This window comes from Colius striatus, chromosome W, assembly GCF_028858725.1.
Source record: "Colius striatus isolate bColStr4 chromosome W, bColStr4.1.hap1, whole genome shotgun sequence".
In the NCBI taxonomy this organism is placed as follows: Eukaryota; Metazoa; Chordata; class Aves; order Coliiformes; family Coliidae; genus Colius; species Colius striatus.
This window is the reverse complement of record NC_084789.1, coordinates 11,650,659-11,711,606: the sequence shown is the minus strand read 5'-3', so window position 1 is coordinate 11,711,606 and position 60,948 is coordinate 11,650,659. Positions and strand designations below refer to the sequence as shown.

At 44.6% G+C, this 60,948-nt stretch overlaps 1 protein-coding gene across 4 annotated transcripts; it reads left to right on the top strand.

The window, feature by feature from the left end:
- Nucleotides 1-15,132: 15,132 nt before the first annotated feature.
- Nucleotides 15,133-33,178, top strand: LOC133628395 (ATP synthase subunit alpha, mitochondrial-like). Of its 4 annotated transcripts, none has more exons than XM_062016534.1 (13): nucleotides 15,133-15,278; nucleotides 16,230-16,308; nucleotides 17,361-17,530; nucleotides 18,335-18,508; nucleotides 18,590-18,756; nucleotides 18,897-19,045; nucleotides 20,416-20,567; nucleotides 20,699-20,923; nucleotides 21,029-21,136; nucleotides 21,661-21,805; nucleotides 22,709-22,859; nucleotides 24,245-24,363; nucleotides 32,851-33,178. In XM_062016534.1, exons 1-13 carry the CDS (start codon nucleotides 15,219-15,221, stop codon nucleotides 33,015-33,017), a joined length of 1,866 nt encoding a protein of 621 aa, XP_061872518.1. In that variant the 5' UTR covers nucleotides 15,133-15,218; the 3' UTR covers nucleotides 33,018-33,178. The 4 variants fall into 4 exon arrangements, with proteins under 4 accessions (XP_061872518.1, XP_061872520.1, XP_061872519.1 ...); XM_062016536.1 differs by lacking the exon at nucleotides 32,851-33,178 and adding an exon at nucleotides 28,657-30,210; XM_062016535.1 differs by lacking the exon at nucleotides 32,851-33,178 and adding an exon at nucleotides 29,853-30,195.
- The last annotated feature ends 27,770 nt before the right edge of the window (nucleotides 33,179-60,948 follow it).

Below are 60,948 nucleotides of genomic sequence, written 5' to 3'. Positions count from 1 at the left end.
GAGGCCGTTTCCTCTTGTCCTGTCGCCTGTAGCTTGGGAGCAGAGACCAATCTCCTTCCCAAATGCCAGAGAGAAAAATGAGAAATCTCTGAAGTCTGGTATCATTTTCCCTCTTTGGGAGTAATTGTTTTATTAACTCCAAATATTAATTCCTCCTGTCAGGGAGTTGCAGAGAGCAAGAAGGTCTCCCCTCAGCCTCCTCTTCTCCAGGCTGAACATCCCCAGGTCCCTCAGCAGCTCCTCAGCAGACTTGTGCTCCAGACCTTTCCCCAGCTCTTTCGCACATCTCTGGATTTCAGTCCCTCAGTGTCCCTTCTTGGAGTGAGGGGCCCAACACTGAACACAGCACTCGAGGTGTGGCCTCACCAGTACAAAGTAAAGGGACATGATCACTGCCCTGGTCCTGGTGGCCACACCAGCAGCAGCCAGGATGCCCTTGGCTTCCTTGGCCACCTGGGCACACTACCAGCTCATATTAAACTGGCTGTTTACCTGTCCACTGAAACCATCTCAACAATATCCTATCATTTCTGAAGTTCATTAAAATTAATCTGATGATAAATAAAATAGAACAGTGGAAAAAATAATTGCAGGGGTTAAATCTATGTAAGACTCCACAGTTTGTTGTTCAAAGGCACAATTTCTTCCTGCAGTCCTGCCTCTTCCTGTGAAGAAAGCAAGGCAGGTTATATTCTATAGTCCCACAACCTATAGCCAAAACATAACTGACTGCTGTTGTCAGGCTTTCTCCTTTGGCCTCTTCTCAGGCTGATAGGCTCCCTCCCTCCATCTCTTCTCAAGCTGATTTCTAAGGCCTCTGGCTCCAGGTGTCTGCACAACAGATAAGTGAGTATTGGCACGTTTAAGCACTTTTAACACTTTGCTTGCAATTTCATCTCAAATCCTGCTTATATAAAATAGCAAGTGAGGACAGGGATTTAGGGTTAGAAAAATGAGAAATCTCTGAAGTCTGGTATCATTTTCCCTCTTTGGGAGTAGTTGTTTTATTAACTCCAAATATTAATTCCAACTACTTCCATATACTTTTTTTTCCCCTTCATTTTCATTGCTCACTTCTTTTTGGGCCTGTCCTACTAGTATTAATTATACCAGAATACAGATCATTAATGTTCCCATGTTAGACGCAGTGGCCTGCTCGGTTTCACTGTCCATTCTGGAGGATGAGCTGGCTTGATCCTGCTGTAGTGAATTCACGGAGTTATGCCTTCAATTTTTACCACAGTGTATGTTGTGAGCAGGATCTGGAAAGGTCCCTTCCACTTTTCTGTCAGAGGCTCATCATTCCAGGTCTTCAAATAGACCCAGTCTCCTGGTTGGAAAGGATGGACAGGAGTGTCTATGGTGATAGGTTCAGTCAGAGTAATGCATCTTCGAAAAGCAGCGATGGTTTTTCCTAATGAAATCAAATACTGTTTCAATTCTGTTTCTCCTTTTACTGAAACATCCCCAGGGAACACAGGTACTTGGTAAGGTTTTCCGTATACCACCTCATAAGGACTGATTTTCTTATTCGACCTGGGTTCAATCTGAATTCTTAGGAGTGCTAAAGGAAGTAACTGAGGCCACTTCAGCAAAGTCTCCTGACAAATTTTACTTATCTGTCTTTTAAGGGTCTGATTCATTCTTTCGACTCTTCCACTTGGTTGAGGCCTCCAAGGAGTGTGTAAGTCCCATTTGATACCTAAAATTTTACTTATTTCTTGGAGGATTTCTGCTATAAAATGGAGACCTCTGTCTGAAGACATTCCCATTGGTATCCTGAATCTTGGTATTGTCTCCTTTAATAAGCATTTAACAACTTCTCTTGCTTTGTTGGTGCAACAGGGAAAGGCTTCTGGCCACCCTGAAAAGGTATCTATCATTACCAACAAGTACCTGTAGCCATTCTGCCTAGGCAATTCTGAAAAATCTACTTGTCAGTAATCACCTAGTATACTTCCCCTTGTTGTTACCCCTGGTGGAGGACTTTTTCTGTTAATGGGATTAGTTCTCAAGAAAATAATGCATTTTTCATCTATAGCCTTGAGTATTTTGGTCATTCTGACACTAAGAATTTCCCCAATGTGTTTCTTTATGTTTTTCTTCAGCTATTTTAATCATTAATTGTGGTGGAACAATAACTTGTCCCATGGAAGTTACCAACCACTCACCCTCGTTTTCAGTCACCTTTAAAACAGTGGCTAACTCTAAATCAGCCCTGCCATACTTAGGTGTTTCTGATGTTAATTTCAACTCCTTCATTGGTATTAAAGGCAGGATGCCTTTTTCTGCCACCTCTTTAGCAGTTTTATCTGCTAATCTGTTTTCCATATCTACAGCAGCATGTCACAATTGATGGGCCCTACAGTTTATTACTGCCACTTCTTTAGGTCTCTACATCGCTTGTAATAGTTGCAGAGTTTCTTCTTTATATTTGATAGAAGATCCTTGTGCTGATAGTAGTCCTCTTTCCTTCCATATGGCCCTATGGGCATGTACCACCCCAAAAGCATATTTAGAACCAGTCCATATATTTACCTTCTTTCCTTGAGCTATCTCCAGTCCACTGTGCTCTAGGCAGCCTCCAACCATCATGTACCCCACCAGACCTTCTTTGTTTGCGAACACCAGGTCCAGCAAGGTGTCTTTCCTCATTGGCTCTCTCACCAGCTGCATGAGGAAGTTATCTTCCACACACCCCAGGAACCTCCTGGACTGTCTCCTCTCTGCTGTGTTCCATTCCCAGCAGATGTCCAGTAAGTTGAATTCCCCTATGAGAACAATGGCCATCAATCCCAAGAGTTTTTCCAGCTGTCTAAGACCTCTCATCTACCTCCTCATCTTGGCTGGGTGGTCTCTAGCAGACTCCTACCATGACATCCCCTTTTTTGTCCTTGCCCCTGATTCTTATCCATAAACACTCAACCCTATCCTCAACATCACTGACCTCAAAACAGTCAAGGCACTCCCTAACATAGAGAGCTACTCCTCCACCTCTCCTGCCTTGACTGTTCCTTCTGAAGAGTCTGTAGCCATCCAGCACAGCACTCCAGTCATGTGACTCATCCCACCACATTTCCATTATAGCGATGATGTCATACTTCCCTTGGTGCACAATGGCTTCCAGCTCTTCCTGTTTGTTGCCCATGCTGCACTGGTGTAGATGCACTTCAGATGGGTTACTGATCCTGCCACCTTTTGGGAGGAAGATGTCCCGACTTCCATGTGATCACTTGCAGATGCTTCTGTGGCTTCTAACACATTAACCCTTGTTTTCCTGCTGCCACAAAGATCTCCACCTCCAGTCTCCACTGAAGCAGCAGACCGAAGGATGTCGGCCACAGACCGTTCCCCGTTCCTCAGACCCCTGCGTGCTGCCCCCAGGCTTATCTCTGTCAAGCCTGGTTTTACCCCTTTCCCCTTTGAAATCTAGTTTAAAGCCCTCTCTATGAGCTTTGCTAACTCTTGTTCCACTTGCCTTTTCCCTCTGTGATAAGATGTATTGTGTCCCTTTGAAGTATCCCCGGTGCCCTGTAAAGTGCCCTGTGCTCAAAAATCCCCAATTTTTGTGGGTAACACCAGGCTTGGAGCCAGGGATTAATCTGTTTTGCCTTCCAGATGCTTTCCTCATCCCTGCCCATAACCAAAGGGATAGAACAGAACACTACTTGTGCTCTTAAACAGTCCAGAGGTTTCCTGTACAAACTACAGTGAAACAGTTACAAACATTTATTGAACTTTTCGGGTATTGGAGAACTTTTATGCCCACACTAGGGGAAACTCTCCCCCTTGGAGATATCCCTACATCTCCTGTGAAGGAGGCATCCCCTTATGACAAGTTAATAGAAGAGCACAAAGAAGATGCCTGGTTTACTGATCAAAGCATAACATACACAGAATCTACAGGGGAAAATGGAATCGTTTACACCTACAGATTGCACGGTGGGACTGAGATCTATTAGTCTAGAGATGAAGATTCATATAGCAATCCCTGAGAATGTCATTTGGTTCTGTACCCCAACTTCTCTTATTTTAGATCCTTTGTTGACATCAGATTCTAGAGTTCTTGTATTTCAGGTATCTTTGACAAACACCTGTCTGGTCTAGAGGAGACAATATTGTAACAGTATTACTGATATCGTGAACCCAACATCAAATTGAAGTCCAATCTGAAAAAGTGAAGCCACAGCTCTCCAGTGTGTGGACAATTACTCCACATCAGGTTACCAAACCCAGACTAATATTATCTGAAGGAGCTGTAGCAACAGTGCATGTTTTACTGAAAGAAGATGATACTCCTATTTTCCTTTTTTATCAAAGGTTGGCTTACTGTGCTTTGTAGTCTGTGCCACAAGCACATACACTGCACATATTTCTGCAAGATCACCATGGCAATATTTAACTCAGTCTCCGCTGTAAGTAACTCATCTGCCTTTTACATTAAAGGAGATTTAAATACTACAGATCTTTTAACAATGTGTTTCATTGTTGTGTCAACCCCAGTACCTATGTTACAGGATTATACTAAGTTAAGTGAATTTGACATTACTATTTCTCATTGCTTTGGTTGTTTTTCTTTTCTCCTAAGTAGGTGATGGCTGTACACCTATGAACATCACAAAATTTATTGAATATGGACTATTTTGTCCTTCAACACTCAATTCTGAATGCCTGAGTTACTTCAACATAACTGATGAATCAGGCAGCATAGAGGATGATGTTCAACTTCTTCAGCACTTAAAGCTTCACATGAAACAATCTACTGATGTTGTCTGGCCTTGTGACTGATTTAACTCTCTCACAGGATGTATTTGACACTTGATTCAAAGCATTATTGTAGAGATACATTCATTTTTTCTTTCTATGTATGTTTATTGCATGCCTCTTGGAATTGCTATGTCCTACACCCCACAAACCAAAACGAACACCTCCAGTTTTATCAGTGCAAGTAAAAGTGCACTTGAGTGAGGGGGTGGAACGTGGGAACATAATGGAAGATTGTTGAGGAGGATTGTAAATATGCTCAAATGACCTGTAGCTGGAGTGTTGAAAAACACATATATCAATTATGCTAATTGTTGCTTAGCCCCCTATGCTTGGCAAGTAGAACATCCTTGTTTAGATAACACAGGCCTGTGATGGGCTCAGAGGCACCTATCAGAGATTCCTGCCTCCCTGTGGAAAGATCAAAGCACAGTGGAAAATTACACCTAAAAAAACAATACCTGATTTACAGGCAAAAGCAGCAGGTTCGAAGTCTTTGTATTTTTGCTCTGCTGCTGTGTCCCCACTTAAGTGCCTCTGCACAGGGGCTGTTTCGGAGATCCCCTGGATCGTGAGGTAAAAAGGAATAAATTTGCTTTTGGAATTTTATCTGTGGTTTTGTGGTTGTTCCTGTGTCCTGTCTGTGTCAACTCACACAGGATTTTTCACTTGATCTTTTCAATTCCTAGAAAGATCTGCTGAGATCTTTGCATCACTAACCTCTGTGGATTACCACAGGGGCATGATCCCACTGCACCTGCCTGTGTTTTGGCACTTTCTCCCTGGCAGATTAAATCCCACATCTAATGTGTGGGACTTCTGGAGTGGCCTGTCCCCACAGGGTTAGGCCTTAGCAGAAGGATCTTGACAAGGGAGAGACCCTTGTGCGCCATTAGCACAACAACCTCTTGCAGTGAGATCCTCCTCAGCTTGCGATGCTGCTATGCTGTCACCTCTGATTGATGTAAATCTGCTGGGAAGAAAACCTATCTACACAAAGTTAGATAAGCAGAGACATCCTTTATTTGACGATGCACCGGGGACATGGGATCATTCCCAAAGAATATCTGATGAGGCATTAAAATTAACAGATATTTACACTCAACATTCTTTTGTTCTTTTTTACTATGCATATAAAGCCCACTTTAATTAAAGTTGCCCTTTACCTTAATTGGTGTGGTGGTTTAGCCAGATGTCCACCAAGTCATAATATCACTCCCTCTCCTAAACTGGACAGGAGAGAGAGAGAAATATAATGAACAGTTTGTGAGTTAAGGATGGAGAGATGGAGCAATTAGTGTCATGGGCAAAACAGATTCAACTTAGGGAGAAAAAGGTTTGATTTATTAAAGGAACAATAAGAGCAGGGAGATGAGAAATAAAACTGAATCTTAAAAACACCTCCCCCCTCCCCTTCCCTGGACTCCCCTTTCTCTCCCCCAGCGGTGCAGGGGATGGGGGTTGCAGTCAGCTCATTATAGATGGACTTTGCCGCTACTGCTTCTCAGGCGGAGGCCTCCTCACACTTCCCACTGCTACACTGTGGGGTCCCTCCCCACAGGAGACAGTCCTTCATGAACTTCTCCAATATGGGTCCTTCCCATAGGCTACAGTTCCTCATGAACTGCTCCAGCATGGGGCCTCCCATGGGGGCAGCTCCTCACACACTGCCCCAACGTGGGTCATCCACCAGAATAGTCATTCAGGAACAGACTGCTCCAGCGTGAGTCCTTTACAGGATCACAAGTCCTGACAGCAAACCTGCTCTGGCGAGGGCTCTTCTTTCCCCACAGACTCCCAGGTCCTGCCAGGAACTTGCTCCAACATTGGCTTCCCACAGAGTCACAGCCTCCTTCAGGCATCCACCTGCTCTGGCATGGGCTCCTCCATCGGCTGCAAGTGGATCTCTGCTTCCCGATGGTCCTCCATGGACTGCAGGGGTACAATCTGCCTCACCATGGTCCCCACCACAGGTCACAGGGGAATCTTTCTTTCAGGGCCTAAGCATCCTCCTCCCACTCCTTCTCTACCGACCTCAGTGTCTGCAAAGATGTTTTCACATCCTCACTCCCTGTTGCTGCTGCAGTTTAGCAACTGTGCAACAACTTCTCCTTCTCAAATACTTTATTCACAGAGATATTACCTCAGTCACTAATTGGCCAGGCCTGGGTCAGGTGCAGAGACCATCTTAGAACTGACTGGCCCTAGCCCTATCAGCTGTAGGGGAAGCTTCTGGCAGATGTTTGTTTAAAGAAGCCATCCCTGTAGCTCCCCCTGTGAGAAATGCTGATGTTGTTTTTGCAGAATTTGAAGAGAAATTAAGACAAAGAATTGATTTTTTTTCTGTTATCCATTTCTGTATAGTATCAATCAGTGGACTGACCATAAGACTGTTATCTGTTTGTTTGTAATGTTAACTAGAGTTTTAAATCTCAGGACTGTGGGGGAATGGGTGATAAGATACAAGAACCAGACATCCCCTGAGAGGATTTTAGGCACCTCGAGAAGTTGTAAATCTTGGAGTACCTAATCAATGGGGAAACAAGGCAGGGACCTTGCAGCCGGGATAGGGAATAAAAAGCCGAATATTGTATCTATCAGGTGTGCCTACTAGCTAGGACACCTGCTCTTGCAAGAATGCTTAATAAAAGTGCTTCACTGCAGAGTCTGACCTGAGTCTTTTGCGAGAAAGCTTGTTTTGTTTCTCACAGATGGGGACTCGTCCGGGATTTGAAGTCGTCTTCCTGGGGGACCTCTGTCACTGAAGGATGGGAAGACGCGTCCCATTGATTTCAACGGTCTTGTGGATCATCGACAGGGGTTCCGAAGGAGACCGACCGGATCCTGAGACCAAGTTTTGAAGGCAGACCCAGTGAACCACAGGGGGGAAGGATAGGAATAGTAGGCACGATCATATTGACCAGGAAACTCTGTGCATGGACCAAGGTAAGAAAACTGATTATTAAGTATTACCTGGATGGTTAAGGCATTCTGAGAGACTCTGTGTGTGTGTGTGTGTGTTTGAGACGTACCACAGGTACAAAGTGAGTGTGGAGTCCGGATCCGCAGTTCTGTTGTTCCATGAGGAAAACAGCCGGAGAAGGACAAATCGAAAGCACAGAGTGACAGTAAAAGTCTCGGGAAGTCAGAATGGGAAATAGAAGTGCCAGGCCTGAGGGAAATAAAAGGGATGAGGAAAAGGGTCCCGGGAACATTCCTCCAGATAGTCTGTTGGGAGGAGGTTGGAAGCTGAGAAGACATGTCGGGTACTCAGGATACAGTACTGTTGTTTTATGTGGCCTAAAGAGATGAGGAAACAAGTTTTGGCAGCATGAGTGTTTGTGGACCTTAGATTTTGATGTCTCCAAACATCCAATTATTGACATCGAGTGAGCTCACCTGAAAACTTTCATAATATATAAATGATTACGTGTGTTGTTTTGTTGTGTCGTTTTGTCTTGGGGTTTTTTTTGTTGTTGTTGTTGCTCAGAGTGCAGTGAGCTTTTTGTGGTGGCTGAATGCATTGTCTTATTTTCTGTGACATTTTGACTTAGAGAGTAAAGTGGGACTGGTCTTTTTGTTGATGTCTGTGTCTTTCTCATTGTCCCTGTCATTTGACAAAATAAATGTAGTGTCACAGAGAGGATTGTTTTATAAACTAAACGTGTCAGTTCAACTTAACATTCCTGAATGAGGAAAAAAAGAGAAAAATTAAAATTGTCTATTGAAAAAGAAAAGGAACTTGTGGGCTGGGGAAGACAGGAATTGATTTTGTTAACAGCATAGTGAAACTAGCTCCAACAAAAGGAGAAGGTGTTATTAAAACACTCATATTGATGTAGAGCTTTATACTAACATGTGCTAATAAACCTTATACTAACTTATCGCAATAGTATAAAGCTTATTTTTCAGACAGGACAAAATTCACACAAGCTGTAAAAGGTCACGCTTATCTCCTCACATAATACCTCCGGGGTCCTCCAACTTCCTTGAGGGCAGAAACTGCGAGGGGCCAAGCGATATCTGAAGATCAGGGGTGAGAAAGCCTCAGGACTTATCAGCCTTCATCTCCCAAGGCCCCAAAGACCATCACCGGCCATCACCGGGAGACGTCACGCAAATGAAAGGAAGAAAAGACCTAATTTACATGCGAAATCGGGGACAGGTTGTGTCTTTGTCTAGGCGGATAATGTCATCATATGATTTTGTAACTTTGTAACAAATATAAGTCAAGCAAGTTGCCGAGTCGGGTGGGCACGTTTGTAGTGGAGCGATCCCCCGTGCGCCCGGCGCCGAATAAACATACCTTCTTTATAACTCTTTGAGTTATAGAGTCCGATTCCGCAAGTCAATATAGAATGACAATGTGATTTGTAAAGTCAAATTGTAATATCGGAACATCAAAACAAATTGTTTGCTGATAAGTTAAACACTTATCAGACTGTAGCCAAAAAAGCTGCAGTTCAGGTTGTATACTATAAACATTAGAGGAAAAAGAAAAAAATTTAAGCTGCAGCAATTGTGTGTGCTCTTAACTAAAGGCGCCTGCAGAGCCGATCTCTGCACCGTATGTATGAGGAGTGTGTTTGTGTAAAATGTTTTGCAATCAGTGAGTGAGTTTTTGTGGAAGGTTTTAACCCCTTGATATGCTATGTGTGTGTGAGGAAGTCAGTGTGTGTTATTTTTTTTATGTTCAGGATATAATCTAAAGTTGATGTTAAAATGTATGTGAAACTTATTTTGTTTGAAGAGAAAGAAAAGATAATTCACAGGAATGTGGGATGAAATTTTAATTTAGCCTCAGAATGACGTTAGACTGGGATTATGGAAGTTGAGCGAATGGATAGAGTTTGTCAGATCATGGTTGGAAATTTGATACGTGTGATTGGAATGTGAAGGAAGATAAGAGTGTATTGCAAGGAACAAAGAAAGAGGCATGAAAGGAGCCAGGGGAAGAAGTGTTGGGGGAAGGTAAAGGACAGCCTGGGCAGGCAATGTAGATTGTTCCCTCCCCAGTGGGATATTTAAGTGTGGGGAAGCAGGGCACTTTGAGAGAGAATGCCCTAAGTCCAAGGAAAAAGAAAAGGTGGTGTCATTACTGGCTTTTGAAGATACTGATTGGAGAGGTCTGGAATTTCGTAATTAGAAATCCCATTGGGAGCCCTTGATAAATCTAAAGGTGGGATCCCAGGAAGAAGAGGTGGTCCTTTTGGTGGGCACGGTAGTGGCCAGAATCTCATTAAACTTTATACCCTATCGGGCAAAGTTATCAACAAATAAAACTCTCGGGAGTTAAAGGAGAGAGATTTTCTTTCCTTATGTTTAAACTGATGTTATTAATCTTAATGATATCTTAATATTCTTAATAATAATCTTAAGAATATAAGAACAAATAAAATCTGATAGTCCTTCTTCTGACTTTATTTTACTTCAGTATATTGATGACTTTTTAATTTCAGGCAAAGAAAACAGTGTGGTAAAAGAAGCCACAGATTATTTTTGTTGATTATTAAACTTTTTAGGAAAGCAAGAAGTATCAAAATCCAAATTGCAATCTGTCAAAAAGGAAGTTAGATATTTTGAACATTTTATTTGTGAAGGGAAACACAGAATGAATCCAGAGAGAATAAAGGGAGTTGTGGAATTGCCCTTCTTGCAAACAAACAAACAAAAGGAATTAAGAAAGTGTTTGTGATTAACTGACTATGGCCCTCTGTGGGTAAACTTTTATGCACAGAAAACAAATGGGTTAGATTCAAAAATGCTAAATGAAGAGCATACACAAGGAGAAGAAAAGCTAATCCAGGAATCAAAACAAAGTGTAATCACCACTCCTGTGTTACTTACTGTCATCCTTAGGCAAACTGCTTCTTTTGTTTGTCATGGTAGATGAGGGAGCATTAACTCAAGCATGGGGGGGGGGGGGGGATGAATGCCAATCAATAACACATATATATCCAAACTTCTGGATCCCGTATTGAGGGGATGACCAGAATGTGTACAGGCAAAAGCTGCCACTGCCCTCTTAGTAGAGGAAAGCAGAAAAGTTAATGTTTGGAATGATATTAGTAATAAATACCTCCCGATAAGTGAAAATGATTTTAACTGGAAAAGCTGAAAGGTGGCTAAACCCATTCTAGAATATTGATATAAAAGACAATGTTAAAAAAAAAAAAAAAGAAAAACTTTCTCAACTTGAATCTTGACTGCCAGCCCATGCCTTAATCCAACCACTTCCCTATGGAAGGGAGTCATGACACGTGAAAACTTTGAACACAATTGTTAAGATATTATAGAGTATCACTGTGACCTGAATTGAAAGAAATACCTTTACATACAGGCCTTGAGAGTAATTCAAGGCAAAAGGCATAATGGCTATGTAATTATTGAAGGAATGAGTCAAGAGACAAAAGAAGCAGGGCGATTACCAAATACCTGGTCAGCCCAGACATGCAAATTATATGCTTTAAACAGAACCTTACAGCTGTGAGAAGGAAAAGATTAACATTTTATATTGATTCAAGGTATGCCTCTGAAGTGGTATGAACTTTTGGAAAGGCATGAGAAGAGGTTTACTCAATAGCAAGGGAAAAGTATTAGTACATGGAGAAGTAATTAAACAGGTATTAAAGAATTTATCACTTCCAAATGAGATTGCCATGGTCCTTGTGAATGGGCATCAAAAACGGAATTCTTTTAGGGCCAGGGGAAATAGACTGGCCGATGAAGCAGCCAAAGAGGCAACATTAAGCCATGAGATTTTGAGTATGTATCATCTCACTCCCCAGGTACCTGCACCAAAGGTGACTCCTGTGTTTACAGAAAAAGAGAGTTGAAAGACATTGAGACAGAGGGGAGGTGGATCCTCCCAGATGGAAAAGAGATGTTAAATGAACAAGCTATGAGGGAAATAATGGCTATTTTACATCAAGGAAGTCACTGGGGTATGCAAGCAATATGTGATTTAGCTTTAAGGAAATATGTATGTGTAGGAATGTACACAGTGGCCAAATGGATGTGTGATTTGTAAAAAAAAAACAACCAAAGAAACAAAGGGTCCTGAGGAAATAACCCCCAGGAGGGAGAGAACCTGGCCTAAGGCCCTTTAAACCAAAGATATTTATTAAAAGAATTAGATACTGGGGTTTTTATTTTGTCTTTCCTCAGGAAAAAGGGGTTTTGGCCCAAACACCACCTCTCGAGTTTGCAGCCCACAACATCCAGCCTGAAGGGCAGATCTTGATCAAGTCCTGAAAAGGAACCAAACTGCAACCCAAATGGGAAGGCCTATTCCAGGTATTACTGACCACTGAGACAGCAGTAAGAACGGCTAAAAAAAGACTGGACTCATTACATCAGACTCAGAGGACTAATGGACTCTCCACTCGAGGATGGACAGTGGCACGTATGTCAGACTACAAACCCCTTGTGTCTTAAACTAAAGAAGCAATAAGAATCCAATGGAAACAGGGACACTCGTTAACTGATGAGGTAGTGGTAGCAGAAATGTCATTAATTGTTGAAAATGAGGGCGATCATTCTAATTATGGGCTCTTGTTTGTTGGAAATCCAGGGGACAGCATCATGACCATTGGAGAGGGACAAAGTAGTATTCGGTTAAACTATGGATAAATGTAACTGACAGGGAGGCTCCACAAACTATACAGTTTAATGCTTGTCAAATAGAACCTATGAACTTGGAGCAGATATAAATGGAAGGGATTCAGGGTTGTAGTGTAGAAATCAAAGAGAGGACTGAGCCAAAGGATAGCAACTCCTACTAAATTACCTAAAATAAAACCATGGGACCCACCAAATGACCCAAAGATTGTAACTATAACTGAAGTAAATAACACAAACATCTGAGACTGAAGCAGGATATGGAGATGCAAATGCCTGGATTGAATGGGTTTAAATATACAGTGTAAAGCCTGAATCATAGTAATTGCTATGCATGGTTCCCTTTCCATTAGGATGGAGTAAAGAACCACAGGGAACAAGATGTATGACTGCCCTATACCAAGAAAAGGCTGCATGGGGAAAAGAGAGCTGCGAGTCTCTCACTGTTATTCTCTGCTCTGCAGAGCAAAGACATCAAAGTACCTCCCGTTTTCACTACAGTGGTCGGTAACCACACAGCTTGTCTCTCAAGACAGGGTGAAGGGGCTACTGGGTATCTCAGAGACCTGGAAATGTGTACTGAGTCACTGAACATAACTGAGGATAAAGCAGGAAAGTACGCGGCTGTAAGTATCCCCAGGGCAGATCTGTGGTGGTATTGTGGAGGAAAAATCCCGAAGCCCGTGCTCCCTCCAAATTGGAAAGGCACATGTGCCCTTGTTCAATTGGCTATTCCATTTACCCTGGCGTTTGAAAGAGAAACATATATTTTGGGGAAAAGAATGAAAAGAAATTTGGGGGTATCATTCGATGACAGGATCTATATTGATTCAATTGGAGTTCCCAGGGGGGTACCTGATGAATATAAAGCAAGAAATCAAATAGCAGCAGGGTTTGAATCCTCCCTATTTTGGTGGGCAACAATAAATAAGAATGTAGATTGGATAAACTATATTTATTACTATCAGCAGCGGTTTATAAATTACACCAGAGATGCAATCAGAGGAATCACAGAACAACTAGATGCCACTAGCAGAATGGCATGGGAGAACAGATTAGCTTTAGATATGATATTGGCAGAAAAAAGAGGGGTCTGTGTAATGTTAGGAGACAAATGTTGCACTTTCATACCAAGCAACACAGCACCAGATGGAACCATAACCAGAGCATTACAGAGACTTACCACACTAGCAGAGGAATTGGCTGAGAATTCAGGGATAGATAACTCTATTACGGGATGGTGGGAATCATGGTTTGGGAAATGGAAAGGAATGGTCATATCTGTGGTTACCTCTCTGATAGTAGTTGCAGGCATATTAACCGGAGTTGGATGCTGTATAATCCCTTGTGTTAGGGGGCTTGTACAAAGATTAATTGAAACTGTGATATCTAAACAAATGCCCTTAGATCCGCCTCCCTAACATGAGAAAACGTTTCTTCTTAAGGAGCAGGAAGAAGATCAAGAACAGATAGAATTAAAGAATAATTGTGAAATAATGTTGTCTAACCTAGAAGAGTCATTGCAAAAAGCAACAAATGTGTAAAAAAAAAAAAAAAAGGAGGAATTTGTGAGAAATGCTGATGTTGTTTTTGCAGAATTTGAAGAGAAATGAAGACAAAGAATTGGGTTTTTTTTCTGTTATCCGTTTCTGTATAGTATCAATCAGTGGATTGACCATGACTGCTGTCTGCCTCTGTGTAATGTAAATCGGTGGACTGACCATAAGACTGTTATCTGTTTGTTTGTAATGTTAACTAGAGTTTTAAATCTCAGGACTGTGGGGGAATGGGTGATAATATACAAGAACCAGACATCCCCTGAGAGGATTTTAGGCGCCTGGAGAAGTTGTAAATCTTGGAGTACCTAATCAATGGGGAAACAAGGGCAGGGACCTTGCAGCCGGGATAAGGAATAAAAAGCTGAATATTGTATCTATCAGGTGTGCCTACTAGCTAGGACACCTGCTCTTGCAAGAATGCTTAATAAAAGTGCTTCACTGCAGAGTCTGACCTGAGTCTTTTGCGAGAAAGCTTGTTTTGTTTCTCACACCCCCACTACCAAAAAACCTGGCCCAGTCCAAACCACTACAAGTGGTTATTTGTTACTTTTACATATTACATCACTCATCGATTGGTCCCTTATTACACAACTTACACATATTCATATACATTTCAAAATCACTTGGCCAACTAACTGATTTAAGCTATTTATTATTTGGTGTTCTGGTCCAGAATGGTACTGATTATCTGGCACTCGGGACCAGAATGTTACCTGGTGCTCTGAACCAGAATGTTACGGATGTTCAGGACAGTGAACAGCCTAATGGCTAATATAATAAACTCTTTTCTTCCTCTGAAGCAATCACTCCCAACATTGTCCTTGTATATCTTATGGCTTTCAGGTGCATGGATCTAAACATTCCCCCTCATTATCACCCTTATTCCTATTGTGTCTGATTTCTTATGCATAGTCTTCTCTTCGGAAGTGGCTTCATCAAGGATTGGTGACGAGGCCTGGCCTGGCCTCGCTCAGTGCCAGTGCCACTGCCCTGCTGCCCCCCCCCCCCCCCCCCCCCCCCTTCCCCTGCTTCCGCCCGCTGAGGGCCATTTTAAGGGCACCTGCAGCAACGATCTATTTTTAAAAAAAGTCGTTTCGGATTCGTATGTACGTACCGCGACGCCTGAGGGGGACCATAGCACCCGGGCAGTGCCCCGCCCCGCTTCGTCGCCTAGAGGGGCGGAGCGTGTTGCCGCCATTTTGTGGAGAGAGTGTGGGACTAGCAGTCTCTTCTTGTTCGCCTCAGTTTTCTCCGCAGGAGGTGCTGCCCGCTGCCATGTTCACCGCTCGTATGGCTGCTGCCCTCGCCCATTCCCTGCTGCGGCAGGTCGGCTTGGTGAGCGCGTTCTCTCCAGAGGCAAGCGGGGGGGTGGGGGAGGGAGCCGCCGCCATCTTGAGGGCCATGGTGACAGAGGGGCGCGGGATGTGTGTGGGGGAGTCACCTCAGCCCTGGGTGACGGTGGGGCGCGACGCCCTGCTGAGGAGCGAGGTGCCCTCATCTGGGAGAGATGGGGTCTAGGAGACGATGGGTCCTTCCCCGGGAAGGCGGATTGGCACTGTGAGAGTTAAGGCTAATGTCTGAAAACTGCTAGATCCCAGTCGGGGTTAGGGATTCGAGCTGCGAGGCTTTGCTAGGTGGTATTTTCTTTTCACCGTGTGTGAGGGGAGAGCAAGTGTATGAAAATCTGTCAGGACCCTTTTTTGGCTAGTGTTTCTTGTGAAGGTGAATGAGGGAGAGGCCTGCCCAGGCTTTCAGAGAAATAGCATTAACACTGCATAGGATTGCGTTGGGAACTTTATTTGACATGTAGGATTATAATCTTCTAATGTATTCATTACTACCGATTTTTTATTTCTGCTATCATATATGTTCTAGCTATACTTAAGAATTCTGCAGTTAGATTTTTCTTTGAAAGGCTAACCGTTGGAAGACAGTCTTATTTCTCTCTGCAGAACCATGAAGAGTGCGATGATTTCTTTTCATGTTCAGCACAAAGGGGAGGCCTTGCTTAGGGGGCTGCTGCAGTGCTGTTGAGGGTGACATCAGTTCGATGCAGAAAAATGCAGCAAGTAATTTAGCCCAATCTCCTTTACCATCTATCCTTGCTTAGTGCTGGACTTGGTTCCATAACTGCAACTTGTGGAGCTCAGCTCAAAACTGAGACACATTAAATGTATAAGCTCATGATCAAAAATTTCAGTGTGTTACATCTTAGTATTTTGTTTGGGGTTTTTTTTTGCATGACTGGGGAAATCTCACTGTTACTGAAGCAGTTATGTATTTTAGATTTCCAGAAACACCCAGGGTGCAGCATTTGTTGCTACAAGAAATGTCCATACCTCTAAAACATGCTTTCAGAAGACTGGTGAGTCTGAGAGAGGCCTTCATGTAAGAGTGTGATTTCAGAACTTGCTTTATTAGACAAAAAAGGAATTTGAATATGGAGTTTGAGGGGAGTGTATGTCAGCTGACAAAACACTTGAGGACCTTTATGTACTGAGAGTGTTGACCAGTAAACTGTTATTTACATAGTCACATCCAGGAGATGTCACTTTATTCAAATTATGCCCAAACCCAAAGAATGGTCACAGGTCAGTTGGCTTACACATTTTACCTGCTTCATGAGGATTCAATTCAGTCTTCAACTCCTGCAGAATTATTTGAAAAAGTATCTCTTTCCAGTTTCCTGTCTTGTTTGTAGCAGCATAAAGGAATGGGTGACTTTCCCAGGCCTGCCTGGGTTTGACCTTGTGTCCTTGAGTATAATGTTCTTGCTGCCAACATTTTTGTGTTTAGAGGAGACTGTGGCACTATGTAGCTGTGCTTTTGGTAGCAGTTCGTGTACAATTTCTAAGGTAGTCTAGAATGACTAAAGGTATTATTAAGAAATAAGTTTCACAGTGTTAATTACTGCTTTCATAGCTGAGGAAATAAGTTGGAGGTACAGTGCGAAAGAAATTTGAGGAAGATGGGGAATACATTTTTACAGCTTTATATTGAGCAACTTGCCCCTGAAATATATTGAGTTCATTTAAATATATTTGGATCTTGGATTATCAATCAGTTAACAGGGTGTTTTGATGTCTTCAGTCTAAGTAAATGCAAGCAGAAGTAGCATGTCTGCTCTTTCCGAGTTAAGGCTAATTATTTAATCTAATTGCTTTCTGGGGGAGTGATTGCTAATAGTGTAGGACATAATAAAGGAAACAAATAAATGAATGGCCATGAATGTTTTTATTGAAAATACTTTTATTTGCTGTGAAAACAGAAACTGTTGTCTGTGTTATGCATACTATGTAAGGAAGAGTGTTGCTTGTTAGACCTTGTAGCATACCTGAGAAAGGCTTGTGAATTAAAGACAAGCTTACTGAATTCATACTCTTAGTGTTAAATCTGGTTTGAAACATCTCTTTTCAGGTACTGCTGAGGTATCCTCTATTCTTGAAGAACGTATTTTGGGAGCTGACACCTCTGCTGAACTTGAGGAGACTGGCCGTGTGCTCTCAATTGGTGATGGTATTGCCCGTGTATATGGCCTAAGAAATGTCCAAGCAGAAGAAATGGTTGAATTCTCTTCTGGATTGAAAGTAAACTATCACTAAAACAGTTTGTTCAACCTAGAAATATAAAGATTTGGTTATTTTTAAGGAGACCATGAGACTCTGCTTAGAGGTACCTGTATGGACCTTTTACAGACTTCATTGCAACTTTAATACATAGTAACTAGTTGAAATAATACTCCAAAAAGCAAATATTATTTGGATTTGTAACACTTTTGTCCAACATTTGAGCTTTATTTATCTTCATCTAGGACGTATAAGAACTAATCTGGCATTGTTTCCTTTGCTTTCAGACTGGCTCTCTGCTCCAATACAGTGCAAAGTTTTCTGACTTCTTAAAGAGTCCTAAAAGTAGACTAGAATTAAAAAGTTGTCTGATTGTTCTGAGAGTACTTCCAGTGTTTTGAATCATAGAACAGTTAAGGTTGGAAGGGACCTTAAAGATCATCTAGTTCCAACCCAACAACTGAACTTACCTTAGGCAGAAAAGACCCTAGTGCTTTTTGTTTGCCCAGTTCCTGGGCAAGAGAGAAATGTTGTATTTGTACCCCGCTTATCCTTTCTGTTCTTTGTTTAGAGAGGTAAATGACTGAATGTTAGACTGCTGCAGGTATAATTATATAGTAAACTGAAGGCTTAGGCAGGTTCTCTAACCAATATGGAAGAACATAGATGCATTGAACATAAAGCAGAACATTGTTGTTATAAATAAGATTGAGGTAGATTATGTTGGGTATTCTACGCTGTAGAATGATCCATTGGTATTAAACTGTCAACATTTTTGGAAATATCAGTACAGGTTTTCTTAGGATAATGTGATCTTTGTCCTAGGGAATGTCCTTGAATTTGGAGCCCGACAATGTTGGTGTTGTCGTGTTTGGTAATGACAGACTGATCAAGGAGGGGGATGTTGTGAAGAGGACTGGTGCCATTGTGGATGTTCCAGTTGGGGAAGAGCTGCTGGGCCGTGTTGTAGATGCCCTGGGCAATCCAATTGATGGGAAGGTAAGTGTGACTAGGTATTTATTATCTCTGCTTGTATCTATGTGATACAGACTGTAACAGGATTTTTTCCTCTCTTTTAAGGGTCCTATTACATCTAAGATGCGTAGAAGAGTTGGCTTAAAGGCCCCTGGGATCATTCCCAGAATCTCTGTGCGTGAACCTATGCAGACTGGTATTAAGGCTGTGGACAGCTTGGTGCCCATTGGTCGTGGACAGCGTGAGCTGATCATTGGTGACAGGCAGACCGGGTGAGCTAAAAGCCCAAGCTAAAAATGTTTCCTTAGAGACTTGAGTGTGGCATGAGCTGATGTATAAAGCTGAACATAGAGCTTTGTAGAGGGTGGGAGAACTGTTGGCAGCTTAACTTACCAACCTCTGTGTTATACAGGAAAACTTCGATTGCAATTGACACAATAATCAACCAGAAACGATTTAATGATGGGACAGATGAGAAGAAGAAGCTGTACTGTATCTATGTTGCAATTGGCCAGAAGAGATCTACTGTTGCTCAGCTGGTGAAGAGGCTCACTGATGCAGGTACAGATTTTTGAAGGTGGTTTAGCCTGGCAACTAGTGGCATCATGTTCTCATTATAATGCTTAGTACTGCCATGACTTCTCCTAGCTACGAGTATAAACAGAATTATTTTCTTATTAAATGAGTGAACTACTACTGAGGCTGTTTAGTCTAGATAAGAAGAGACTAGGGCGGGAGGGGGGAATCTCATTCATATTTACAAAATATCTCAATGGTGGATGTCAGGAGGTTGGGCATCACTTTTTAATGTTGTATCTAGTGACGGGACAAAGGGTAATGGGAAGAAGCTGGAACACAAAAAGTTCTGTTTAAACATAAGGAAAACTATTTTACTGTGAGGGTGACGGAGCAGTGGCACAGGCTGCCCAGGGGGATTGTGGAGTGTCCTCTGGAAGTCTTCAAAACCCGCCTGGATGCATTCCTCTGCGACCTTATCTAGGTGGACCTGCTTTGGCGGGGGGGTGGACTAGATGATCTCTAAAGGTCCCTTTCAATGCCTCCCCTTCTAGGATTCTATGATACTTGCTTTTGTGGACAAGAAATCTTCCTAGGTATCTAAGGGGAGAAAAAACCTCCTTTTTGCTATATCACCTTAGAAGACAAGCATGAGGCCCCAAAACTGCTGAATTACTTCTGGAAAAGTCAGCCTATGTTTTGGTTTGTTTTGTTTGGGTTTTTTTTTAGTGGTTAAGAGCTTCATCTTGTCAGTCAGGCAGACCAAATGACAAGCTGTGACCTACAAGTATTTATGCATTTGACATTTGTTTTATATGTATGCAAGTCAGCCTGAGTTGTAGTTGCAAGTTTAGTGTAGAGACTTTACTGCCCAAACATAGACTTTACCCAACTGTAAGGGATTAAATGATAGCATTTTTTCAGAAGCAATGGTCTTATTGTTTGAGATTTGCTTGCGTTTCCAAGAGACCAGGCACCTTACCTCTTGCCTGTTGGTCAAGCAGAGTCTACCTAGCAGGAAAATGAGCCCCCAGATTTTAAAGACAATGACTTATTTGGTACTATGAAATAAAGGATAGTTTCTTCTCGCAGAAGCCGGAAAATCACAGACTTTAAGGCTGAAAGTTACTTCTAGAACTGAAGTGTATCTTTGTGGAAGTTTTAACTTCATTTTAAATGGGAAAGAAGCTTGCAAGTGCTAAGATGTTAGCTGCCATGAACCTACTTTTCAAACTTCTTGAGTTGATTGAGCTAATGAACATGTTAATCTAATACAGTGTTCTTTGTTGTAATGATGCTTTGATGCTGCTTGGACTTGCTTCAGCAGCTAGCACTTCACATGCGTGTTTTATTTGTGGATTTACAGGCATGATGAGGTAATACACTCAGTAGTGTGTGTCTCCATTGCTTTCTAGATGCCATGAAGTACACTATTGTGGTATCAGCCACGGCATCCGATGCAGCACCCCTGCAGTATCTGGCTCCCTATTCAGGCTGCTCCATGGGGGAATACTTCAGAGACAATGGAAAACATGCATTAATCATTTATGATGACTTATCCAAACAGGTTGGGAAATGTTGTTTCTAGGCCTGATAGTTTAGCCATTGGTGTTTGTAGCTGTAAGATCACCTGAAGTTTAGAAATTCAAAATTTTAAACAACCTACTGAAGACTGAAAGGTTTCTTTATATCACACAGGCCGTTGCCTATCGCCAGATGTCTCTGCTGCTGCGTCGACCACCTGGTCGTGAAGCCTACCCAGGTGATGTGTTCTACCTGCACTCTCGTCTGCTGGAGAGAGCAGCCAAGATGAATGATTCCTTTGGAGGTGGCTCTCTGACAGCCTTGCCTGTCATTGAAACTCAGGCTGGTGATGTGTCAGCTTACATTCCAACCAATGTCATTTCCATCACTGATGGACAGGTAGGACTTCTTCACATGCCTATACTTCTGTGTAACCTACTGGCAGATCTCTGAGGAGGCTTCCAGTCTTCTGACCAAGATAATAAAACAATTTTCTCCCTATAGATTTTCTTGGAAACTGAGTTGTTCTACAAAGGTATCCGTCCAGCCATCAACGTTGGTCTGTCAGTGTCCCGTGTAGGTTCTGCTGCTCAGACCAGGGCTATGAAGCAGGTAAGCATGAAACTGCTGCACCTCTTCTTACTAGAGATGAGCAGTGCATAGGCCTATCTGACTCTTCAGAGTTGTGAATAGAGAGGGAGTAAAGCTTTGGAGTCTTTAGTGTTAGGAAATTATAATAGAGAAAAATTCATGCATCTCTGATATTTCCATCGTCTACTGAGGGAATATTGTGCAATATGAATATCTGCAAGATATAGGGACTTAAGTTTCAGTATGCTGGACTGGATACTGATCTGACTAGAAACAGAATGCTGTCTTAACAGATCTGAAATTAGAGAGGTTTAATATCAACTGTTATCATTTTAAGGAGGAATATTATGCTCATGTTAAAAGGCCAAGCAGATGGTGGAACTTTTCAAAATGCATCTAATCATCTGTCAGAATCTTGAGATTCGTTTGACTGGTATGCAAGGCAAAGCTGACTTGTGATGACAGTCAGATGAAGATAACCTACAAACTGCTAGAGGCATTTAAAATGTGGTCAAACTCAGATTGACCCGTGTCTTATGTTGTAGGTGGCAGGTACCATGAAGCTGGAATTGGCTCAGTATCGTGAAGTAGCTGCCTTTGCTCAATTTGGATCTGATCTGGATGCTGCCACACAACAGCTGCTGAACCGTGGTGTACGTCTGACAGAGCTGCTCAAACAAGGACAGTATGGTGAGTGTCTTGGATGTAACATGTCTGCATTTCCCATTAGTCTCTTGTGCTAGTGAGGATGGTCTTTGTGGCAGCATTTACCTTGTCCATTCTGTGGACATGACTTACTTGTACCATGTTGTATATAGAATCACAGAGTCATTGAGGTTTGAAAAGGCCCTTAAGATCCTCAAGTTGAACTGTTCCCCCAGCACTGCCACGGCTACCACTAAACACTGTCCTTCAGCCCCACAGCTACAGAATCCCTCCAGGGATGGGGACTCCACCATTGCCCTGAACAGCCTGTGCCAGGGCTTGACAACCCTTTGGGGAAGAAATTGTTCCCCATCTCCAATCTAACCCTCCCCTGGCACAACTTGAGGTCATTTCCTCTTGTCCTGTCACCTGTAGCTTGGGAGCAGAGACTGATACACCCATCCCCCCACACCCTCTCCCCAGCCACAACCTCCTGTCAGGGAGTTGGAGAGAGGGAGGTCTCCCCTCAGCCTCCTTTTCTCCAGGCTTAACATCCCTGGGGCCCTCAGCTGCTTCTCAGCAGATTTGTGCTCCAGACCCTTCTCCAGCTTCATTGCTCATCTCTGGACATGCTCCAGCCCCTCAGTGTCTCTCTGGGAGTGAGGGGCTCAACGCTGAACACAGTTTTCGAGGTGCAGCCTCACTAGTGCCCAGTATAGGGGGACAATCACTGCCCTGGTCCTGCTGGCCACACAATTTCTGATACATGCCTGAATGCCCTTGGCCACTTGGGCATACTGCTGGCTCATATTTGGCTGCTGTTAACCAACTCTCCCAGGCCCTTTCCTACCAAGCAGCTTTCCAGCAGTCATCTTCACAGAAGGCCTCTGCAGTCCTGATGTGTTCTGCTGTAAGTTGCCAACAGTGTAAACACTTTCTTGTCTACAGTTCCCATGGCTATTGAGGAGCAGGTCGCGGTCATCTATGCTGGTGTCAGAGGTCACTTGGACAAGCTGGAACCCAGCAAAATCACTAAATTTGAGAGTGCTTTTCTAGCTCACGTACTGAGTCAGCACCAGGTCCTCCTCTCCACAATCAGGTATGATTGTTTATTTTGCTTCATCCCAAGAGCATTGACTTGGATTACGAGCTGTTTTTGCCTTTCCTGCTGCTGAGTGGGCTGATGAGGGCTGAGTATTTCCATTGTCCTGTCAACTGATCTTAACTTGTGTCATGAGTCAAATGGTGCACCTTCCCTCTCTGTGGCACAGCTCTGGAGCAGGTGGAGCCTGGTTGAGCTAACTATGATTCTTGAACAGGACTAACTTTTTAAGGAGAAGGGATGTTAGTTCCAGTGGTACAGCTCCATGCATTGAACATAAATGTATTAACTCATCTGCTACTTCTGTTAGTAATTGGTTCATTTTAAAGGTTTTTTTTTCTTGCCTTAGTCAGGGATTGACTGTATATCTATTCCTGTGTCAGAAGTTTAACTAAACTCTTTCCACAGGACTGAAGGGAAGATCTCTGACCAGACGGAAGCAAAGTTGAAGGAAATAGTCACAAGTTTCCTGTCTAGTTTTGAGACATAAACCCTTAAAACTGTTCAAACAGATCAGACTGTTGTTGTGACTCTGTGCTCCAGCTCTATCAAAGACTAAAAAGTATGTGTTACCTGGATGTACAGATCTCAATGAGAATAAAAATTTCCATGTAGAAAGGCTCGTATGTTCTATCCTGAATGATCTCTTACCTGGCTGGCTGTGTGAGCACACGTGCTTTTAAATCCTGGAGATAAACTCCCCAGGACACGTGCTTGCTAAAAGAGCTCCAAAAAATCAGGGTACACCTTCACTTGTGGGTGATTCAGACTCCCCTGAGGAGAACAAGTAGGAGCAACAGCTGGATTCTGTGTCGTGACAGAGTAGAGGATCGCTCCCAAAGTCTTGATCTTTCTTCTCAGTAGGCAGCTGATCTGAGAACTGCACGTTTTGCTGTTATACCAGTAGGTGCTGGAGATCTCAGTGCTGTTGGCCTCTGTAGCTGACTCCAGTTCCAGCAGTAAACAGTTGGCAGTTGCTAACAGTTTGAGGGGAGGTTATACAGAGCATCTCTTATTGCCTGACTTCCTGCCATGTGAAGTACAAGATCCAAGCATTATAGCTTCTGTCTGAGATGAGGGGAAGGTCACTTGGTGTTGTGTATCCATCTTCACTTGGTATGAAGGAACTTGATCCTTCATCCTTGGTGAGCCTCAGCCCCTGCAACAGGACTTCTATTGGGACTGTGTGCCTTGTCCCCAGTCAGCTTCCTCTACAGGACTGTCCTCCCTCCTCATTCCAGCCTGCTGGATTACAGCAGCTGCAAACATCTCATCCACAGTCCCAGGCCAACATGCTTCTCTAGTAATGGCTCCTCTGCTTTGTGGGCATCAGCTCTGGCTTCTGCAGTTAAGGAAAAAATAAGCCACCTATTTTTTTCCAGAAGTGGCAGACACCCTTCAGCTCGAGCTATTTTTGAAAATCACAGCACAATCCCAGAAACGCAGTTTCAGTGCTGTCATGTGCTGTGTGTCAGCACTGTGGTGACACCTGCTTCCCCAGGTGAGTGAGACCCTCCCCTGAGCTTGATCCACACTATGCTGTCCTGCTCCCTTTGGATCTCAACCTCTCTAACGTATATCCTTCCAGTGCAGTCAGACTAAGTGGAAAAGAAATGGGAAATTTATTCCAGAATTCACACTTTGAAGGTGTTTTCTTGTATGTTTGCAGTTGTACAGGTTGTACCTCAGCTGACAGTCAGATGAGGTTGCTAAAACCTCTTCAAAGCTTTGACCTAAATCTTTCACATCTAAAGCACAGATGTGATGTTGCCAGGGCAGGAACTGTCCCTGTGACCACTCAATCCATGTGAACCTCTTTTCATCTGTGTAAACCTCAGCAATGTTTGCCAAGTAGTGGCCTCTGGTCACAACCGAGCAGATTTATTTCACTAAGTGGAAAATGCCTTTTTTTACATTAGGGAACTGTTTTAGCTGTCCCTGTATTACAACAGAGACAGTGGGTATGATTCAGGCGTTCTGGCACGCAGTGTCCTCTCTCATGTGCTTTTGTCTTTAAGAACTGCTTGGATTTCACTTGCCATGGGGCTCATCCCTCATCAACTCGGGATAAGAACACATGTAGGGTGAAATCATCCCAAATTGCTTCAACAAGCTCTGTGGGGAAGGGGCTGTGGGTTGAGTGGGCCCAGCTGTGCCGCTCACCCTCCACTCATGGGTCAGCTGGCTTTGCCTGTCACATGCGAGTTTCTCCCTGGGTCTGTGCCTCTCCTCCCCACCCAGTTCCCCCAACCTACAGAGACCCAGGATGACATGGGGTGGATATAAGGGTGCTTTTTTGGAGGGGGAAGGACAGGACTGAGTGAGGCCACGGTGGGGGGACTAGCTGGTGTGGTGGCCACAGCAGCAGGATCCGAGAGGATCGGTTCGGAGACCACTTTTGGGTGAGTAGGGGGTACGGTAAACTGAGGGGAGCAGGGGCAGGAACCAGCTAGAGCTGGAGGGGACACAGCTGGGTGAGGTGGTCACCCCTCTAGTCAATTTGTTCCAAAGCTGCCTTTAATGAAGGCACTGAGCATCCACCCTGCCCTGTCCATGTGTGTCTCGAGAGCCGTGGCTTTGCCACTTGTACCACTTAGCCAAAATATGTTCTGATGAGTTGGCGCTGCTGTGCTGGAGGGAAGTTGGTGCTGGACTGAGGGCTTGATAATATTACTTGGCCAAAAGTACATCAAGGGTCCTTTGATGTTGAGCTAATCTCGGACTAGGAGCAAGTCCCTCACTGCTGCCGAGCTGGAGAGGAAACCCATGGTTCGGGGAAGGCCACAATATAATGTTTTGAGTCTGAACTGTGCTTTTGGGAATGGAAAAGTGCTGAATAGCCACTTATCTGCTGCAGAGCATTGATGCTGTGGCTGCTCAGTTCTTCTTGGTGCAGGGACCTTTGTTCCAGGTATCGACAACTAGGAAATAAATGACAAAATTTTGGCTTTCAGGACTGAAAATCCCCATCTATGAATGGTACTCAGGGTTTCCTAGATGATGCCTGGGAAGCAGTTCCCATCTTGTAGGGTGGGGGAAAGATGTGTGAGACCTGGGAGGAGTGGGCACTGGGTTTGGGGTTCCTGCATGTTGTGGAATGAGAGAGATGAGTGCAGAACACTGGTCTCAGCTGGCAGCATTTGCATGTTATCTAGCATAGCACTGTCAAATATGTCAATCCCACATAGGTATTGAACCTGGCTTGGAAAATAAAGTCAACTTTGCATCTGGCAGCCGTTTCTCAGCTATTTGTTGCCAGAAATTTCCATGGTGCTCCCTTTGCTTTGAAAATGTGCAGGAGAAGAGGAGGGATGTGAGAGTGGTGGCAGCATCCCCCCCAGTCTGGGGAGAATAACTGATGCTGGGGGAGTAGAGTGGACATGGCTTGTTGTGCTTCAGTGGCACATTGGACTGAAGAAGAGGTCCTTGCCATGCTGCTTTTTGAAGAAGGATCCTGGAGAAGGGGGCTCAGTGGGAGAAAATTGAGGTAAATTGAGCTGCCCCAAGCCCCAAAAGTGAAGGGGAGCCAGGACACTGCACAGGGTTCTCATGCCTGCCCAGTCCTTTTTATAGCAAATGTCTATTTACTGAATAATCCTCTTGCTGAGCCCAAAGCTATTGGTGTTGCCAGGGATTTTGCTTGGCCTTTTCCTTTCTGAAGCCTGTGTGCTTCAACTCCTCCGTCTGACATGCCTGGGGAAGGCAACTGGGGTGGAGGTTGGATGGGAGTGTGATGGATGTGGCTCAGTGGAGAAATGGAGGCCCTGCTGTGGTCGCTTGGTCCATGGAAAAGGCAAGTACCACCCCAAGCAGTCTCTATGCCATGTACCGATGACTGCATCAGCTGCAAGAGCTGGGGAGGGAGAGGGATTAAGAGAGATAGGGAGAAAAAAAAAAAAATTTAGACAAGGTCTGGAGGACCACTCCTTCGGCTTTGCTTTCCTGTTAAGTGCTGTAAGAGATTGCAAACTTCCTCCTGCAATTTTTTCTCATAAATTACTTTGCTTAAGCTAAAAAGGGAAGAACTCTTCTTTGCTAAAGCAAGTGATGTCATAGGAGTCAGGACAGCCTCATCAGAAAGGGGAGGTTTTGGGAGGGTTTTAGAGGAGCAATACTCTAATTGATGAGACAAAGTCTTAAAAAATAACTAAACTTCCCAGAAGCTGAACTGTTTTTGGTATTGAATCTTCTAGCTTTGAAACGTGGCAGGTCATGAATGGCAATTGCTGACTTCCTCCGTGGGGATAAGCTGCAGCCCATGCTCTTCCAGGGCAATGGGACTGTGTCTCAAGCCTCATCTGGGGACTGATTCAGCTTTAAATTCTGGCAGTTCCAGTTTCTTTGTTGGGGTATATGTGTTTCTTTTCCTGCACTGGAACATGGTCCCCACAGAAGTTTATGGCATGATGCTCATGTCTACCTAGAATTTAGTAGAGCCTTTGACACTGTTTCCCACAGCATTCTCCTGGAGAAACTGGTTGCCCGTGCTTGGATGGGCATACCCTTCACTGGGTTAAAAACGGGCTACATGGCTGGGCCCAGAGAGTGGTAGGGAATGGAGTTAAATCCAGTTGGTGGCTGGTCACTAGTGGTGTTCCCTAGGGCTCAGTGTTGGGGCCTGTTCTGATTGATAAATGAACATCTGGATGAGTGCACACTCAGTAAGTTTGCAGATGGCACCAAGTTGGGCAGGAGTGTTGATCTGCTTGAGGGCAGAAAGGCTCTAGAGAGGGATGTGGCTAGGCTGGAGTGATGGGCAAAGGCCAATTGCATGAGGTTCAACATGGCTGGGGAAAGGTCTGTAGCACAAGTCTGCTGAGGAGTGGCTGAGGGACCTGAGGTGTGTTCAGCCTGGAGAAAAGGAGGCTGAGGGGATACCTTCTCATGCTCTGCAACTCCCTGACAGGAGGTTGTGGCCAGGGGAAGTCAGTCACTGCTCCCAAGCTACAGGTGACAGGACAAGAGGAAACAGCCTCCAGTTGTGCCAAGGGAGTGTGAGATTGGAGATGGGGAACGATTTCTTCCTGAAAAGGTTGTCAAGCCCTGGCACAGACTGCCCAGGGCAGTGGTGCAATCCCCATCCCTGGAGGTATTCCAAAGTTGTGCAGCTCTGAGGCTGAGAGACATTCTTTAGTGGCAGTGCTGTGGGAAACATTGGACTTGATTAGCTTCAAGGTCTTTTCCAGTGTCAACCATTCTACGATTCTATGATGTGCTGCATTGGGAAATCACACCATGACTTGTCTCACTGCATTCAAGTTAGCTGATGCTCTTAGGTCTCACCACAACATGATAAATTTCTTATGCAAAAGAGCAAACCCCTTTATTTTAACCACAACTCCTACTTACCCACAGGGCTGAAGTCTGGAGATGCCCAAAGCTGCATGTGCATTTCCCCAAATGTCCCCATACCTGTTATGTTCCCTTCCGCAGCCTGTGCTGCTTGCAAATCATAGAATGGTAGAGATTGGAAGGGACCTTTAGAGATCATCTACTCCAACGCCCCTGCCAGAGCAGGTCCACCTAGATCAGGTCGCATTGGAATGTGTCCACGCGGGTCTTGAAGATGTCCAAGGAAGCAGACTCCACAACCTCACTGGGCAGCCTGTGCCACTGCTCCGTCACCCTCACAGTAAAAAAAGTTTTTTCTTATGTTTAAATAGAACTTTTTGTGTTCCAGCTTCATCCCATTACCCCTTGTCCTGTTGCTAGCTACAATAGAAAAGAGGAATGCCCCAACCTCCTGACACCCACCCTTTAGATATTTGTAAATATTAATAAGATCCCCCCTCAGTCTCCTCTTTTCTAGACTAAACAGCACCAGTTCCTGCAGCCTTTCCTCGTATGAAAGATGTTCCAGTCCTCTGATCATCGTGGTGGCCCTGCACTGGACTCTCTCCAGAAGTTCTCTGTCCTTGAGCTGAGGAGCCCAGAACTGGACACAGTACTCCAGATGAGGCCTCACCAGGGCAGAGTAGAGGGGGAGAAGAACCTTCCTTGACCTGCTGGCTACATTCTTCTTGATGTATCCCAGGATGCCATTGGCCTTCTTGGCCACAAGGGCACATTGCTGGCTCACGATTAGTTTATTATCAACCAGCACTCCCAGGTCTCTCTCTGCAGAGCTGCTCTCCAGGTCAGTCCCTGGTCTGTCCTGGTGCATGGGGTTGTTCCTTCCCAGATGCAGGACTCTGCACTTGTCCTTGTTGAACCTCATGAGGTTCCTCTCTGCCCAACTCTCAAACCGGTCAAGATCTTGCTGAATGGCAGCACAGCCTTCTGGTGAATCAGCCAGTCCTCCCAATTTGGTGTCATTGGCAAACTTGCTGAGGGTACACTCTGTCCCCTCATCCAGGTCGTGGATGAAGATGTTGAACAAGACTGGCCTCAGAACCAGTCTCTGTGGAACTCCACTGGCCACAGGACTCCAACTTGATTCTGTGGCACTGATCACCATTCTCTGGACTCTGTCATTCAGACAGCTCTCGATCCACCTCACCGTCCACTCATCCAAGCCACACTGCTTGAGCTTTCTGAGGAGGATGTTATAGGAGTCAGTATCAAAAGCCTTGCTGAAGTCAAAGTAGATGACATCCGCTGCTCTCCCCTCATCTAGCCAGCTGGTTATGCACTCATAGAAGACTATCAGGTTGGTCAAACAGGATTTCCCCTTGGTGAATCCATGTTGACTCCCCCTGAAAACCACCTTTTCCTTCATATGTTTAGTGATGACATTCAGGAAGAGTTGTTCCATCACCTTTCCAGGGATGGAGGTGAGACTGACCGACCTGTAGTTTCCTGGGTAGTCCTTCTTGCCCTTTTTGAAGACTGGAGTGACATTGGCCTTTCTCCAGTCCTCAGGCACCTTGCCTGATGAGCAAAAGCAGACATACAGAAGGGAAAGGCCTGAGAAAGTTAAAGACATGATTCACTGTAAACTAACACCATGTTAAGAAACCTCAACTCACTGGAATTCGAACCACTTGTTAGTAAAGGCCTTGAAGACCCTGAAAGCTGATAACTAAGAAGCTGGTGTGCAGACAGCTGCAGATAAGAAGGACTTGGAATGTGGAAAACAGAATTGTTTGCATCCTGCTCCATGGCATGAAAATCTACCAGAGACACTGAACAAGTGTAAGCTCGAAGAGGACTTATTTCAATACAGAGTGGGGATAGGTCATGAATATGTAATAGGCGCTTATGCATACCCCTACCTGTACCCTATAAGTATCCCTTTGTTAGACAATAATGTATGTGACGTGTGCAGAATTATCTCCTTCACATCCACTGGCACAATACATACTTGCTGTATAACCCTTAACTGTGTTATAGAGTTTGTTCCCTGAGTGCTTATAATCCCTGGACAGGAGTTGTTGTTGTTATTAGTTGTAGGTTGGTAAAAGCGGTTTCTGTGGAAGTTAGAGAAAGGTAAAATCAGATGTGTAATGGGAGCAAAACCGAGCAAGGAATTTCCCCAAGCAAGCCCCTTAGGAAGCATATTGAGACACTGGAAGGAATTGACTGGGGGTCCAGGGGAACAACAACCAGGAGTTGAATTTCTAGTGGATACTGGTGCTACGTTTTTGGTATTGAATCAAGCTTTGATGCCTGTAGATGATGATTTTGTAATGGTAAAGAGAGCTACTGGCCAAAGTGAAAAGGCATATTTTCTCCAACCTTTAAAGTCTGGATTGGAAAACAATTGGGGATCCATAAGTTTCTTTATATGCCAAACTCCCCAAACCACTATTGGATTGGGATTTATTAGGAAGATTGGAAACAGAAGTAAAATTTGAAAAAGATGGAATAGAAATTAAAGTGAGAGGTGACTAGTTAATTGAACTTTTAAATTTAGTCCTGATAAGTCCCTCTGAAGAGATGAGAGTGCCAAAGGGGTGGTGAACCAGGCATTCCCTGGGGTACAGGCCACTGAAATGCCTGCCAAGACAAAACAGCCTTACCTGTCCTACCCATGGAGGCCTCCATGGATGAGCAAGGATCTGCTGAGACAACTCAGGCAGAAAACAGACATCTATGAGAGGTGGAAACAGGGGCTGGCTTCTTGGGAAGAGTATAGGAACATTGCCAGGGCATGCAGAGGTTCAATTAGGAAGGCTAGAGCTGTTCTAGAATTAAATTTAGCCAGGGAAGTTAAGGACAGTAATAAGGCATTTTTCAAGTACATCAGCAGCAGAAAGAAGATGAGGGGGAATGTGGGCCCGCTGCTAAACACAGAGGGTACTCTGGTGACCAAGGATGCAGAGAAGGCCAAATTACTGAATGCCTTCTTTGCTTCAGTCTTTACAGCCAAGGCTAGCCCTCGGAAAGCCCAGTCCAGCAAGGATAGTAGGATGGCCTGGACAGCAGAGGACTTGCCCTGGGTGGAAGAAGAAGAGGTTAAAGACTTGTTGGCCAAGTTTAAAGCTCATAAGTCAATGGGTCCTGATGGGATGCATCGGAGAGTGCTGAGGGAGCTGGCTGATGTGATTGCTAAGCCTCTCTCCATCATTTTCGGAGAATCATGGAGAAAGGCCAATGTCACTCCAGTCTTCAAAAAGGGCAGGAAGGACTGACTTGCAATGTGATGCTGACTGGGCTGTTTTACTTCCCTTTGCCCCTCCTTGTCCTTCTCTAAACTGGGACTAATTCAGTGGAGTTTATCAGCAATGTTATTGTTTGAAAGGAACAAGGTAGGGTTTGCGGGAAGCAGTAATTGCATTGAGGCAGGATGGTCCATTGCTTTCTGGGATGAGCAGCATAGGTGTGTTGGTGTAGGGAAAGGAAACTGCAAATGGAAAAGTATTAATCCTGCTTTTTGCAGAATGTCGTTCTCAGGTAGGTAAATTTGCAGCAAGTCCTTTTCCTCCCTGCTATGATTTTTGTCTGTCCTGTTGTCCCCACCTGATTATGGGATGAGGAGGAACTGCAGCCTCTTGCAGCATTTCGTGCTCTGCTCACTCTGCTCCCTGTAGGCACCGGCATTTTTCTTGGTCTCAGCAATCTGCAGGGCTCTGAGTGGTTTTGAGGATGTACTGAATGTGAGCAAGAATATCAGAGTAATTTATTGTTGCACAGTGTTTTTGACTACTAAAATACTCATCCATCTTCTGCTGTGTTTCTCTAAGCAGATAAGGCTGAGGAGAGATACTAAGAGCTGTGCATAGATATAGACCTTTCAAGCCATGGTCTATGAGCAGTGCAGCGCCTCAAACTTTCATTTTTGGGATATTGGGACAGACTGCTTGAGGGCAGGAAGGCTGTATAGAGGGATGTGGCCCCAATAGCTTGAATGGCCGAGGCCAAATACATGAGCTTAAACATGGCTCAGTGCTGAATCCCGCCCTTGGGCCACAACAACCTCAGGCAATGTCACAAGCTGAGGCAGAGGGACTGGAGAGCTGCTCAGAGGGAAAGGGCCTGGGGCTGTTGGTCAACAGCAGCTGAACATGAGCCAGCAGTGTGCCCAGGTGGCAAAAAAGGCCAAGGGCATTCTGGATGGTATCAGAAATAGTGTGGCCAGCAGGACTAGGGCAGTGATTGTCCCCATGTACTGGGCCCTGGTGAGGCTACACCTCAAGTACTGTGTTCAGTGTTGGGTGAATCTCTCCAAGAGGAACGTTTTGGGGCTGGAGTGTGTCCAGAGACAGGCACCGGAGCTGAGGAAGGGTCTGGAGCACAAGTCTGATGGGGAGCATCTGAGGGACCTGATGGTGTTCAGCTTGAAGAAAAGGAGGCTGAGGAGAGACTTGCTCTCTGCAGCTCCCTGATAGGAGGTTGTGGCCGGGGAGGATGTGTGTGTGTGTGTGTGTCAGTCTCTGCTCCCAAGCTACAGGTGACAGGACAAGAGGAAATGGCCTCAGGTTGTACTGATGAGCAAAAGCAGACATATAGGGGGAACAAACCTAAGAAGTTAGAAGGACTCAATTCATTGTAAACTAATACCATACTAAGAAAAATTTAGCTCACTGGAATTTGAACCATTTTTCAGTAAAGGCCTTGAAGACCCTGAATGCTGATAACAAAGGAGCTGGTGTGCATACATTTGCAGATAAGAAGAAGTTGGAATGTGGAAAAACAGAAGGCATCCTGCTCTGTGGCTTGGAAATCAACCAGGAGGCACTGCACAAGCACAAGCTCAAAGAGAACTCATTATAACACGAAGCAGGGATAGGTTATGAATATGTAGTAGGCACTTATGCATACCTCTACCTGTACACTATAAGTAACTGCTTGTTAGACAATAGTGCATGCAAGTTGGACAGAATTATCTCCCTCGCACCCACTGGCGTAATACATACCTGCTTTATAACCCTTAACTGTATTATAGAGTTTGTTCCACACATCAATTGGTGAGCCAGGCAGGAGACCCTCTCTGTCTGACTGCTGGACTGGGTTGAATGTGGGATATTCTAGGTCCGCCACCTGACTGTTTCTCCGGAGAGTCTTGCATCCCCATCCAATCACTTCAGGGGAAGAGACGGACTGTTGGCCACCCGGACTGGATATGTAAATTGGGAATATCTACAGGAGGTACAGAGGATGAGTCTATAAGCTGTGATTGGGACACCTCACGCAGTGACGAGGGGTACTAGAGCTTAACAAGACCCTATAAGTCTAAAGGGGGTTATAAATACCTCTTGCGCATGGTAAGGGGGTGATACTGCTCACCCCTGGGGAATTAGCAAATTGATTGGTATGGTAACTTGGGTGCTCCTCGTTGGGATAGCAGGAGCGCTGTATGTGGTAGCTATCAGCGTATATATTTGCTGTAAAATTTCCATACCAGTACCATGCATATTTTAACATCGCTAAGAACTCATTTTAAGCTTAACTTGTGTTGTGGAATGCTTGTGTGTGAGTGTGTGGTAGCGTGAGACATGCAACGTGAGTATGGAGTTCTAGTCCGTGTTTCTGTTTTCCTGCAAGAAAAGCAACCGGAGACAATCAAAACAAAAGATCATTGCTGTATGATGGAAATTTGTTCTGTGCTTTATGAATTGTTCAGTGTATGGTAGAGTGCTGGAGTTGAGTAGAAATCTAAAACTTTAGATACCAGTAGGGGGGGCACACAGTAGAGGACTCAAACCACCAACCTTCTGGCTATCAGCCAGGTGCACAAGTCCATCATGCTACCAAGCAGTTTCAAATGCTATGTGAACAGAACTAGGGAGGACAGCCTGATAGCTCTGAAAATTGATGGGCACAGTGTTCCTCTGCAGACAGGGGGGTCAAGATTCTGCAGGTTGCGGGAACGGATCAGATTTTGGTGTTTAGGTTTGTTGTATTCGGTTAAGCTAAGAACACTTTATTGCCCTGAGTGCTTATAATCTCTTACAATTGCCATTATTTTTAAGGAGAGAATGGAAGTGGGAAGAATATTCATATGCTGACCTGTTCTTCACCCTTTGAAATCATTCAGAGTATCAAAGGAGTTGAGGTCTTAACCCACCACAAGACCCTATGGTGTTGGCCTTAGAAAGAGAAAATTTAAAAGAAGGAAAAGGCAAGTTGAAGAGATATTGTTCTGCATGTAGAGCATGTAGGGCAGAGGTGCGTGAATCCTGAGAAGGTTCAGAAAGCACAGAATAAAGGGTTACCAGAGCATGAAAGACCACCACCAGTAAGGGCATAGGAAAATTCTGAAGAGTCAGAACCCGAAAGTACCCCAGGTGTTGGTAGTGCCCCAGGAACCCCCATAGCATGCCACACAAGGGCAAGAGAGGGACTGAAAGTGGAACATATCCGGGCGCCTTTATGGGAGGCAGTAGGACTGGATGGAAATGCAGTGTCGATTAGAGTATCATTCACTTCGTTTGACTTAGAATTATAGGAAAATAAAGCAAGAAGTTATAGAACGGATCCTGTAGGAGTGGCAAAACATTTCTGGTATTTAGTCAGGCATCATAACCCTGATTGGAAGGATGTCCAGTTAATGCTAGACAGTTTCACCGAAACCGAGAAGCAACGAGCTGCTCAGGAGTCAGCTGAAGACCACCTTAAAGGATCAGGGGAGAATGTAAAAGACTATTTTCCCTCACAGGATCCCTACTGGGATCCTAATAGGTCAGCACATATGAAGCTATTGGAGCAATATCGAGATTGGATTGCAAGAGGAATAGAGAGCGCCATCCCTAGAGCAGTAAATTGGTCAACATTGTATGCAGTCCGGCAAGGGCCAAATGAATCCCTGTCAGACTTTCTCGAGAAATTGAGAGATATGATGAGACGCCAGACTCCTTTAGAACCTGGATCAGAGGTCGGGATATAGAAATTAGTTTTGCTTTTCATCAGGCAGTCTGCTAAGGAGGAAGCTACAAAAGCTGGGAATACCTGAGGGGCAAAATATAGAAAGTTGCTTGATGAAGCTTGGAAGGTATTCAATAACAGAGGCGGAGGAGGAGAAAAGAAGGGACCACAAGGTGGCAGAGGAAGACCGGAGAAAGTATAGGGGAGCTCTAGTAGCAGCTTTACAGCAGGGCGGAGCCCCGGGAATAAAGATTCCGGGAGACCCCCTCTAGGGATTAATCAGTGTGCATGGTGTAAACGTACAGGACATTGGAAGAAGGACTGTCCCCAAAAGAGACAGAGAAACAAGAGGAGTAAGAGTCCCCATAATAAAAGAACAAGACGACTGACGGGGACCTGGGGACTCCACCCTATCGGATCTGCTGGTTATAATGAAGCTAGGGGAACAACAACAAGGGGTTGAATTTTTAGTGGATACTCATGCTGCGTTTTTGGTATTGAAACAAGCTTTGATGCCTGTAGATGATGATGACTTTGTAATGGTAAAGGGAGCTGCTGGCCCAAGTTGAAAGGCATATTTTCTCCAACCTTTGAAGTTTGAATTGGGAAAACAATTGGGGACCCATAAGTTTCTTTATATGCCAAACTCACCCAAGCCACTATTGGGGTGAGACTTATTAGAAAAATTGGAAACAGAAGTAAAATTTGGAAAAGACGAAATAGAAAGTTGGAGGTGACCAGTTAATTGAACTTTTAAGTTTAGTCCTGATAAGTCCCTCTGAAGAGATGAGAGTGCCAAAGGGAGTGGAGGACCAAGTATTCCCTGGGGTATGGGCCACTGAAATTCCTGACAAGGCAAAAACAGCCTTACCCATAACAGTTAAAATTAAACCAGGAACCAAACCGATAAGAGTGAGGCAATATCCTTTGAGGTTAGAGGATAGAAAAGGGATCTGACCGATCATAGAACGATTTTTGGAATATGGATTACTAGTAGAATGTGAATCTGAATACAACACTCCCATATTACCAGTAAAGAAGCCAGATGGGAAGTACAGAGTAGTTTGGGACCTTAGGGTCATAAACAAAATAACTGAGGATTTATACCCTGTGGTGGCCAATCCATATACTTTGCTGACAAAACTGAAACCTGAATTGGCCTGGTTTACTGTACTGGATTTAAAAGATGCTTTCTTCTGCCTACCTTTGAGCCCTGAGAGTCAACTGCTGTTTGCCTTTGAGTGGAAGAATCCAGAGACAGGGAGAAAAACACTCCCACAAGGCTTTAAAAATGGTCCAACTCTCATTGGCAACCAGCTGACTAAAGACATAGAGCAATGGGAGCAACCATCTGGGGTTGGAACAGTGTTGCAGTATATGGATGACATCTTGGTAGCCACTGAAACAGAGGAACAAAATAGAACATGGACTATAAGTTTATTGAATTTTCTCGGACTAAGTGGTTATCAAGTTTCTCCACAGAAAGCTCAAATAGCCCAGCAAAAGGTGACATATCTAGGATATGAAGTCACAGCTGGCAAACAGACCCTGGGAACAGCACGGAAGGAGGCCATCTACCAGACTCTCAGACCACAAACAGTTAAGGAGCTCCGTACATTCTTGGGAATGACAGATTGGTGTCAGTTATGGATTTATAATTACAGACTTTTGGTGAAGCCACTCTATGAACTTTTTAATTAAAGAGTGACTCAAAGAATCTCGCTTGGACTGGGGAAGCCGTTCAGGCTTTTCACAAATTAAAGCGAGAGCTAATGCAGGCACCGGCCTTAGGCTTACCAGACCCTACAAAACCCTTTTGGTTATTCTCTCATGAGAAGCAAGGAATTGCGCTGGGAATATTGACTCAGGACCTTGGCCCAGACTGGAGGACAGTGGCATACTTCTCCAAACAATTGGATGAAGTAAGTAGAGGATGGCCCAGCTGCCTGTGAGCGGTGGTGGTAGTAGTAATTAACATCCAAGAAACTCTCAAATTCACAATGGGCCAAAAGATGACAGTGTTAGTTTCTCATACAGTGTCCACTGTACTGGAAGCAAAAGGGAGGCACTGGTTATCCCCACAAAGATTCCTCAAATATCAGGCCATTATGGTAGAACAGGACAATGTCCAGATAACAGTAACTAAAATTGTCAACCCAGCATCTTTCCTTAGTGGAGTTACAGGGGAACCAGTGACTCCTGATTGCCTGGAAACCATTGAAGCAGTCTACTCCGGCCGACCGGACCTGAAGGAACAACCACTGGAGGATGCTGAGGATACATTGTATACAGATGGCAGCAGCTTCGTCAAAAATGGTTGACACAAAGCAGGGTACGCAGTGACCACTACAGATGAGGTAATAGAGTCTGGGCCCCTCACCTCAGGCACCTCTGCGCAAAAGGCGGAAATAATAGCTTTAACTTAAGCATTAGAGCTTGCTAAAGAGTGAGCCAGACTCCCCCCGCCCCTTCCATCTGCAGCCGCTTCCCGCGCCCGTTAAGTTTCTCCGGAGTGCCCCCCCACCGCGCGCCGACACTACCGGCCCCAGCCCTCACAGACCGCTGGGCTCATCCTTTCCGTCCTCAATCCGTTGCCTCAACGTGTGTAAAAACTGTTGGCCGTGATGCCGTGCATTTTGCTGTAAATGTGATGATGAATAGTGCTTTTCTTGCAGTGGAGGCTTTCTGGGGTGTTTTGGGTGTCAGGAATGGAACTTGGAAGAACAGAACATTTTGGCATTGAGAAGTCAATGACACATTAAAAAAAAAAAAGGAGGTGAAGAAGGTTTATAAAAAGTGGTTTGTGTTTTGGACTCATTGGTAAAGGATTTTTTTTTTTTGATCAGGAGAAAAAAAGGAATTTTGTCATACTGTTGATGCTTCTAATGATTGTAGTAAATGGTTTTAGACAATTTCAACAACCCAAGCAACTCAGCTACACAAATTAGGATGCTGACTTAGCAAACAAAGTAATCAAACCTCGATAACATTAGAAGGCTTGATTAGCGATGTAAGTAGTATTAGACATGCAACCTTGCAAAATAGAGCTGCTATAGATTTTTACTTTTAGCACAAGTGTAATAATTTTGTTTGTCAGCTGTGGGGTTTTTTTTTCAGTGTATAAAAAGAAGCTTACCAGGCATGAGTTGCTCAAAAAGAAAAAGGGGGAATTGTGAAGGAATTTCTGTGTGAAAGAGGCCACCGCCTGGTAACAGTGAACAACCCATGCTTTGAGAACTAATGTGCAGATTGCCTTTGAGCTGCTATCGACTGTGAGAAAAGAAGAAAGAATGCCTACATGATAACAAGCTGGAGCAAGGCAGAGGCTGAAGCAGTATGTGAAACCGGAAGGCTTATCACAGAAAGTGCAGCTGGATTTCAGAGAAAGGACCAATTAGAAGTAGTAAAAACATGCTAACTTTGCTGCTGATTATGAAAGTCTGATGCTTGTTAGTAAAAATGGAGTTATGACAAAAAAAAAAAAATTGCCTCAGATTCGAGGAAAGGCTGCGGGAACTGGGGTTGTTTGGTCTAGAGAAGAGGAGACTGAGAGGAGATCTTATTAACATTTACAAATATCTAAATGGTGGGTGTCAGGAGGTTGGTGCCGCGAAGTTTTCGGCTCTTGGCCTGAAAAACCAGACTTGAAGTCTACAAACCAGGCTCGAAGCCTGAAAAACCCAGGCTCGAAGCCTGAAACCAGACTCGAAGCCTGAAACACCCAGGCTTGAAGCCTGAAACACCCAGGCTCAAAGCCTGAAAAACCAGCTCCAAGCCTACTTCATGCAGCGATCAACCCAGGGTCCGATTCTCAGCTGGGTGGGAAGAAATCAGTCCAACTCAATGTGCGTGATAGCAGAAATCTTCTTCTTTATTGAGAGCAGGCTCTAACTTATATACACAGCAGCTTCAAAGCTAGCTCAGCAACAGCAGCTAATAGATTACATTCTTATGTTCATCCTACTTGCGGTTTCTGCGATAAGCAAACTCCCTCACATTTTCCCATCTTGTTTTTCTCCGAAGTTGTTTTCCACCTTGAGCTGTTAGCTCGTTAGCTGAAAACAGTCCGACCTTGAGGGAAGAGAAAGCGGCCTGCTGTCTGCGTGACAGCAACTGCTTTAACCATGGCTCTGACTCTGGTCTTGATTGTGCATTAAATTCATATAACTAGAACTCAGATTGCCTTGCCCCATCGGGCCCAACATTATACCCTGGGATCCATGTCCATTCTCCCTTAACCATTCCTCCACAGGTTGGGACATTTTTTTTTCTGGGGGGGGAGTGGGGTTGGACTGGGTAATCTCTGGGGGTCCCTTCCAACCCCTAACATTCTAACATCCTAACATTCTATGATTCCATGATTCTATGATTCAGTGACCGATGGAGGCTGATATGAATCGGCTCCCCTAGAAATAAAGGTTGTGAAGGAGCTGCATGGGACTGTAAAGATACACGTTTACAGATGCCTCATCAAAGACTAATATGGCGACAGTGGTGTGGAAACAGGGAGACAGATGGGAGAAAATCTTGCATACTGACACCACAAAATTGTTGCAATATCTAGAGGCCAAGGCTATTGCTCTTGCCCTGGAGGCATGGCATTCAACGCCACTTGATATCGTCACTGACTCAAGATTCGTCACTGAACTAGTTCAACAGTGTGCAGGAGCCATTTGTGCCTCCACCAGTATAGCAGACCTCATATCGAATGCCTTACAAACTTGTGCTGCCCCCTGCTCTATTATACACATCAACAGTCACACCAATATTCCCAGGGCTTTCACCGAAGGTGACCAAAAGACAGCGATGTATGTATGGCCTATCTCCACCCAAGAGGATTTCCCAGTGGCCAGACATCTACATGCCTTTTTGCATTGTGGAGTGCGGGCTCTACATCATCAGACCAAGATCCCTCTCCAAGTGTGTCATGGTTTAGGCCCATCAGGGAACAAAGACCACGATTAGCCTCGAGTACCGAGGAGGCTGAGAATTGCTCAAGGGCAGGGAGAGCTTAATTGCCGCTTAAGGATCAGGACAAAACAGACCAGGCTACTCGGTTTGGGGAAGAAAACAGAAAAACAATTTAATGCAACATCAACCAAAACATACCCCAAAAAACCCAAAACATAACCAAAATGAAACAACACAGAGTAATACATCAATGAAGAGTCCAACCAGCCTCTTTAAGAACACCTTCTTGCCACACCTCCCCTCTTCCCGGGCTCAGAGCCCTGATCCTGGTGTTTTTACCCTGTTCCCCCCTGAACGGTTCGGGGGGGCAGGCAGTGGGGGTTTCAGTTAGTCTGTTCCCAATAGCTTCTGCCGTTTGTCCCTCCTCAGGACGGTTGAACTCCACGCCAGTCCTCCCTGCAAGTCCGTGAGGTAACTCACACACATGGCAGACCTGCACGGGCTGCTCCGACGCGCACTTATTCCAAAGGCTGCAGCTCCTCTCTGCCTCTCGTGTGGGGCTGCTCTGCGGCGTGCAGGCTCTCCAACACGACCTGGGCCATGGCCATCTCCCCACACAGTCCCTCGCCCGTCCGGGCTCACTCACATGGAGCTGCTGGTAACTCTCGGTCCTGCCATGGATCTCCATAGATTGCAGGGGCACAGCTTGTATTCTTGCCACGGCTTGCAGAGGGGTCTCTGGTCTATTGATTCTCCTTCCTTCCTCCTTCTCTGACTGAAGGGTCCGCGTGGTCGCCTCCATCTTGTATCACTCTTACACCTCCTGCCTCGCATTCCGAATTCCCGTCCCCCAAAATAGTGATTGCAGAGGCGCCAGATTGGCCCAGCCGGGTCGGAGGTGGGTCTGAACACAGGAGCCGGGGGAGAGTCCGCAAACTCTTTACCAGGTCTTCACTTCAACCCGCTCCCCCTGTTACTAAGCCAAAAGCTGCTCCTTGCTAAACCAGAACAAAGTGGCAAAGCAGATAGTTGCTGCTTGCCCTCAATGTGCTTCGGCGCTACCATGGGAAGCCGGAGTTAATCCCCGAGGGTTGCTCCCGAATCAGATCTGGCAAACGGAGGTCACAATTTATGAGCCCTTTCGTCCCAACCATCACCTCCATGTCACCATTGACACCTGCAGTGGCTACATACTAACTACCCCCATGCATCGAGCCACAGTGTGCCATGTGATCAGGCACAATATATAGCTGTCCTAGGATGTCCTGAACAAATCAAAACTGACAATGGGACTTGTTACAACTCCCATGTGATACAGGAATTCTGTCAAACCTGGCAGATCAAATTGGTACACAGTATCCCTCACAATAGCCAGGGACAGGCAATCGTTGAACGCGCTCACGCTACTCTTAAAGTACAGCTCAGCCGTCTTAGGGAGGGGGAGAGCATGGGACATAGAATTACCCCCAATAGGCAACACGATATTTTGATGCACTGTCTGTACGTCCTTAACCACTTTGTTCAAGGGTCAGGACCCATACCGGCACAAGCACACTTTAGGGAGCAAGAACCGGTAGCAGTAGATAAATTACCAGCAGTCAAATTACGGCAAATTGACACTGGGGAATGGGAGTCGGGGTGGAAGCTTAGATGCTTGGGCAGAGGGTATGCTTGTGTAGAAAAGGAGGGAACCCAGCAGTGGGACCCGGCAAAACAAATAGGACCAGAGATATGAGTCTAACGGTCTACTGAGTCTCTTTTGCAGGTTGACGTGTTCTTCGGAGTGCTCGCCGTGACGCAGATCCAGCTGGGGTCACTCAACTATTGGCGAGATTGAGCAGTGAAGTGGAACATGACCAGCACCTGTTCATATCTTCCCGCAATTGGCTCAGCTAGCACATGTGCTGGGCAGACACGTTATGTATCAGCCCGTGCCACAGGACACGGGAGTCATCGAGCATAGGGAGGGGGAGATGTTGTAGGCGTCCAGAAGATCTCGGGTTGTAATGCGAGAGGTGGAGGATACAGGAGAGGTGGGCACGGGGTGGAGTGAAAGGAGGTGCTTGTGTTAGCAGATAAAAGCACATGATGTAAACAATTACTTGGAATAAAGCCTCATCCATACTGAGTATGCAGTGATCTTGTCACCTAAGTGGGATTGGGCTGAGTGATCCATGCGGGCAGCCTGGTGATGTTGCCTGTAGCGGCAACAGGGGGGAATTGATGAGGAAAAGCAGACATACAGGGGGAAAAAACCTAAGAAGTTAGAAGGACTCAGTTCATTATAAATTAACACCATAGTAAGAAAAACTTAGCTCACTGGAATTGGAACCATTTTTCAGTAAAGGCCTTGAAGACCCTGAATGCTTATAACAAAGGAGCTGATGTGCAGACATTTGCAGATAAGAAGTTGGAATATGGAAAAACAGAAGACTGGTTGCATCCTTCTCTGTGACTTGGAAACCAGGAGGCACTGCACAAGCTCAAAGAGAACTCATTATAATACAAAATGGGGATAGGTTATGAATATGTAGTAGGCACTTATGCATACCTCTACCTGTACACTATAAGTAACTGCTTGTTAGACAATAGTGCATGCAAGTTGGGCAGAATTATCTCCCTCGCACCCACTGGCGCAATACATACCTGCTTTATAACCCTTAACCGTGTTATAGAGTTTGTTCCGCACATCAGTACCATGGGAGGTTTAGATTGGAGATGGAGAACAATTTCTTCCCCAAAAGGGTTGTCAAGCCTTGGCACAAGCTGCCCAGGGCAGTGGTGGACTCCCCATCCCTAGAGGGATTCCAGGGCTGTGTAGCTGTGGGGCTGAGGAACATGATTTAGTGGTGACTGTGACAGTTCTGGGGTAACAATGGCTGGACTCGATGATCTTCAAGGTCTTTTCCAACCTAGATATTTCTGATTCTCTCATGTCATTGTCTTCACGATGTCTGGAGGGTGTTTTCTGTGTTAAGTGGGATAGCAGATGGAAAGGTCAAGCTCAGTGCTTGCCTTTTAGCTGTGACTCACACAAGGTCATGATGTGACTTCAGATATCTGATAGATCATTTTTGCCCCTTTTGGCTAAAAGTGCAAACAATACCCAAAAACATCACAACAAGTACACAAATTCCTTCTCATCAAGTCCTTTGGGAGGATTGCACAAACCCAGGCTGTGGATTGAGAAGGGGAGGCATGTTCTGCTAAGCTCTGCTGGCTCAGGAAACATCAGCTGCTGCTTTGTCACCCTGTTTGTAGTATCCATGGGCTGTCCTCTAAAATAGCACATAGACACTGAGCTCTGCCCAGTGGGGAGGACCAGGACAGCTGAGTGATGCAGGACAGGAGGAGAGATGCCCATCCTCCCACATCCCTCTGGTTGAAGAGGGCTTGGTGCAAATCCCTATCCTCCATACCTGTCTTTGGTTTAGTTTATTATGTCTTTAAATCTTGTCCTCTGTGCCCATGGCTCTGTGCTTGCCGTGTTGCCCTTCCTCTTTCATTGCTCCCTGACAGTCCTGTCTTTGGGATGTTGCATGGGAAGTCATACTGGTCCTTTTTATCCTTTCCATGCCAACATGTGCCCAGAAGGATTCTGCAAAGGTTGCTTTCATGACACACAGAATCGCAAAATTACAGAATGGTAGGGCTTGGAAGGGACCTCTGAAGATCATCTAATCTGATGCTAACCTGCTAAAGCAGGTCCACCTAGATCAGGTTGCACAGGATGCTCAACTCCTTCTGGGCTGGGAGCTCCTCCTGCGTGGAAGCAGTTCTTTTGGAAACCTCCACTGTCTCTGTTACCTTTCATGTTTCATGTAACACCTTGTCTTGTGAAGACTGGTCCAGCCTTGGGCACTCAGGAAGTAAACTGGAATTAAATCATTTTACTAGAGGAGGAAGAGTGACAAAAGAGTTTAGTGCACATTTTTGATGACAGCTCCCAATTTTCCCTTGGCACTTCTGCCTGGGGCAGTGAGCCCAAGTGTCCCAGGCAGCAGAGTGGGATGCAGGAACATTCAGGTGCTCCCTGACATGCAGCAATGTGGATCTGACCATTCCATCTTCCCTAGTCTTGTAGCCACCAACAGTCGTTCTCTGCATCCATTTTATTTCCTTTAAAACCAAGGATAGGAAGTCAAGTTTGGATGTTGCTGCTTTTTGCAACTGTCATGAAGACTGACTTCAGTGCAAGTATGTTTCCTTTTTCACAGAGATGCAACACAAACTGACAAGTGGTTGTGGGGTTATCAGTAATAAGCCCATTTTGGAGAGATGTTTATGCTTTGTAATGAAACAGAAACTATTTGGGTTTTGGCTTAGGTTCTGCTCCACAGTCTTCTCTTCCCTTGCATGCCGCAGATGCAACAAAGCTGATCTGGAATACCTGGGGATTTCCTGCAGATCCCATTCCACCAGATATCTGCTTCACTTCTTGCTTTCTGACCGGTGACATTTGAGTCCTTGACTCCTCAGGGAAGTCCTCATGATTAAATTCTTTATTTCTCACAAATACCAGCCTCGTTCCTCCTAATTTCTCACGCTGGGTACAAACTCCTGAGATTTCCCTCCCCCTTTCCCATCCACACTTTCACATAATTTCTCTATGTACTCTCATCCATTGAACCATTTCCTGAATCTCTCTGTTGCCATTATTCCTCTTCAAGCTTCTCAATAACTGTTTGTGGCTTCTGCTTCCTTTCTGAGTTTTGTATCTGCTCCTGCCATTGTTTCTTTTCTGCAACCTCTTTCCCTATATTTTTTGCTCTCATATGTGCTGTTCCATGTGATACCAACTGCAGAAGACAACAGGTAGCACCTTCTGCTCAGCTCCCTGCATCTGCCTGAAGGCTTCTTCCACAGAAGGAAAGCTTGTGGTGAGAGCATCTCTTTGTATTCTCATAACACATAGGAGCCCTGCTCTTGGCCCAGGTCTCCAAGGTTGTCATGGTTTAGCGAGGAGCTGCTTTTGCTTGGTAACAGGGGGAGGGGATTGCAGTGAAGACCCGATAAAGAGTTCTTGGACTTTCCCCCGGCTCTTAGATTCAGACCCATCTCCAGCCCAGCTGGGCCATTCTGACACCTCTGCGATCACTATTTAAGGATGGGAATTTGAAGTGCTTGGGAGGAGGTGTAAGAGTGGTACAAGATGGAGGCGACCATGCGGACCTCACGGAGAAAGAGGAAGAAAGGAGTGACAGAGTGGAGACCCCTCTGCAACCCGTGGCAAGAACACAGGCTGCGCCCCTGCAACCCATGGAAGGCAATGGCAGGACTGAGAGCCACCAGCAGCTCCGGGTGAGTGCGCTCAGATGGGCAGGAGACTGTGTGAGGAGGTGGCCATGGTGCAGGCCATGCTGGAGTGTCTGCAGGCCACAGAGCAGACCCACACTAGAGGTGGAAAGGAGCTGCAGCCTTTGGGATGAATGCATGTCAGAGCAGCCTGTGCAGGGCTGCCGGGTGTGTGAGGAGAAGCAGGGAGGACCAGCGAGGAGCCCATCTGCCCTGAGAGACAAACAGCAAAAGCCATCAAGAATAGACTGACTAAAACCCCCATTCCCTGCCCCCTTGAGCCATTCAGCAGGGGAGGAGAAAAAGACACTGGGATCAGGGCTCTGAGCCTGGGAGGAAGGGAGGAGTGGGGAGAAGGTGGTCTTAAAGGGCTGGTTGTGCTCTTCTTCATTGTACCACTGTGTTTTTTTATATTGATTATGTTTTGTTTTAGTTGTTGGTGGATTAAATTATTTTCTGTTTTCTTCCTCAAGCCGAGTAGCCTTTTCTGTTTTGTCCAGGACCATAATCAGCAATTAAGCCCTCTCTGACTTTTAGGAATTCTCAAGTCTGTGGTACTTGAGTCTAATCATGATCCCTTGATGGGCCTAAACCACAACAAAGGTGAAAAATCTTCAACAGTCACAGGGCAAAAATCCATTGTTTATCCTAAGGGGCTTCCAGAAATGGTATGAGGAAAGAATGGGGTAGGCTTAATCAACCTTTGTCCTAGCCCACCTACATCATTGCTGCATGTATCTTTTTTTTTAATAAGCATCAATACAATATATGCTTTTGTAAGAAACTATGAATTAGGGTATTGTTTATTAAAATTTATGTTAAGCTCAATGTAAAGGTTAAGCAACAAAAGAAAGGAAAGTACTTATGCGAACAGCTGCAGGACATCACTCATGTGAGATAAGATAACTGCAATTGCCTTCACATACCAGACACCATTTGTGTAAACAGGAGAGATACTGCTCAAGGATGACTACAAGATGTTCTAAGGGACTGGCGAAGATAAGAAAAACAACTCTATCTAAGTGAGGGATCAATTATAAAACAAAGAAGGAAAACTTCTTACTCAGCAAGCACCGAAAGACAGAAAAAAGACCCCTCACAGTAACTGAAGCATGCGCAGAGCAGTTCTCCTACTTTACGGCCACGGATGTAAAATGTATAAAAAGGGACTGTTTAAACTAATCAGTACGGCAGTTGGCGGAGCGCAGACTCCCCTGCCGTCCAGTGCTGTCTTTGCTCATATTCTACTTGCTATAATTAATAAAATTATAATTGGATTATGACTCATTGTGTTCCTAATTTATGACAATTTTTGGTGCCGTGACTCGGATAAGGAACGGTGAGCTTCAGTCCTCCGGGGAGGCGCCCCGCGGCAATCCGCGGCCCCGCGACTGACAGCCTACCTCAACCTTACCGACGAACCTAAATTCTAGAATAATGAGCAAAGGGGAAACCGGTAAAATCCCATAAAAATTCTGTGCACGGGAGTCCGGACGAAGACGCAGGACGCGTAAGTATATTGCGAATTTTTCGCGGGTTATCCGTTCGGGCGGGATTGGGTTTCCTGGATTATAACAAATGAGAGGTTCGATATACTGAACCAAGCGAGTGTGGACCCTTAAGTACTGCGTTTCCCATCTCCCGCGAGGGACTGGGCCAGGAACAAGGGGAGCAAGTGAGTGTGTGTTTGTGGATAATCCAGAAGATGGGGGCGAAGGGCAGCAAGCCTTCGACTCCCATGGGAAGGGTACCTACTGTACCTAAGGATACCCCTCTGGCATATATCTTAGACGATTGGAGATATTTCCCTGAAACACTAGGGAAAGATAAGCAAAAAAATATAGAAGACTGTACTAAGATATGGGGAGGGAAGAAGATTTCAAAAAAATGATAGAATCTGAAAATGTCTTTTGGCTAGTCTGCGGGCCAGAAGAAGATTGGATAAGACAACAATTAAATCTCTGGGTTAATAATAAAAAAACCTCTTAACCCGGAAGAAAGTCAGTATGTGGAAGTATGGCTAAAAAGACCGGGAACTAGACTTTACCCGTTGAATAAAATAAAAACCAAACAAAAGAAAAAGAAAGATCAGAGCCCTACTGAGTGTCTGGAACAACTGAGGAAAGCCCTTCAGCTGTATTCTGGGGTAAATCCAGACGACCCTGTAGGGCAAGCACTCCTCAAAACTCAGTTTGTAGCAAAATCATGGGGGGATATCAGAAAGAAGATTGAAAAGTTAGAAGACTGGCAAGTGAGAGGGTTGGATGAATTATTGAGGGAAGCCCGGAAAGTCTATGTAAGGCGAGAGGAGGAGAGCAGCAAGCGACAAGTAAAAATGATGGTAGCAGCGGTCAGAGAGGATCGTAAAAGACAAACTGCTGCTGGAACGAAACAAGGGAATGTAGTAGTAAAGAAGGAACAGAGGTGTTGTTTTTACTGTGGAAAAAAAGGGACATATAAAGAAGAATTGTAGAGAAAGGATCAGGGATGAGGAAATATTGAAAACGGAATAGGGGAGTCAGGGGCTCTATATCTTAGGGGACCGGAGTCATCATGAGCCCTTGATAAAAATAAAATTAGGTCCCCATAAACAAGAGTTCACCTTTTTAGTAGACACTGGGGCTGAAAAATCGACTATTAAACAAATACCTGAGGGATGTAAAATTTCCCCTGAAAAAGTACAAGTGATTGGGGCAAAAGGAGAACCATTTAAAGTAAACAAAATCAAAAATGTATTATTTGAAACTGAAAATAAATTTGGAATGGGTGAACTCTTGCTCGTCCCTGAAGCAGAATTTAATCTGCTAGGACGAGATTTAATTGTTGAATTGCAATCAGAAATTAAAGTAAAGAATCAAGAGCTAACAGTGTCTGCTTATCCTTTGACCGTGGAGGATAAAAAACAAATCAACCCTGATGTCTGGTACTCTCCGGACACAATTAGTAGACTGGAAATCCCACCGATTAAAATCCAAATTTCTGAACCCCACATACCTGTGAGGGTAAAGCAATATCCCATATCCCTAGAAGGACGGAGAGGATTAAAACCAGAAATTGATCTATTATTAGCACAAGGAATCTTAGAGCCTTGTATGTCACCCTTTAACACCCCCATTCTGCCTGTAAAAAAAACCAAATGGGAAATATCAGCTCGTACATGATTTAAGAGGAAAAAGAAAAATATTTGGGACATTATCTGTTTAACAGAAAAAAGATATTGGATCCAGAGCGCATTAAAGGAATTCTGGAATTACCTATGCCTGTCACTAAGAGGCAAATTCGGCAGGCATTAGGACTATTTGGATATTGTAGGCAATGGATAGAGAATTATAGCTTTAAAGTTAAATTCTTATATGAACAGCTGTCCAAAGACAAAACGCCCAAGTGGACCCCTCAGGATCAAGAGCAGTTTGCCAGCCTAAAAAGAGAGCTAAGTCAAGCACTGGTTTTAAGCTTACCAGACTTAAAGCGGCCGTTCCATTTATTTGTTAACATACATGAAGGAACAGCATTCGGAGTATTAACTCAGGAATGGGCCGGACAAAAGAAACCGGTGGCATACCTATCAAAGCTGTTAGACCCTGTGAGCAGGGGTTGGCCGAGCTGCTTACAAATCATTGTTGCTGCTGCCTTATTACTTGAAGAAACAAATCGTATTACCTTTAATGGAGAAGTTGTCTTATATGCTCCACATAACATCAGAGGAGTGTTGCAACAAAAAGCAGAAAAATGGCTTACAGATAGCCGATTATTAAAGTATGAGGGAATACTTATAGAATCCCCTAAACTATCTTTAAAAACTATTGGGGCAGTTAATCCCGCTGAATTTTTGTACCCAGGAGAAGATAATGAACTGTTACACAATTGTTTTCAAACAATTGAACAGCAGACACGTATTAGGCCAGACTTAGAAGAAGAAGAACTACAATATGGAGAAGTATTATTTATAGATGGGTCATCACGAATAGTGGAAGGTAAACGATTGTCCGGATATGCCATCGTTAAGTTGGAAAAAGGAGAGTTTAAGATAATAGAATCAGGCCCCCTGAGTGCCAGCTGGTCGGCTCAAGCCTGTGAGCTATATGCATTGTGGAAAGCGTTAGTGTCACTGGAGGGTGAACCCTGGCAGCACTCCACCGGCCCTCCACTAGTTCCCCCAAGCCTCGGCTGTGGTGGGGTGCTGGGAGAGCATGGAGGAGGTCAGGCCCCGCTTGTGCCCCCACCCTGCTCCTCTTCCCCCTGGAAGAAGTGTTTTTGGAGGGGGCAGCTGGATCATAGCTGTTGGCAGCAGTGGCGGCATCTGGAGCTGTACGGCCGGGTCTCGGTGCAGAGCCCCTTGGTGCTGCCCTGAGGATTGTTTTGGCTGCCGTGGGGATGCCCAGGGGCAGCCCTGCCTGCCTCCCCTGGCTGCCAGCCTGGGGCTGTGCAAGGCTCCCCCCGAGCTGGTCCTGCTCGCCCTGGCATGAGGATAGGACTTGCTGTTGCTGCTGCCCACTCTCCCCCCCACCCCCCCAGCAATGCCGTCCCAGCCGCACTGCAGCGGGGAAGACAGAGCGCTGGGAAATGTGAAAAGGAGGAAAAAGACGGAACTATATATACAGACTCACGCTATGCGTTCGGAGTAGTACACACTTTTGGAAAAATATGGGAGGAAAGAGGATTTGTTAACTCGCAGGGAAAAGAATTGATACACCTGGAATTGATTTGGCAAGTTCTGGGGGCATTAAAAATGCCGAATAAAATAGCAGTTGTACATATAAAGGGACACCAGCGAGGTACAAGTTATCAAGTCAGGGGAAATAATGCCGCCGATACAGAAGCAAAACGAGTGGCAGGCAATTATAATACGATTTTGACTATGCACACAGCAGCCTGCGAGACCTGTCAAAAGGTTAATCGAAATAACATGAGACGAAAACCCCTTGGGGGACGTTCCCCAGCATACAGACCCTTCTCACACATACAAGTGGATTTTACTGAACTACCTAGGGTTGGACGTTACAAATATTTATTAGTAATGGTGGATCATTTAACACATTAATGTTTTAATTCGAGATTGTGTGATTAATGACTATGTTTCGCAATTAGCAGAACACCGTAACAAGCTTCGGGAGCAGGGACTGATTGTGCAACGACCCCCGTTGGACTTAAAAATTCATAATGTCAAACCTGGAGATTGGATATTGATTAAAGTGTGGAAGGAAGAAACTCTAAGACCCAGCTGGGAGGGATCTTGTTTTGCTTACAACAGAAACGGCTGTCTGGACTGCTGAGCGTGGATGGACTCATGCCAATCGCATTAAAGGCCCAATAACGAGACCCACTGGAAAGTAATCAGTACTGCAGGTGACACCAAGATAACCGTGAAAAGATAACGTAATGATAGAGACTTTATTTGATTATTTTGCTGCATTACCTTTTGGTATAAAGTGTATTGTCATTTATATTTGCAATAATTATTTCTTTGTTTATCTATTATATGGAAGCGTACAAAGTGTGCTGAAGGGAATTGCTAAACTCATACAACCACACCATATTGAATATAGAAAATATACTGATGTAAATAATATATATACACTCTAGATATAAGAATTAGGTGTAATGATTTAAATTGCAATTGGTATCCATTTGCTTGTTTTAGGTGCAAGGTATGCCAGGATAAATGGTGAATGTGGATACCCTTCAATAGGAGTTTGCACACAGTGTTGGAAAACCATCCCAACGAGCCAGTCCCCTTTGTAGCTGAAATCTTGGCTATAAAGAGCAGAAAGAAAGTGCTAACTGTGTCTTGCTTTGTCCCATTAAAGCCTGTGTAAATAGGTAAAAGGCCCTGAAACAGCTGTCTCCTGAAGAATTCCCTTGCTGCCGAGAAGATGGTACACCCCGTGGCTCGAAGCAACCGAGTCCACGGGCGAGGCAGAGGAGGAACAAACTGTGGAGAAAAGAACCAAAACAATGGGACGCAAAAGCAACCATGGTCGAACTTCCCTAGGACTGGTAAAATTATACTTAAATTGGTAAAATTGACAAATACCGTTTTTCCTGGTATACTGGTGGTTTTGCTATTGATACTAACTCAAGCAAATGGGAACCCCCATGAGCCAATGCTCTGGAAATTATATAACTTACAGGAAAGTAAGCTTATACAAAATTGAAGCAGTTCGGAAGGAAATTGGAATTTTACTGTATCTTTATTTTCGCTAATACCTTTTGAAGCAATGGGATGTCATCCAACAAACTGTTTAAATTTGGGTTACACCCAAGCGCAATGCAAGGCATGGTACATATGTCCAGCCTCAAACCCTGGAAAAAGTTATTGTAATTACCCGGGACATTATTATTGTGGTTATTGGGGTTGTGAGACAATAGCTTCAGATTGGAAAACAACAGGAGATAGATATATAGACATCACTTGGGGACCTCCTGGATGTAAGAAACCACAACACAGATATGGCAAATGGGCTATCCCGACATCAGGAACTAAATGGGTTTGTTCAGACATCGGAATAACACCATGTCTGAACTTCGGAAAAGGTTAGATCAACGTAAAAAGGATCGTGAGGTGGGCAGATCATGGTATGAAAATTGGTTTTAACGTTTTACCCTGGCTAACCACTTTGTTGTCTGCTTTAGCAGGACCGCTTATTATGTTGATTCTGGGGCTTATATTTGGACCATGCATATTACGCTATATTTTACATTTTATTAAGGAGCGGTTTGACATAGCTAAACTACTTATCCTAACTACGAGGTCTGAGACAGATTATAAAAGTATACCTACTAATGAAGATGAAGATGACGAAGACTGTTGTGAATGCGATATGCCACGTGAAAACTATGATTGTAATTGTAAGGTATTATCTTGTGAGTGTTATGATACATGTCGGGATTGTGGAAAAAAGTTTGCCTGCAGTGCCGAAAATGAAAATAGTGTCTAATAAACAATAATAGGATAAAAGAAAAAGGGGGGATTGTAAGAAACTATGAATTAGGGTATTGTTTATTAAAATTTATGTTAAGCTCAATGTAAAGGTTAAGCGACAAAAGAAAGGAAAGTACTTATGCGAACAGCTGCAGGACATCACTCATGTGAGATAAGATAACTGCAATTGCCTTCACATACCAGACACCATTTGTGTAAACAGGAGAGATACTGCTCAAGGATGACTACAAGATGTTCTAAGGGACTGGCGAAGATAAGAAAAACAACTCTATCTAAGTGAGGGATCAATTATAAAACAAAGAAGGAAAACTTCTTACTCAGCAAGCACCGAAAGACAGAAAAAAGACCCCTCACAGTAACTGAAGCATGCGCAGAGCAGTTCTCCTACTTTACGGCCACGGATGTAAAATGTATAAAAAGGGACTGTTTAAACTAATCAATACGGCAGTTGGCGGAGCGCAGACTCCCCTGCCGTCCAGCGCTGTCTTTGCTCATATTCTACTTGCTATAATTAATAAAATTATAATTGGATTATGACTCATTGTGGTCCTAATTTATGACACTTTTAAGAAGTAATTGCAAGGAGTGCACTGATCCTTCAGAAGTCTGTGGGAAGTGTGAGTGGCACTGTGGGGCTGAGAGCCCCATGTTGGAAGACAGGACTTGGCCCCATGAGTGCTGGAGGCAGGACTTCTCCATGCCTGTGATGTTTTGTGGGGAGCGAAGAAGTTGGCTCCATATGATGTGTTGGAGGGCATACAGCAGTGGTGGGAGAGAACCTGATACTTAAAGAAATAATCTCTGCAGTGCTTTTTTGAATTGATATGTGGGACAGTGTTGCTTTTTGCAAGGCCAAAGAGAGGACTGTTGCACCAGTGGTCATTGGGTGCATCCACACATTATAGTGAGGATAGTGGGAGAAACCTATAGCTCAGTGATTCTGTGCAGAAAGGTCTGATAACTTCACCTCCAGCTCAGATGTCGGCTCATCTACACCTGTAAATTCACTCATAGCCAATTGTGAGGGCAATGCCCAGAGTACTGCAAGTCACTGCTAACCAAGATACACCTCCATGTCTGCAGAAACTGGGAGGAGCAGTAGTAAAATGGGCTATATCTGGAGACTTGGAGGGTTTTTAGTGTTTGGTTTCATTTAATTAGAGCTGACAGCTGAACTCCTAGGAGGAGATGCCATGTGCTGTTGGATTACCTGTGCTTAGGCCAGGGGGGAGCAATAAGATGTGGTAGGACTGTGCTCTTCTGTTTTCTGAAAGTCATGGAAATGCCTTGTTTCAAATTGCCACCATTGTTCTCATTCAGGGGACATTTAAATTGGAGATTAGGAAGAACTTTTTCACTGAGAGGGTTGTTAGACACTGGCACAGGCTGCACAGGAAGGTGATGGAATCACCATCCCTGGAGATATTTAAAAGCCCTGTAGATGAGATGCTGAGGGACATAGTCTAGTGGTGAGCTTGGCGATGTTAGGTTAGTGGTTGGACTTGATGAATTTAAAGGTTTTTTCCAACTAAAACAATTCTATGATTCTGGAGCCTCTCTCACCCCTAAAAGAAAAATATCTTGTTTCATAAAGAGGCACATGCACGCTTTCTCCCAGCTGAGCCATCAGTTGTGCAAATGCTGCTGGAGGTGGCAGTGGCCATAGACTGCATTGACAAGGATGCGACTCCTGTTCTTGTGTTTTCAGAGTACGAATCTGTGGGCTACAACAGCATCATTCAACATCTGAATGATGGCAGGAAGAACTGCAAAGAGTTTGAAGACTTTTTGAAGGAAAGATATGGAGCTGCCGCTGAAAATGCGTTAGGTTGAACCTGGGAAGTGAGGTGGTGGCAATACTCCTGTTCCTTGTATTCCCAGATTGATTTCTGTCTTGTCTAACTGTCCACTATGTTAAACCACCTTTGATTTTTGACTAATGAGGAACTTGTTTTCTTATGCTATGAGGTGTTGTGATATGAAATCCATGCCCAGGAATCCCCATCTGCAAGGCAACAATTGTGCTCAGAGCTTGATGTTCACATTTTGAACTGTCTGTTAAAAAGAAAGAGGAATCGGGAGCAGTTTAATAATTCAATCTCACATGTTACCAGGCATCTATACTGATGTGTTTACAGATGTTGGTGGCCTGCCCAGGCCACATACTCTCCCATGAAGTTCACCTTGCAGTTCAGCTTGCAGAAGATCAGGTGAAGACCTTGGCACAGGAGAGGCATGGCTTTGTCTTGAGTTTGTCTTCCTATATTATGGACAGACCACAGATTTCATATTAGAAATAAGGAGTAGTGTTAGATAGTGTGTGTATTAATTAGAGGATATGGCCTAAGTAGAGGTTCTGGGACTACAAAGGCACAACTGAGATGGTCTGACCATGTGTTTTGACTTCATGGTTCACCATGAAGTTTAGCAATGGCTAAATATGAAGAATGTTGTAGAACAACCCTGAATTAATGTAATTTTGGTATTAGGAACTGGAGAACACAAACTTCTGAATACAAGACTTGGTACCAAACAGCCTGGAACAAATGTAATAGGGATGAAGAGGAGGAGAACCTGTAGTTAAAAGTGTCTAATGCACCTACATCTGTTTAGGCTGTAATCCCATGTTCCAGGAAAATTTAGGCTTTCCAACTGCCTGAGGAACCATCTGCTGAAACCTGAGAACCATGTCTCACTCATTCATGACAACGCACAGAGTGCAAAAAGCCTCCTCCACACCCTGTACCCTGTTACTTTTTGCTATTGAAGGAGGTGTAGATTCTCACCATCACGTCTAGCCAGGAGATGATTAGAACATGGCCCAGTTCTCCATGTACAGCACAGTTGTTACATGATCCCAGCTGTGGAGAACATGCCTGTTGGATTTGATGCTTTGGCTCAAAAGGAAGTTTATGAGAACATTGTTAGACAGAGGAAAAAAAAACAATTTATAATCTTTATTTTTTTCATTTCCCTACAAACTTTGGAGTTTTAAAAGAGTTAATTTAGATGAGCCTCACTGCCAAACTCTAGAAATCAACAACTTTGGCATCTGAATCTGTGTTAGATACAGGCATTTTAGGAAGCTGATTATTTTATCCAGTACCTTCTAGTGCAAGCCTCTAGCAGTGTTTGTTTCTCTCCACAGCTAGGGAGCCTTGCCCAGATCTACATTTGACCAAGCAAGTCCAGTCCTGGTTGTCTGTATAGACTTCAAAACAACTGCAGAAAGCTGGTTGTTCGTAGACTGCAACACTTTCTTCCAAGAGGGGAGGACAATACAATCTCTCAAAGGTGTTATTTATGTTACCTCACAAGATGTAGCTTCTTCTTCAGATGTTCTCCCTAAAGACTAGAGCATTGGGGTACATGTATGGTGGCCGAGTGGTCTTTGAGATGTCTATTCCCTTCTGTCATGTTTGGTTTAAATCAGGCAATTCAGATTCAAAAGTACTTGTGGTGGTTTAGCCCTGGCTGGGTGCCAGATACCCACCACATCTCCTCAACTGGTCAGGAGAGAGAAATACAACAAAAGGCTCACAAGTCAAGATAAGGACAGGGATATCACTCAGCAATTACCGTCATGGGCAAAACAGACTCAACTTGGGGAGAAATGATTTGATTTATTAACAATCAAAACAGAGTAGGAAAATGAGGAAAAAAACTCTGAATTTCCCACACCTTCCCCCATCCCTCCCTTCTTCCTGGGTCTCTCCCTTCTCTCCACCCAGCAGCACAGGGGATGGGGAATGGGAGTTATGGTCAGTTCATTACAGATGGATTTTGCCGCTGCTTCCACTCAGGAAGAGGACTCCTCACACTTTTCCTGGTACAGTGTGGAGTCCCTCCTATGGGAGACAGTACTCCACAAACTTCTCTAACATGGGTCCTTCCCATGAGCTACAGTTCTGCACAAACTGCTCCAGCGTGGATCTCCTCCATGGGGGAAATGCCTTCAGGAGAAGACTGCTCCATCATGGGTTCCCCATGGGGTCACAAGTCCTGCCAGCAAACCTGGTCTGGCATGAGCTCCTCCCTCCATAACTCCACAGGTCCTGCCAGGAACTTGCTCCAGAGTGGGCCCTTCCCACAGAGTCACAGCCTCTTTCAGGCATCCACCCATTGCGATGTGAGGTCCTCCACAGGCTGTGAGTGGATCTCTGCTCCTCTGTGGACCTCCATGGACTGCAGGGGGACAGCCTGCCTCACCATGGTCTGCACCACAGGTCACAGAGGTGTCTCTGCTCCAGGCCTGGAGCACCTCCTTCCCCTCCTTCCTCACAGACCTTGAGGTCTGCAGAGATATTGTTCTCTCATTCTCATTCCCTTCTGCTGCAATTTAGTTCCTGCACAGCATCTTCTTCCCCTTCTCAAATATGTTATTCACAGAGACATTACCTCCATTGATAATTGGCTCGACCTTGGTCAGTGGCAGGTCCATCTTAGAATTGACTGGCACTGGCCCTATCAGATACAGGGGAAGCTTCTAGCAACTTTTCACAGAAGCCACACCTATAGCCCCATGCTACCAATACCTGGCCACACAAATCCACTACAGTACTTTGTGTGGATGGACCGACAGATGCTGATGGCTGAGATGCAGAAAATGTGTGATCACACAAGGAAACTGAGCTAAAAAGTACCCTGGTGGCTCATCTGGCTGCATCTAATCACCAACTGCACTGGCTGCTTAGTCCTCCATCTCCTGCGGAGGTGGTCCTTGCACCTGTTGGCCATGGGGAGATGGGGAGAGCAATGCAAAGGGACCAGAGCCACAGCAAAACAACATGTTTTCACCAGAAAGTCTGTCAGGTAACTGTGAACAACACCCTTCAGTCAACCATCCACCGTTGGTTTGAAGCAGGTCAGAAGATGGAGATGGTGTTAAGAACAGGTCTTGGCCTCTGCTGCAAACATGTATTAGTTTCTGAAATGAGAACTTCCTCTTGTTTCTCTTTCCTCAACAGGGCAATTATACAAGAAAAATGTGGCAGAGAGCTCATTAACTTGTCAAAGAAGCAGCCCTGTAAGCAGACTGAGCTGAAGTAAGTTTGCAGACCTGTGTATGTTTTGCTTTTATGGGTGTCCTTACTTGGAGCAATGAGTGAGGAGGAAAAGGAAGGAGGCTGGGAGAGACAAAACAATGTTGAAATGAGATTGGGACACTACCAGAAGATGGTCTGAAATTGATCTGATGAACAGTGCACAGTTGGGTTGGCCATTGCCAATAAATGAGTTGGACCACCAAGTTCCCACTGGCTGTAGACCAAAGCATTGTAGACACTCAGGTGTGATATGGGCTGGTGGTTCAGCACAGGGCTGAGGACCATGAGATCATGTCTTTGCTCCTGACTGGTTTTGGGGTCAGAGGGAAGTACAGGTACTTCCTTGACTCAAACTATGCAAATCTTCAAAGCCCAGCACGTTGCCACCCTGTAGGGGTGCTGTGGCTGCTGCAGTTGTCTCTGTGAGTGGGTCTCCATTTCGCCAGGATCTTGGCAGAAAGACCCTTGACACCTTCTGCTCCCTGCTTTGTGTCTGTAATTTATACATGCCCAGTCTGATATTCTCTGATTGTTTATTTACAATTTTATATTGAGGTGCCACACAAAATGTTTCTGAAATTTTCAATGTACAATATTAATAGGGAGAAATGTTCCCTACATTTCCAACTGCTGGCCAATGCACCATGTAGAAGGTGATCATACGTCCCAAATGATACTTTTAGGAGGTTGCCTGAAACATTTGTCATGAAAGTCAGGATTTTTAATAGTATCCAAAGTTCAGAAAGATATAAAGTAGATCTCAAACCAAGTGAGCTGTGTTATACTTGCCAAGAGGGAAAAAGCCAGAGGTATAAAGAGAGTAAATAAACCTGCTTTGAGTTGCTTTAGCTGGCATTAAGTGAGGGACTTACCATCTGGTTTGGGAGAGGTGCCTGAATTTATCTGGATGAGGGGGAGATGTGACTGTGCTTGTTTGAATAACTTTGCTTGAAGGGCAGGCCTGATTCTGAAGAGATCCTTACATAGGCAATTGCTGCTTGGAGGCCGCTTCAAAAGTGCTTCTGCTTTTATGTGTTTCTGCAAGGGGATGTATGATGTGAGGTCTCTGGGTCACTCTGATATCAGCTACAACAGTTGACTTGAGCAACAGAGTTTTTTAGGAATATCTATCTATATATATTGAATATAGTCATAATAATATATATAATATATAAATAATATAATACATAAAAATATATTATTGTTTATATTATAATATTATATATTGCAAATATATAACTAATACAATATAAATATAATTTATATAAATGTATAAATAATTAGAGGCAGATAAATAAAGAGGCAGATCTGATGAAACTGCGGGGGATTTAAACGGCTCCCAGGGAGTGCGTGTGGTCAGGAGAGCAGCAAACAGGGCGTCGTGCGTCAATTTGCCTGGTAGTTTGCACAGGGAGGACGGGCAGGGAACAGCCCACTACCTGCACAGAGAGCCACAATCTGGGGAAGTACTCCAATCTCAAGCTGGCAAGATGGTGAGCACTTGCCTGAGAGCTAAAGCCAGGACTCAGAAAGAGAATATCTCCCCTCAGTCTCCTTTTCTCCAGGCTGAACTGGAGGGACTCCAAGATCACTCAGCTACTCCCCATCAGATTTGTGCTCCAGACTCTTCCTCAGCTCTGTTGCCCATCTCTGGACACACTCCAGCACCTCAGTGTCTTTTTTTTAGTGAGAGACCCAAAACATAACACAGTATTCGAGGTGCAGCCTCACCAGTGCTGAGTACAGAGGCTAGCAATATATAGCACTGTATTATCTCCATAGGGTCTTCCAAAATTGGAATTCAGAAGAAGTTAAATAGCTTTTTGATTTTATCAGACCCTATGGAGATCATACAGCACTACATATCTGCTTTAAAAACATCCCTGTTTGAAGCTGGTGTCCCCCGAGCTGAGCCAAAAGGCACCCAAAGGAGCAATGAGAAGGAAGTCGAAGGTTGCTGCACAGTTCACCACCATGGTTTCACCACATAGGAAGGAGCTCGGGACTTCCCCGGCAGCAGCAGGCACCAGGGGCAATGAGGGGGCTGGGGCATGGCAGGAGGCACCAGTCAGGAACAGCCCATTGCTGGGGCAGGATCATCACCCTGCGGCAAATGCATGTGTTCCTGCAGCTCCTGACCTTCTGATGCAATTTTTGCTTTTCCTTGAAGTCCTTAATTTTCTTTGCTTCCTCCCAAAGGGTTTGCACCAGCTGGGTGTGACCTTGTCCCACATTGTCTATCTCTATACAGGAAAACAAAAAATCATAGAATCATAGAATGGTAGGGGTTAGAAAGGACTTTTCTAGTCCAACCCCCCTGCAGACATAGACCTGCTATAGATTTTACTTTTAGCACAAGTATAATAACTTTGTTTGTCAGCTGTTCTTTTTTTTTCAGTGTATAAGAAGAAGCTCACGAGGTATGAGTTGCTAAACTAATGTCCAGATTGTCCTTGAGCTGCACTTGACTGTGAGAAATGAAGAAAAAAAAATACCTATGAGATAACAAGTCTGAAGCAGTATGTGAAACCGCAAGGCTTATCGCAGAAAACTACAGCTGGCTTTTAGAGAAAGGACCAATTAGAAGTACTATAAACACGCTAGCTTTGCTGCTGATTATAAAAGTCTGATGCTTGTTAGTAAAATTTGAGTTATAAAAAAAAAAAAAGGGCAGTGGAGCAGGCTGCCCAGAAGGGTTATGGACATACCAGCCATCCCCATGCATTGAGCAACGGTATCCCTCACACTTGCCAGGGACAGGCTATCGTTGAACGCGCTCAAACTACTCTAAAAGTACAGCTCAACCGTCTTAGGGAGGGGGAGAGCATGGGGCATAGAAGATATGAGTATAACGGTCTACTGAGTCTCTCTTGCAGATTGATGTGTTCCTCGGAGTGCTCGCCGTGACGCAGATCAAGATGGAGACACTCAACTATTGGTGAGATTGAGCAGTGAAGTGGAACACGACCAGCACCTGTTCACATCTTCCCGCAATTGGCTCAGCTAGCACATGTGCTGGGCAGACATGTTATGTATCAGCCCGTGCCACAGGACACTGGAGTCATCGAGCATAGGGAGGGGGTTATGTGGTAGGCATCCGGAAGATCTCGGGTTGTAACGTGAGAGGTGGAAGGTACAGAAGAGATGGGCACGGGGTGGAGTGAGAGGAGGTGCTGGTGGTAGCAGATATAAGCACATGGTGTAAACAAGGGTTTGGAATAAAGTATCATTAATGCTGAGTGTGTGGTGATCCTTGTCCCCTCAGCGGGGGGGCTGAGTGATCCGTGCGGGCGGCCTGGTGGTGTTGCCGGTTGCGGCAACAGGGTTGGACTACATGATCTCTAAAGGTCCCTTTCAATCCCTACCATTCTATGATTCTATGATTATTGACTGCTCCCTTTCCTCTGGTAGGCAGGATATATGAGAATATAACTTGGGCCCCCTACCCATCACTTGCTTCCCCAAGATTTTATAATCCTCTTTGATTGTGGTAATGTCATGACTCATTACATCATCCATATTCACATGGAGGAGGAGCAGAGGATAGTAGCCTGTGTCTCGGCCACATCTTGGATCTTGGCTCCAGGCAGGCAGTACACCTCTTGTGACTCTTTATTCAATTGACAGATGGGTCTCTTGGTGCCTT

Bases quoted from the DNA above. Each gene is read 5' to 3' on its own strand.
- LOC133628395 (XM_062016534.1), top strand. From the start codon at position 15,219: ATGTTCACCGCTCGTATGGCTGCTGCCCTCGCCCATTCCCTGCTGCGG. The intron at 20,568-20,698 runs GTTGGGAAATGT...TATATCACACAG, and splicing joins ATGATGACTTATCCAAACAG to GCCGTTGCCTATCGCCAGAT. The intron at 21,806-22,708 runs GTGAGTGTCTTG...TCTTGTCTACAG, and splicing joins GCTCAAACAAGGACAGTATG to TTCCCATGGCTATTGAGGAG.